At 37.9% G+C, this 59412-nt stretch overlaps 1 protein-coding gene across 1 annotated transcript; it reads right to left on the minus strand.

Annotated features, from left to right (window-relative positions):
- Positions 1 to 7638: 7638 nt before the first annotated feature.
- TIPARP (TCDD-inducible poly(ADP-ribose) polymerase) lies at positions 7639 to 36290 on the minus strand. Its single transcript, XM_008586352.1, has 6 exons — positions 35917 to 36290; positions 32168 to 33125; positions 17200 to 17368; positions 15669 to 15829; positions 10464 to 10742; positions 7639 to 9720 (listed from the first exon to the last, which is right to left on the minus strand). Exons 2-6 carry the CDS (start codon positions 33082 to 33084, stop codon positions 9273 to 9275), a joined length of 1974 nt encoding a protein of 657 aa, XP_008584574.1. The 5' UTR covers positions 33085 to 33125; positions 35917 to 36290; the 3' UTR covers positions 7639 to 9272.
- Between the last annotated feature and the right edge of the window lie 23122 nt (positions 36291 to 59412).

Here is a 59412-nt window from a genome sequence, read left to right on the forward strand (position 1 = left end):
AAAAAAAAAAAAAAAAAAAAAAAAAAAAAAAAAAAAAAATCTCAAGGCAACACAATGAGATACAGGAAAATGCAGTTAAATGACACAATGAACTGAGCAAAAACTATCCAGGATATGAAGGAAATTTACAAACAAATTAATACCTTAAAAAAGAATGTAGCAGACTGAAAGAGTCATTCGATGAAATAAAAAAAAAAAAAAAAAAAAAAAAAAAAAAAAAAAAAAAAAAAAAACACAACTGAGAGCTTAAGCAGCAGGCTAGATTAAGTAGAAGACAGAATTTCTGATCTTAAAGACAGTCTTTTCAAAATAACTCAGGCAGGTGAAAAAAAATTTTTTTTTTAAATGAAGAAAATCTAAGATAGCAGACAACCTTAAGCACACAAACAGCCAAATCACAGGTGTTCCTGAAGGGGAAGAGAAAGAAAAGGTCATGGAGAATATATTCAATGAAATAATAACAGAAAACTTCCGAGGTATAGAAAGATTCCAGAGGCTCAAAGGTCCCCAAACAGATTCAAGACAAAAGGTCCTCTCCAAGAGATGTTATAGTCAAACTAGCAAAACTCAAAGACAAAGAGAGAACCCTAAACACAGCAAGAGAAAAGCATCAAGTCACCTATAAAGGAGTTTCCATCAGACTAACAGTAGACTTTTCAACATAAACTCTATAGGCCAAATGGGACGATATATTGAAAATACTATAAAACAACAACAGAAAAGCCTGCCAGCCAAGAATACTATACCCAGCGAGGCTATCCTTCAGAATTGAAGAAGTAGTGTATTTCCCAGCAAACAAAAACTATGGGAGTTTACCACCACATGACCAGCCCTACAGTAAATCCTCAAGGGCTCAAGGGAGTCCTGCATCTTGAATTCAAAAAAGGACAATCATTACCATAAAAACACAAGAAAGAACTTTGTAGAGTTCTTTGTTCTCACTGGTAGAACAAAAATGCAAATGAGAAAGAAAAAGAAACAAAAGATATATGAACTATCCAAATGAAAATTAATAAAATGCCAGGAGTAAGACAATACCTTTTAATAACAACCCTAAATGTAAATGAATTAAATTCCCCACTCAAAAGACGCAGACTAGCTGACTGGATTGAAAAGCTAGACCCAACTATAAGCTGTCTAACAAGACACTCACCTCATCTGGAAAGACACACATAGACTAAGAGTGAACAGATGGAAAAAGATATATACCATGCAAATAGAAATCAAAAATGAGCAGCTGTTCTTAAATCAGATTAAAATAGACTTTAAACCAGTAAAAAGAGACAAAGACGGCCACTATGTAACAATAAAGGGATCTATCCAGCAAGAAGAATTACAATCATAAATATATATGCACCCAACATAGAAACACCCAGATATATAAACAAATACTATTAGACCTAAGGAAAGACATAGATCCAAATATGATAATAGTAGGGGACCTGAAAACCCCTCTCTCAACATTAGACAGATCATCTGGGCAACAAATCAACAGAGAAACACAGGATTTAAACCACACTTTAGACCAACTGGACTTGGCAGATATCTACAGAACATTTCCTCCAACAACCACAGAATATATATTCTTCTTATCAGCACATGGAACATCCTCTAGGATAGACCATACGTTAGGTCACAAATCAAGTCTCAACAAACTTAAAATAACTGAAATCATTTCACGTATCTTTTCAGACCACAACAGTTTAAAACTAGAAATCAATAACAAGCAAAACTCTGGAAACTATACAAACAAGTGGAAATAAAACAGCATGCTCCTGAACAACATATAGATCCAAGAAAAAATTAAACAGGAAATCAAAAAATTTCGTGAAACTAGTGAAAATAAAGATACATCATACCAAAACCCATGAGACACCATAAAATCAGTACTAGGAGGGAAGTTTACACCAAAAGAATAGAAAGATCTCAAATAAACAAACTAAGGCTATACCTTGAAGAACTAGAAAAACAAGAATAATCCAATCCCAAAGTTAGTCAGCAAAAAAAAAAAAAAGATCAGAGCAGAACTCAATGAAATAGAAATCCAAAAAATAATACAAAAGATCAATGAAACAATAAGTTCATTTTTCAAGAAGATAAACAAAATAGACAAACCATTAGCTAGGCTAACTAAAAAAGAAGAGAGAAGACTGAAATAAGAAAAATTAGAAATGAAAAAGGAGACATTACAACTGATACCACAGAAATACAAGGAATCATTAGAGACTATTATAAACAACTATATGCCAACAAATTTAAAAACCTGGAGGAAATAAATAAATTTCTGGACACATACAAACTACCAAGATTAAACCAAGAAGAAACAGAAAACCTGAACAGACCAATAAACAAGCAATGAGATTGAAGCAGTAATCAGCAGTCTCCCAACAAAGAAAAGCCCTGGACCAGGTGGTTTTACTACTGAATGTTAGCAAACCTTTAAAGAGGAATTAATACTGACTCTCTTCAAACTATTCCACAAAATTGAAACAGATGCCATTCTCCCAAACTCATTCTATGAGGCCATCATCACTGTGATACCAAAAGCAGACAAGGATACAACAACAACAAAAAAAACTATAGGCCAATATCTCTGATAAACTTAGATGCAAAATTCCTTGACAAAATATTAACAAATAGAATACAGCAAAACATCAAAAAAATTATACACCACAATCAAGTGGAATTCATCCCCAGTATGCAAGGATGGTTCAATACATGCAAGTCAATAAATGTGATACATCACATCAACAAAATCAAGGACAAGAACCATATGATTATATCAATAGATGCAGAAAAAGCATTTGACAAAATTCAACATCACTTCATGATAAAGACTCACAGCAAATTAGATATAGAAGCAAAATATCTCAACATAATAAAAGTCATATACTGTAAACCCACTGCCAATGTCATACTGAATGGGATAAAGCTAAAAGCTTTTCTCTTAAGAATGGTAACAAGGCTGCTCACTCTCACCATTCTTATTTAACATAGTATTAGAAGTACTAGCCAGAACAATCAGGCAAGAAAAAGAAATAAAGACACCCAGATTGGAAAAGACAAAGTCAAATTACCTGTTTGCAGATGACATGATTCTACATATAGAAAAGTCTAAAGACTCTACAAAAAAAAGTCTTAGAATTGATAAATGATATCAGTAAAGTTGCAGGATAAAAAATCAACACACAAAAATCAATAGCATTTTTACATTCCAAAAACATACTAGCAGAAAGAGAAATCAAGGAAGTTAGCCCATTTACAAAAGTCACCAAAAAATAAAATACCTAGGAATCCATTTTTAAAAAGGAGGTAAAAGATCTCTACAATGAGAATTGCAAATCATTGTTGAAAGAAATTAAAGAGGGTATAAAACGATAGAAAGACATTCCATGCTTTTCAATTGGAAGAATTAACATTGTGAAATGTCCATATTACCCAAAGCTATCTACAGATTCAATGCAATGCCCATCAAAATACCAACGGCATTCTTCACAAAAATAGAAAAAAAAAAAATCCTAACATTCATCTGAAACAACAAAAAATCCCAAGTAGCCAAAGCATTCATGAGCAAAAATCAGAAAGCTGGAGGCATAACACTACCTGACTTCAAATTATATTACAAAGCTATAGTAGCCAAAACAGCATGGAACTGGCATAAAAACAGACACCCAGACCAATGGAACAGAATAGGGAACCCAGAAATCAACACACAAACTTACGACCAACTGATCTTTGACAAAGACAACAAGAACATACATTGGGAAAAAGACTGCCTCTTCAATAAATATTGCTGAGAAAACTGGACATCCCTATGTAGAAGAATGAAAGTAGACCTGTACCTCTCACCATATACCAAAATCAACTCAAAACGGATTAAAGACTTTAATATAAGACCTGAAATTATAAAACTCCTAAAAGAAAACAGGGCCAACACTTCTGGAAGTAGGACTGGGCAAAGACTTTATGAATATGATCTCAAAAGCACAGGCAACAGAAGGAAAAATAAACAAATGAGATTATATCAAACTAAAAAGGTTCTGCACAGCAAAAGAAACAATTAGTAGAGCAAAAAGACAACCTACAGAATGGGAGAAAATATTTGCAAACTATGCATCTGACAAGGGATTACTGTCCAGAATACAAAGGAACTCACACAAGTTAACAGTAAAGAGACAAGTAACCCAGTTAAAAAATGGGCAAAGGAGCTGAATAGACATTTCTCAAAGGAAGATATTCACATGGCCAACAGACACATGAAAAAATGGTCAACGTCACCATCAGGGAAATGGAAGTCAAACTACATTGAGACATCATCTCACCCCAGTTAGACTGGCCATTACCAAAAAGACTGAGAATAACAAATGCTGGGTGAGGATGTGAAGAAAGGGGAACTCTCCTACACTGTTGGTGGGACTATAAATTGGTGCAGCCATTATGGAAAACGGTATGGAGGTTCCTCAAACAACTACAGATAGAACTGCTATAATATCCAGCAATTCCATTGCTGAGTACACCCAAAGGAATGGAAATCATGATGTCAAAGGGATACCTCCAATCCCATGTTTATTGCAGCTCTATTTACAACAGCCAAGAGCTGGAACCAACCTAAATGTCCATCAGTGGACGACTGGGTAAGGAAAATGTGGTATATTTACACAATAGAATACTACTCTACCATAAAAAAAAAATGAAATTCTGCCATTTGCAGCAACATGGATGAACTTAGAGAAAATTATGTTAAGTGAAATAAGTCAGGCACAGAAAAAGAAATACTGCATGTCCTTGTTCATAAGTGAAAGCCAAAAAAAAAAAAAAAAGATACAACAATAACAATACATTCAACTTACAAAAGAAGAAAACAGAACTGAGGTTACCAGAGGTGGGAAAGGCAGGAGGAGTAAGGGAGGAATTAGGAAAGGGCCACAAAAAATCCTTACATTATATATTGTTGAATATAATAATTATCCTGATTTGATCATCATATTGCACACAGGTATTGATATTGAATGTAGTACACCACAGATATGTACAATCAACTGTTTCAATTAAAAAAAATCTATACTCATATGGGTAGAAATTTGTATTTAGAAGAAATTCAGCTACATTTATGAGTGGTTGGAACTAATAGCTTATAAAGATACTGGGTTCAACTAGCTTAGATCATTGAGACTGATGCTAATTAGATTTGTGGTTGCTAACCCTAAATAGAACAGTTCATTGTACCCAGCTAAGAAACTATGACTTCAACCTTGACCAAGATACTATACAATATATAACCTTTATGCGGGACCTTTGTCAGAAAAGTATGGATTAATGCCCAAAGTCCATAATGGCTGCTCAAATAATTTACAAACTGATATAAAATTATAACTAGATACACCTAGTTATAAAAGGGAATCATTTAAACTTGAATGCAATAGTCTAGCCCAGTGGTTCCCAGCCTGTTAATATGAATTCTAGCATCACCTGGGAATTATCATTAGGAGCCCATTAATCCATTTAAGCACAACATATGTCTGTAGTCTATATATCCTACATATCAAATGTAGATATATATAACTATGATGAGTAACAAACCTGCTTAGAAATAATCACTGAATTCCTAGTATCTTTTCCTTGTTTCTGCATTTTATTAATCATTAGGTACTTAAATACAAGTAAGTACTATCAAGAAAGTCCATGACATTATTTTAAACTGAAATGTATTAATTGTACATATTTATGGGGTACAGTTATATTTCAATACATGTATACAATATATAGTGATCAAAGTCAGGGTAGTTTGCAAATTCATTATTGCTAAAATTTATCATTTCCTTGTGATGAGGACATTTAAGCTCCTCTCTTCTAGCCATTTGAGAACATTAAATTATTAATTATAGATGGCTTGCACTAATGTACACAATAGAACTTATTTGTCCTATCTAGCTATAATTTTGTGCCCATTAACCAACTTCTTACTATGGTCCGTGAAATTCTGACATAAAATGGATGGGCACTGCTCCTCTAACTTGAAGAATTTAACAACTGTTCACAAAACACTTCTACAACACAAACATTTCCATTTGTTAAGATTAAAGCTTCCAAAGAGCTGTCATCTGACATTTTCATACAGGAGTTAAATTTCCCAAAAAATATGTGGAGGAGCGTAAGACCAAATAATAATGCTGACATTATTCAAAAGCATCTTTCTTTCTACAATAATAGCTTATGAGTAACCAAGGTTAGCAAGCTAAAGAAGGTCAAAAGTAAGCATTGTTTGATTTCCTTTCTTCAACTTGCCTGCGATGAGTATTTATGTCAATAAACTAGATGGGTCTGTTTTTAAAACTCAACACTATCTTTTCTAAAGAACAGGTACCTGGCTTTTAATTTGTAAGCAAATGCTAACCAGTTGTCAAAATTTTGCATCCTAGGGTTTCAAAGTTGAAACATTCTTATCATTCGTAGTTTTTTTTTTTTTTTTAAGTCTATTTCAAAGATAAAAAACTAACCATGTGAAAGGTTAAATGATTTGTCCAGGATTATAGTACAGTTATAATAGAAAGCTTAACTTACTTAATAAAATCACACATTAACATCAACAACATAAGTGGTATGGATTAGATTCTAAAAAAGCGCCATGCAGAATTTTCTAAAATGCATTTTGACTGTTGAGATTCCAATTAAAGAAAACCAGAAACATTTTGTACTCACCTTACTTTCTTTAATGAAGGAGAAAAATCTCTGATTTAAATTAACAGTACATTATCGGGTGTTGAATGTATTTTTTTATTTAATCATTTTCACACCTTATATAATAAAAATTCCTCTTCTTAGGTTAGTATTTCAGACCTTAATGACTATTTTTATAACTGTATAAGCATTTACTAAAACTAACAGGTTTGTAACAAAAGGCATAGAGTTGGGTATTATAGATTTATAATTCCAAGGGATCCACTATTTATGAACATTGTACACATAAAAGAATCTTCCTGTCTATAGGACACTGAAATATTTCAGGGAGTTTGTAGACTCTTCTGGAAATCTTAACCATAGTTTAAATTAAGAGTAAGTTCCAGCTTTTTGGAATGGTATAACTAGTAGATATACTAGTAGGTAGGAAGTTATTGAATGCCTTTTAGTATGTTTTAAATCCATGGAACCATTACAAAATTTAGACTGACTCCATAGTTATTGCTTAAGTAGTTAAAACACATACAATACTCTTAAACATATTTAAAAATCATTATACTGGAGGAAAAGTAGTCACAGATGCTCACATATACCAGTCAGGTGACTTTTCATTGAAATTAAGGTACTTGAGAACTGATAAGACTTCTACAATCCTTTTTTATATTTCCGTCACATGTGTTGAAGGGAACAAACTGCTCATGTTTTTCTCTACAGATATTTGCTGATATAAAACTTGTCCCTTTCCCCTAAATAGTTACCTGCAGAATAAAATATTCACTCTTCTCTTGTGACTTACAGTTGATTGCTAGATAATGTACTTTCTGCAGATTCCTAGAGCAGCATGTTCTAGTTAGATGTGTTCATTCATTCAATCACACATTTGTTCAACCACCCAACCAGCATTTACGTATCAACTATGTGTTTAATTCAGTTATCTTAAATGTAACCAAAAAACAAAAGTTTTAAAGAATTACCATAACTTTTATTTTTGCTTAGTTTTATTAAAAAAATAAATAAGTCATAAAGCTTTCTTTTTCTTTAGGAAGAAAAAAGGAACAAGTTTCATAAAATCAAATAAGCAATGGTTAAGGTATCTGAACTTGAAAAAGACTGGAAATCACTGGTTTACAAGATATAATTGAATGCAACAACCGTGACAGCCACAGTTAGCTGTTTCATGCCAATGGCAGCAAACAACAGGATCAACTGGGGCAAAATAAATAACTGCGTGGAAGCCCTGATAAGTGCTTAAACAGACTGATTCACTGAGACATCAGTATAGATATATTTTGCTTTAGACAACACAGAAGTTCCTGAAAAGTTTTGTTTAAATGAAACAACCACAAACATACGAGGAGAGCGTGGTATCTGACGGAATTCCATGGTGAATTCCTTTATGAACCACTTCCATTTTTGTAACTCCAGGTATTTGCTTTGCTTAAGGCTAAGTTCACCTAGCTGCTACCTCTCTGAACTGCGGCAACAGCATATTCACCTAACAGTGCTCTAGCTGAGCCAGTGGCACAATTTCCAAGTCTGTGTTTCTATTAAGTAAGTAGTGTAAGTATGGTACAGAGTCAGCCAGGAAACCCAGCTGCATCTGGCAAGGCAGGCGTAGGAGTGGGATTATCACCTTTAACAATAATTCCAACTCAACAAATACTTTTGAGAATCTACTTTGTGCAAAGTACAGTAATAAATCTTATTTATTTGACTATAGATGTACTTCCTTTTAAAACCTTCAGTTAAGGGCTAGGTCTGGAACCCCAAAAGAAAGTAATACTTCTAATCCTCAAGATGAGCTTTAACCAAATTAGCTGCCCAATTCCTTCAATTAGGGTGGATGATAATGGAAGAGACTGAATTTCCCAAGTCTGAAGTTTAACAAACAAGAATCACCTTTCATATAACTAGTTGTGAAAAATTTTGCTGGTGACAAAAATTTCTCAAATGGTTCCTTTTCTTTTACTTCCTCTAAACGGAACTCTGAATTTTCAGGCAAACTCTGCAGAACAGTTAAAGTCATTGATGTTCTGTGTTTGGGTGATATACTTCAGTCCTGCTCATAGAAATAAAAATTTCTTTCCACCCACCAGAATTTCACGAACTTATACTACACCAAAGCAGTGATGCTTTGGAAAGGGAATGGGCACAGTAGTACCAGTCAATTTTATCAATGTAAGTAAATAAACTGAACCTTCGCTTTACTCACAGTCTCCACTTCATTTGGCCATACTTCTACCAGACCCAAGACACATTAATTAGTTAGGCTGTTCAGTTTTCTTTTTTTTAATTAATGCTTCTAATAACATTGCTGCCTATATGTACAAGTGTGAATGAAAAGAGTATGCAAACTGTAGTCTTTCCCACACTGAGTACACTCACAATTAGTAAATAATTAAAGAATAAGTTGTCATTTTAAAACTTGTATTTTTCTTAAGAAAAATTTACACTTTCTAGCACTTAAAAAAAATGGGTCTGAAAAGTGCCCTATTAATGTCCAATACTGTTTCCCACCCTGTCCCACCCATTCAAAACCTGCTACAAATGCTGGATTTAGTTCATATCAAATAATTTAGCAGTACCAGGATTTTTCATATGGAAACAGTGTTACTGACTTCTTCATACTGGATAACAAAATAAGGGTAACTCTGGTCATCATTAAAAATGACAAAAATCTGAGGCTCAAAGAAATTATCCACACAAGAGTCATACAGGTCACTGGTGACACTGCCAGGATTGACTGGAGGGGGCCTTCTCATGCCATGACTGCCCATTGTGTATCTGCCAGTCAGCACTTTGGCGAGAAACATGAAATGGACTCCTTTGGAGGACTTCTTAGAAAAGTTATGAGAGTAGCTTGCCTTCTTTGCAAAATAACTGCCCTGTCCAAACATTGTAGCATGCTTTCCACATACTCGAGGGTCAAAGTTGTGCTTGCAGATTCCATCTACCACATCCTGGGATGTTCCATGAAATAAATGTCTCTCGTTTATTATTCTGTCACGGCCAAACATTTTCCTGTTCATATATTCCTTTTTCCTAATGCAAAGAGTGGATAAGGAATTCAGAAGAAGAAAATATAGATTAATTTAATGGGCATGATGTAGTAGTCATAAACTTCTCTTTATGGTTTCAATGGGGAGGAAATACTGAAGCAGTTACCAAGGGCAAAATGCCATCAAAGGTCATACTGAAAGTTTGAACTTAACTTTTCCACCGAAGAAAAGCCCTTTTCCTTCTTTCTCCTGAAACCATTTACTTGCTTTCTCTTCCATTTCAAATCTAGTTCTCATATTTTACCTTCTTTAATATTCCTTCCTTGTCTAATTCCCCAAACCTGAGTATCTCTTAATTCTGAGATTCCTCAAATCTGCACGTATTCCCTTTTACACTTGATCTTAGCCAAAAGGCCGAGAAGCGATGCACGTATTCCCTTTTAACTACATTAATGTATTTGTTGATTTGAGAAGCAGCATAGCAAAGTGATTAAGAACAAGACCTCTGGTGCTAGACTGCTTGGGTTCAAATTCCAGCACCATATCTTATTAGCTACATGACCTATGGCAAATCATCAAACTTTTCTGTGACTCAGTTTCCTTTCTGTAAAATGTAAATTATTATAATCCTATTCATACGTCAGTTATGAGGATTACATGTGAGTTAATATATGGAAAAATATAGACATATTAAATTCCATGCAAGTATTTACTATTACGTTTCACATTTGAGATTAACTGCACTAAGAAAAGCTCTCTTGAACTTTTCACATCTGTGACTCTCACCTTTTATATTTTTCCCAAAGAAACTGGTTTTGGACTCTCAATATTTGCAAAATTCTATATTTAAACTCAGGCACAGTCTTATGAAAAAGGTTGTAAATGATTCGATAACTTTTGTCCTCTGCAGAAACAGGCACTTGGATGAAGTCCTGAGATGGATGCATATAAACCCAAGTTTCAGGGTAAAAGTTTGCTGAGGTGACCCCATCAGGGCAGATGACCTGTGATGATGAAGTTGCTTCAAGAGGCGGAGGAGCTTGTGTGGGAACCCCACCAAGTGTCCTAAAATGGAGAGGATGAAACATCAACATAAAACACTCAGAAATGAGTACCTCTCACATTATAGTGTCCTATAACCGTGTCTAATAGTATACTTTGTATAGCTTAAATGCTTCTTTAAAAAATAAAAAATACTATTTAAGAAAAAAAAGAATCTTAGAACAAGCACTGCCTGTACACGGATAACCTATTATTAGCTTCCTCCTGACCTCCTTCCCGTGGAGAAAACTCTGGAATGTATTGCTGCAAGGCAAACAAGCACGAGCCAACTTATAAATATCTTTACTTTTGAATCCTAGACTCCTCTTTTTCCTATACAATTAAAGAAACTTTGTTTCAAGGGAACAATGATAATTTATATGCTTTCTTCAAATTTTGCTGATACTAAGTGGAAAAGATGTCATCACTAAATGTTGCATGAGGTGGGAAACAAAGTAGGGCAGACTTGAGGCAACATATGGGAAGTAATAAAAAAGCTTACTTTAATTTCCTTATAAAAACATAAATCATGGAGTAGGCATTGAAAGTTGACAAATATTTGGTATTTGCTTAATTTTCCCATATCGCATATAATAACAAAACCATTAATATTATTCAAATGTTATAGCTTTGGGTGTGCTTAAGATAAAGCTAATTACTATAAACTTTAGATACCAGAATGCATTACCTTGAACCTTTAAATTCAGGTCTGTAACTTTGAAAGATGAACTTAGATAAGAAGCAGCTTTGATAAGTTACTTATTCTTGCCTGATTATTTAAATTTAAATCCTATTTCTTGGCCATTTTTAAAACAGACAGAAAGGGAAGAAGCAAAGAGTAAGAAAATCCAGACCCTGAGACCCAGTTTCAGAGCCAGGGTACTGTAACACTCATCAGCACATAGTGGTCACAAGGAAGCAATAATGTCTGCCAAAATGGATTAGGAAAAGGAAGTTTTCAAAAGAGCTTTGCAACACAGAGGTTACAACTGTTTGTGAATATGAATCTAATCTCCAAAGAGCATATTTTACCATCACCCTCATCATAATCAAGCCACTTAATACTAAGTACATATTATGGGCCAGGCATTTTATACACAGTATCACTGTTACAATAATACTGCAAGAGAGCTTGGTTATTCCCACTTTTCAAATAAAGAAAGAGGTTCGGTGAGATTAAATAATCTACGCTAGCACAACTAGCAAAGAGTAGTGACAGGATTTGAATCCAGGCTCATTTAAGTAGTTTCTAAACTCATACTCTTTCCATTTCCATGTATTTCACAATTTTATATATATGTATATTTATATTTTTATATATTTCTATGCCTAGAAAGTGACAGATGGGATATACCAGGATTTCAACCTAGTTTTGCCTGACTCTCCTCACCACCACTACCACCACCATATCATACTGTCTTTGTACTTTTAAGAGATGGTTTGATAAGAAGCTAAAAGCTATGGAGCATAATTGCCTTTTTCAACCCTTGCCTGCTTCAAGTGGCTGTGCCTTCAATTTAATGTGCCTCAAAGTCCCCTTATGAGACAGAGAAAAAGTTCTGGGTGGGTAGATCCAGGGCTTACTGAATCCCTCAGGTGCTTTTAAGTTCAGGGACAGATTCAAAGTGGTGCTGGTTCCTCCAACCTTCATGACAGAAGGCACAGAAGTTCTTGTTCTCTGGAACATTTTCTCAGAGCCCTGACAGATTCCTTTGGAGCCTCAGTACTGGTACATTTTTCTGGAACAATGGTACATTTTTCACTGGTACATTTTTCTGAAGAGAGTATTCACTGCTTTACTCAGATTTTCAAAGGTCTATAACTCTTAAAAAAGCCATCACTATTCTGCAGGAATGGCAAGAAAGCACAGAATATAAGCCCCTTGTTTTTAGCCATTCCATCTATCCCAGCTCTGCAAAAAAGCCAGTAAGTCCCGGCCCACCAGGTCTTCTGTTATTTTCAGGGGTTGATGTTACCAACAAAGGTTTCTGGGTTGAGAAAGAAAGATAAGATTCTCCCCTCTCTACCCAAAACTGATTTAGACAGTCTCAGTCTATACTGAAAACCTGGCACTGACAACAGAAGATACTCTGCTCCTTTTCTTCCTGATACCACTCCTGCCTAAGAACCAGTTCCATAAAATCAAAGCTTCAAATATATCCATTCCTTTTTGGGGGACATGTAGGTCTGTCGTTTACTCACACATGCTTGAAGATGAGTCTGGGTAAGTAAATCCTATCCATTCTAAGACGTTAAAATAGATTATATATATGGCTAGCATCCATTCCCACCCATTGATGCATACACTTTTTAACAAGCCAGCATCCTAACTGGACTAAAACAAAGACGCATATAGACAACTGTCTAATAGACTTCTACACTCTAGTTGTCATGGGTTTAAACTATTTATTTCAAACACAGTTACAAACATACCTTTATTTTCTGAGAATGCTGAATTCGTATTCAGCTTATGGGTATTTCAATGACATACTGCATGCTTCACAGTGCTGCACCAGCCTTCTCTAGAGAGGCAAAGTTGTAGGGTATCTAGCTTGTACTCAAGGACCTCTGAAGAACAGATTTTTCAGAATCCAAGGTCAACTTTCATCACTCTCCTTCCCACCCCTTACCATTCTGAAATATGTTTCCTAACCCAATGTCAGTGATGAAATAAAGATTAATTCATTTTATCGTTTGAGAGGAGGAGTCCAAGAAACTGTATCAGGCCTTCTCATGACCATAAGGTTATTGCACAGGACAGCTGTCCTTTCAATGGAAAAAAACGAACCCCCATACTGCTAAATATGAGATTTGTTTCCTTATGCAGCCTCAACTCAAGTATTCTAAGAATATTAAAGAATGAACTTCTTTTTATCAGCCCCACTAAAAGGCAGCAGGAAAAATCTTTTACTTTCCCCCCCCTCTTTCTAGGAAAAAATCTTTTAAATACAACTGAATTTGCAGGAAATTCATGAATTTAAGTCAGCCCCACCCCACCCCCTAGCATTCCCAATTCTTAGACATCTCTGATTCCCTGACAAATATGGCCTCTTTGACACCTACGTTTCTCTTTGACCCTCTGTATTTAATAACACTTAAAAACAATACTTTTACCCTGGCTAAGATCATTATCTCTGAAATCTGCTTTTTGGAACCAATCCTTCTCCTCTTCCTCCCCATTAGGCCAGTCCAAGTATTCCTCAGCCCAAACTCTAGGGCAGATAGGATTGCTATGTTTATGCATTCTACCCTGCTGAACTTGCTGTTTCTCTGCTCTTTTTTCACTGAAGTATCTGCCTAATCTCTTTGATTTGCTGACTTCTTACTTTATACCTGATTGTCACTGTTACAGACAAAAAGATTAAAATAGAAAATTTTAAAAAGGAAGAGGGAGTAAAGTAACTTTTTTTGTTTTCCTGTAAGCCTGTATTATAAATATAGTAAGGCCATATTTGTAGTATTAATTCTACCACTGCTTATACTATTTTTATAGCTCATACCTTTTCATAAAACAAGCGTAAGTTTAAAAAGAAAAAAAGGAGTCCATAATAACTTGTCTTAAGATTGAAACAAATCAATTTCTGCAATTCTATTAAAACTTCCACAACAACGCAGCACTCAAATGAGCATTCTTACCCTTACACAGAAGCTACATCTTGCTTGATTGGCTCAGCATGCCAAGCTGCTGGTTCCACTAATGAGTTCTACTGTCTCACCAGGACAATATGTTCCTAACTACTGGATGCTGACAGTATCTCCAGCTGTGCTAGTGAAATCACAGAATGGCATTTTTATTAGGTCCAGTAAAAAAAAAAAAACTGTATAAGGTAAAATTTCTCACACTTGGACTTAGAAGAAAGCAAACACTTAACCCAAGCCAATATACACTTGTAAAATCAGCCTTATTACAAATTTCTTTTTGGTACTGATCACTTCAGAAATTTTTATTTGTTTATATTTTGTTTTTAATGTCTCCCTGCCTCCAATCTCAGAATTAGTATCATTAAGATTCTATCATAATGACTTGAGGAAAACAGTTGGGGCTTGAAATAAAAATAGTAGAAATATAAAAACAGTATCTTCGCCTCAAAGATCAGCAGAAGAAACCAACTAATATTACTCAAAACCTCCCAACTTCACAAAATCAAGTAAAACTAGTAACATTTTCAAAATCAGGCTCTAAAAATGGTATATCTGAGTGAAGTATATATCAGGATTTCCTTACAGATACTAACTTTCAAAGATGGCTATGCTAATGGTAATGTGCCTTGCCTCTTGGTATCTAGGAAGGTGTGCTAGTAGGCTATGTGGAGAGAGCAAATGGAAAAACAGCTCATCAACAGTTCAGAAGAGTTAGTTTAGTTTTAATCTTTTATTAAGAAACTGTATTCTCAGTAAGTATGACAGGTAATTTTAGTGAGTATCACAGGAAGATGTGCCTTCCTTAGCAAATGAGAATGTAAAATCGAAAGTTGCATTTTTCCCATTCAAATTCATTCTAGGAAGAAGAATGGAGAACACCACCTTGTAGGACTCCCCACGTCCCCTGGCACTTACCTGGACTGGGAAGCAGTCCCGTAACAGGTAATAGTTCCACCTTGTAAGTAGTCCCTCATGGAATGAAAAGCTCAATCTTTTATGAAGGACGCAAATGCAAACTCTGCCCCTCATTCCAGACATAATTATGTTTAATTGTGGAAAGATGTTAACCCTATCTTACTTTTCAGCTCAAAAAATCCAATAGGATACTCACTCTTTTAGTGTTGGGTTAAGTGTAGCTTATGTGAACTCAATTTGTTGAAGAATTAAACCCAAAGAATAATTCGGAATTTCACATTCTACAAGTAATAACCAAGATAGTCTCTTAATTTACAATCTTTTTCTCTCTGGCATTCAGTAGCACATTTATATAAAATGAAAGTAAGATAAGATTTTCCACTGGACACTTACTGTAAATATGGAAGCAATATAAAACAGGAGCGGAAAAGGGGTCTCCTTTTTATCTCTCTCCTGAAGAATGAGTTGTGAAGGATATAGTGGTTGTTCCACATCATAAATCGGACCTCTTTCAGACCCCTAGAGTTTGCTTCTTCAATCAACCGAATAACAGACTACAGAGTAGAAAACAAAGACAAAAAGCAAGTTAAAAAAAAGTTAATAAACAATCTCTATGCAATATGAAAATGTAGTTATCTCACTGGCAAAAACAATTAACCTCACTGTCAACATCAGAGGAATTTCAATAAAATACAATGAATCAAATTAATTCCCTTTATAAAATGTGGGATTCCCCCCGCCCCGAAGATGCAGAGTAGGAAGATGCTCCCTGTGCAGAAGAGCACAGATTTCTACCTTATAAAACATGTGAGGCCCAGGGAACTACTCTATTCTATTTTGAGCCTTAACGATGTCCTAGAGATTTTTTTGGTTTACATTTCTTAAGGGATTTTCAGAAGAAAAATTAAAGATGATGGTGTATAAAGTTCAAATAAACCAATTCAGTACTGAACCTGAGAAATCTCTGAGGGAAATACAGGGACATTCTAAGTATTCTTGAGAATACATTTTAAACAGACTTCTAATTCTCTTTGGAAGATAGATATTAATGATTACTTAAAAGAGAGTCAGCAATTCTAGTCCAATATTGTGTTTTACAGCAACTAACCTGCTAGGTTGTCTTTTTTGCTATTACCATTTAAAAAACCTAGGTCAGGTAGATAAGTCAGTTCTTCCTTTTGGTAATGCTGGAAATAAATTTTATCAAATTTAAGAAGCCAGATCTCTGGAATATGAAAGTCCATTTCAGGGTGTTTAAACTTAACTCAGGATTGTCATTGAGACAAAGTAAACCATCATTTTTAAACCTTGCTTTGTGATTGACAAGCTATTCTCACTATCTCAGACTAAGGATGCATGTACACATGATAAAATTTTACATAACTGATTAGCCTGACAACAGCTCAGAAAACATTTTCAAGTATTTCTTCGAGGGACCTGAGAGTGACTATTTCCATTAGGCTTCTGAAATGCTAAATGTAACACATGATCCAATCTCCATGAGCCCAGGAGACAGATACAGCTAAAAGTTACACCAGTTCTCATCTAGTTAAAACTATCCAAAAGTGTTGGTTAGAGAATGGTGTTGTAATACCAAGGTCAAGGGTTCAGACCCCTGACCACAGAAACACCACTACCACCACCAAAAGTGGCACAAGGTCTAAGTATTTCACCTCTATAGTATAAAATTCTGGGGAAAACACTGTATTTCTCTGATAATAGTGATATTCTATTTCTGGATTTCGGATTAATGGAAAGAAATACATTTTCAGATACAAAATGAAGAGAGAAAAGTTTTACTTATATCAACAAGATTGATTATGGTTTGTAGTTCTGCCTAGTCACTGTGGAAAAGGAAGAACAAAAGAACAGAGAAAGACGAAAAAATTTAAATGTACTTTTTAATAAAAGAATCTGTAAATACCTCAGGATATTCTCTCCATCCAAAGTGGTCTCTACAGAAGAATTTCCACACTGTGTGATAAATAGAGTTGACACTGCTAGAAGGTGGTGTGGAAAGCCTTCGTAGCTGGTCAAATTCAGTTGTTTCATACACATTCATGGCATTTAAATCTGCCCAAAATTCTTGTCCACTAAAAAGATCGAAGAAAAAACTTAATATATTGGCAAAATAAAAATATCTAAACATTTCATTGGATATTAACAATATCTAGTATATAGAATTTTCAAAACTTGCTTTCTTGGAGTAAAAGAACATTATTGGTTGTTTCCACAGCATTCATTCCCTATGTGCCCTTTCTTAACAAGACCAAAATTTATGGTAGGATTGATTTAACTCCACAGCACCACAGACCTAAACCAATCAACATAATCCCACCCTCTCCACCACAGCAGAATGAGCCAAAACCTTGTCTCAGCCAATCAGGGAATCAATTTTAGGATGCAGCTGATATAGAAACCAGACAAAGAAAAGAAAATTTTTCTTGAAGCCTGCCCTTTTTTCAGAGGTATCAATTTACCTGAGCTGATACAGGAATATATAATATCATTGATGAAACAGGGAAAAATAAAACGACCCCAGATGAAGCCAGTACTGCTAATCCACCCAACATCAATATTATCTTTAATAATGTGGGTGGGAAAATGTTGGCAAAACATGAAGAGAAAACTAGATTATGATGAGGTTTTGCTAGAAGAATATATTTGTAATTTTGTTATCTGATCTAACTGCTGCTGAATCAGCACTTCACAGGCATCTCCATACTGTTGAGGGGTGGGGGTAGAAACCCACTATATCAATCAGACTCATTTAAGAAATTAATTTATAAAGTGTGGTCTAATTAAAACATGTTTCCTTTTTAATGGAAGTTTATTTAGTTTGAAACATTTGAATTATTATTTTAAGAAACTGGTAAAATGCTCAATTTCTCTAAGAAAATATAAAACATTAAATATCATAAAATAACATCACAGACATTAGCACAGTAACTAAGTTCCTGAATACATTCCTTCATACTTTCCACCCTTTCCATCACAGATTTCTAAATGGATGTCTACAACACACAGAATACTCCAGATCCAGTTGCATTTGGAATGATTGGTATTTGTGAAATCCAGGTGTTAGGACAGATTTTTCCAATAATTAACTTATTTCCTCACTACAAATTAGGATTTTGAAAAGAGTATTAATATTGACATATGGTTTGTTTGGGCAACATTTTCCAGACTCTGCTCTTGGAACACTTGTTTCAAGGACTGTTAACAGGTATTCTGGGCACAAAGGATTCTGTGGTCAAATGTTCAAAAAATACTTGGTTACACAAAGTTAAACAATTTACTTACTGCAGGCTTTCCTCGGTCCCTTTAACATGCTAAGGTATATACTGAAGTACCACTATGAGGGCTATCCTTCCAAGCCTATGACAATGCTTTCCCTTCCCCATGAATACCTATTAACATTTCTCAATATATCCCTGTGCAAATGTCAGAGAAACTTCTCACCCTTCAGCCTAATGTTCACAATAAGTTAATCAGATTCTACTCTGAAGAAAACTCAAATCATATACCCAATTGATGATGACAAGAAACACATAACTTGTAAAAAGTAGTATGTTCCTTTAAAAATTCCTAAAGATCTTCTCCAAAAAAAAAAAAAAAAAAAACCCCACAAATTTCTTGCTTAGAAAGAGTACTAACTAGTAGGGTGTGGTCTTAAAAACAACATAAAATTTTAATTAAGCATGAAAGAGGAATAAGGCGGTAAAATGTAGTTTAAAATCACTGTTTTGTTTAAAATGATTTATGGTAAATGGGAATATTTAAGTCAAAAGGAAAAATGTTTCTGGGAAATACTAAAAAAAGAAATTAAAAAAACTGAAAACTGAAACTTCTATGCCTAAATTAAACTTCATAAAGTTGCCTTAAACAATGTTCATTAAACTTTAGGAGAATCTGAGATTATGACTGGAAAGAGAGATAAACCTTTCTCCCTGTTAAGACTATTTCAAGTTTCTCTAAACATATTTTCCTCCTTTTAAGCTTATCTCCCAGCAACTGTTCCTAATTACGAATTAACAAATTCTCTGTATTTCCTTTAAGGAGTTCTTAGAACAGCAGTCATTACATTAACATGTATTATAATATAAATGGCTAATGCTTTTTGCTGTTTAAACAACAGATTTTATTCTGGACATCACTCTAGCAATTTCTGTCTAAGCCTGTGTCATTGAGACTTCATAGATAATGATTTGCATGAGAAAGACATCTACAACTGCAGCTTTTGCTACATTCTCTGTGCACTTCAGCCCTTTGGGCATTATGAAATTTCTATAACAAATCCTAATTTACTACAATCAACTGTTCTTTAGTTTGATGTATAAAAGTACTGTTTTAGCTCTATTCGATTTCCAAAATGCTTTTTTAGACTTGATAAAGACAAAATAACAAATCTGAAAAACAAATTATCTTTTAATTTTATTTTTTTTATTATAAAATATGACCGGTAAGGGGATCTTAACCCTTGACTTGGTGTTGTCAGCACCACGCTCACCCAGTGAGCTAACCGGCCATCTCTATATGGGCTCCGAACCCGTGGCCTTGGTATTATCAGCACCACATTCTCCCAAGTGAGCCATGGGCCGGCCCTAAATTATCTTTTTATAAGATTAATTTTACCGCCTGCTCTTCCTTAAAATCTTTCGAAAATCCAAAGCCAAGAGTTTTTTCTCTACACAATCTGCACCAGTACAAATGTGTGCAATATGGATGCCAAATGTTCAACATCCACCACTCTTCTTTATCAAACCATTGTTTCCTATTATCAGAAAGCAGTTATGAGTCATCTGTGTGTAGTAATGGTGATGGCGGACTGTATTAGGCAATACACAAAGAATTAAACAGATGTGATCCCTGTCTTCTAGGGGCTTCAACTAACAAAACATAAAACCAAAGAAGCAGTACATCTTCCTATCTAAATTCATCAGTGGCAAGTACATTAAAAGAATGAGAACACAAAGACTAGACATGCAGCATTACTGGAGAGGAGATGGCATCCAGAAAAAATCCAGGAAAGGTGAGGAAAAATAAGAAGTTTTACTTTATCAATCTAAGATAGCTTTCTGTAAGAGAAAATTTTAGGAGCAGTTTAAATAGTAGGAAATATCACTGGTGAGTAAACAGTTACATGGAAAAAGCACTCTCCAAGCACTTTGCTTCTTGGAAGAAGGTTGAGGGACAGGAACTATGCAGGTATTTGGAAAAGGAGACCTTCTAAACAGAGGTACTGAAGAAATGAGGAAATGTGAACCAGGGTGTAAGAGGCAATGTGAGAGATGTCAGACCGTGAGCTGAGGATGTAAGTCCAGGGTCTCAGAGCCGTAAGGTATAAGGGTGGGAATTTAGAGTATTGAGCAGATGGGAATAAATTGTCAAAGTATGTGTAAAAATTAAGCAAGCGAGTGCTAGGGACTGGGGGAGATATCTTTGTAAAAGCAGGGTACAATAATCCTTATGATAAGAGCCCTATCTGGCCTAAGGGCTTCTCTACTGAGGGATGGCCAGAAAGAAGAATGAAAGATAGCCACTGTGCACCAGAATTTAGATTCTGCTAAATATATCACATGCCTAAATCAACCAGTATTTTTTACCTAAGATATAACCCTATCATGAGTCAGAAAAATTAAAAAAATCTTGTAAACAGGTTGCTGATATTTGTTATAAAGGAAGAATGAACATAAACTGCTGATAAATTAACAATTCTGCTTTTGCATGCTTCACCAAACACACCACCACACATACCACTTTAAGAATCCAGATACATAATTAATCTAAAATTCTGAAAAGAACACCCCTTCTCATAATTTAGATACTTTGTAACAATGGATCTCCTCTTACTCAACAAATATCTTCACATACCAATTAAGCCAACATTTTCTGACATATTACCAATGCACAGAGCACCAACACCCACACTTAGAAAGTATGTCCCACACATCATTTCTTCTATATTACAAATACACTAATATCTTACTATATTTCAGATACTAAAAAGAAAGTAAAAAGGGCCTATGATATGAATGATATGATAAACAGAGCTGGAATGAAAACCAAAACAATAAAAAAACGTGCTGAATAAAACAGAAATTAGTAAGAACATGGTTTCTTAGTTCTTAGGTTTATGCATTTGAGAGCTCAGAAAAGAGCATAAATATTTTAGGCAATTTCTCTACTTATAAAGTGTTTGTAACCAAGAAGGAAATGTGACAATTAAAATAAATAATCTTAAATAGACAAATTGCTCAGGTACTGGGCTGTGCATTAGCGATAAAAGATGAAAAAGGCAAATGCCACAGAGCACCAGCCTAGTGGGGAAGGCAAATCCTGTGGAAGAGTGTGAAATGTGGCACAAGGGTGGTCCAGGAACAACTCAGAAGCTGATGGCCTACATCTGTGGGGAAAGGTGGTCAAGGGAGGTGTCCCAGAGTGGATAAAATGTGGGCCGAGTCCAGCCAGCCACCATGCAGACAATGGGAGCCAGGACACCACAGAGTGGCTGATGTGGAGAAGTTAACCAAGCAAAGCAAGAGGAGAATGCAGGAGAAGCACATGCAGTTCATGTGGGAGGTCAGGGTGTATCTGAGTGAAAGGGAGATGATAAGAGATAAGACTGGACTGGATAGGTTGGCTGGGGCCAGATAATCAAGAACTTTGTATGCTGTGTTAAAAGGTTAGGACTTGATTCTGTGGGCAGTAGGAATCCCTGGTGGATTTTCAACAAGGTCCGGACTTGCCTTTACTGTATGAAAGTCACTCCGACAGTAGTGGTATAGAGGACTGATTTATTTATTTTTGGCAGGGGATGGTGGGGGAGAGTGAAGAGGTACTTATTGCTAAATATTAGCATTTTTATTAATATTTATTATTCTATGCTTAGCCATCTATAGCTAGTAGAACTGCACAAGACAAATGATGACATACAACTAAGAAGACAACAGTAGGGATAATTTAAGAAGTACTTAAGAGTTAAGATCTAATTGCATGAACAATTATTACATGTGGGGCATAAGGGAGTGAAAAGTGTCTAGGATGTATCCATGTTTCTGACCTAAGTGACTGGATAATGGTACCATTGAATGAGACAGGAATTGTAAGAGGTGAAACATGTTTAAGTGGAAAGATAATGTAAATAAAATATAGAACTTAGACTTTAGCAAAGGTTAAGTAAGTATAAAAGTTTTCTAAACTGTACTCTGTATAGTTTTAGCCACGTTAGACTTTGGAAACTAAGAGTAAACTGGTTTCTACAAGGATAAACCTGTGACCTCAAACTAATTAACACCCAACCTAATTAACTAGATTAAACAATCACAATTGGTAGGCCCATTTATTTTATTACTATGATGTAAAGTGAAAATGTCTCCCCAAACTGAGGGTCATAATAATAGAAGGATAAAGATTAAATGCAGTTTGGAGAGTATTTAGGCTCTTCTGCTGCTGGCTTGAGACAGGCCTGACAGATGGGGCACGTTTGCTACTAAAGAAATTTCACAGGCGCACAAAATATAGCTGGCTTTTGATACCTGACTTTGATGTATCCAGGACCTCATTTGGTAATGCTGGAATATCTGGCAGCTTATACATCCCTGAAATATGTTACAAGGTGATGAGAATCAAAGCCATGGCATACATAATACCAACATATTTTGTGAAAGCAATGTAGTTATTAAACTTTAGAGAATTAGGTACTATGTAAAGTTCTGCTTTAGAAGCAGTGTCATATATTCTGTTACTAATTAAGATTTTTGCTGACACTGCTTCAAATAAATAGCACAAAGCTGTTGGTGGAGGCAGTAAAACTTGTTTGTAAATGCTTACATCCAAAGCAACATCTTTCAATATTCACCAAAGGTTAAAATTCTATACTTAATTTCCACACTATAACGTTGGGTCTTGGTAACAACTAGATCTTCCCCTTTGTAGCCAAAGTAGCTGCGGACACAGATGTAACCACTAATCAAAATTAGTTTACATTATTATGCATATGGTCCTCAGGAGTTATAGGCAGACTAAAAACCAAATGTTGACTCTGAATCAAATTTGCCTACCTCTAAGGAGACCCTAACCTAATCCAAGCAAGACCGCTAAGGCTAAGATCACTCTTTAAAACTATTAACATAAAACTTTATGGATCTAATAGTTCTAAAGACCTCAAATATTTCTGGGTGGGTAAAAGTGTTCCCCGCTTAAAGATATAATGCATTTCTCGGAACCAACTCTTAAGTGATCATTAGGCAAAATTCTGACAGTGTGTGCTGTTCCCTTGGTCTCTCCTGGGATGTCTTAGAAACAGGTGAATTTCTGAGAAGTTAGCAAGTTAGTGAGTGGGACTCTATCTTGAATCACATTTTTCTGAGTGCCAAACCCCATGTCTGATTTACAAATTGTTAGACATCTAATCTGTAGTCTTAAAGTCATTCTAGAAGTGAACACAGTGAAATGGAAAAGAAAGGATAAGAGTAGAAGAGGAAAGGGAGGCAGGTAAGTTTCCCAAATGAAAAGATATCCTGTTTTTAAGCTTTTGTAATTGTATATTCTCCAAAAGCATGTGGGGAGCTAAATAAACACATAACATAGCTTATTCTCAAAAAGCTTTGATACTAAAACATGGCCAGAGTACATCTAAATGTTTGCTAAACCCCCAATAAATAATGTCATACACTGAAGTCTCCCCCCACCATGCAACCACTAAAAGCAAATTACAATACTCAAGGAAAAGAACCTACTAAAATATTGTTATGCTAGCTTTTATTATTATTATTACATAACTATAGATCAAAAAGAACACAAACACACACACACACAAACTTTCCAGTAAGATTTGGATAAGTCTAAAATCTTTCATAAATAAAAATTACACCTATGAGATCAGAAGACCTTATCGCTATCTATTTACAGAGGCATGGGATTAAATTTCACACCCTGACGATACCAGAAATGTCATACAGCCTTAACTTTGATCCGAGTCCAGTTACATGTCCTGAGATTTGCAGAAAGTAACTGTAAGTGACACATACTTCTCAATCATGGCCTGATGAGGAAGAGAAACTTAATTTCTATGAGAACAGCTAGGATAGAAACCACTGACTAACTTTTAAAAGTTATATATCATGCCACCTTATATTACCTTAAATTATTAGTTATCCATTTTAATGAAAGTAAGTAAATATCCTGTTAGGTGAAATGTTTTAAAAAACAGGTTTCTATCTTACCTCAAAGAAGACAAAAAAAAGGTCTTCCATGTATTCAAGGCACAAATACTGGTTAATTAAATTTTTGGATACAGATTTTGACAGTATTTAAAGAGGGTTGAAATAAATCTGTTTATAAAACTTTTCTACATAAACATAAAATTAATACTAAATGTAAATAATATTGATTTAAAATAAGTTGTTTTCAAAAAACCTCAAACAGAAACTCATTTAAATATAATATTAATTATAAACAAAACTTAACTTCTAATAACCTCTAATAACATATAATCTATTAGCTTAATTTATTTCTGGTTTAACTTTTAAACTATAAATGACTCCTTTAAAAACGTTTTTATTCAGAATTTTCTCTTATTAAGCCTTGTCATTTTCTCCATTAAATCCAGATAAACTAACTGATCAATGAAAAGAATAGACATATACTCATTGACAGCTTATGTATTGGGTGCTAAAAATCGAGAGATGAGGAAGCTAACAGCTTTCAGGAGACTAATGATTTGAATATATACAAACTGTATACAGAATTCATAACTGATAGTTCTTTAAACAAAATTATGAAAAAAAACTTCCTACTAAAAAGATATTAGGAGATAATTTTTTTTACTGTCTAGCTTTTGTAAACTGTGATCACAAAATCTTTCAACATGGCCTTATATCAGTAACTTTTTCTGGGGGGTAGGGAATCTATAAAGCCAAGTTTGTATAGTTTCTCAGAGATTCTATGTTATCGATTAGTTGAGACATTCTAAATTATTTTTTTAGTGACTAATTAATTGTAGAACACTTTACACAATGCTTCTGATGTCAGGCAGCATTTGGATAATCCAAATGTCAAAGAGTATGCATGCAAAGTTCCGTTTCACATACTCTTCTGGGATTCAAGGATGTCTTTCTTTTATTAGGATGAGTAATTAAACCCTGGAAGGCAAACCCAGTATTTCTCCTGTGCTTATTTTTATTCTCTCAATGCCTGGAAATGAAAGAGCTAAGCCAGGTGACAGTCAGAAACCAAAAGACCAACCGCAGCAGGAAATTATTTAGAGTATTTTGTGCTGTTTGCCCTCCCTACACCCTGATCAGCTGCAGGAACTGTGAATATCACAGGGTGTAGGCAAGATTCTGAAAGCACATGCACTACTGCAAGAAAAGTTCACCCCTGACCCTCCACCCCTGCCATTCTTCACTGTCTATTCAGTGCTGGTAAAAATTTGAAGCAAAGAAGCTCACCCAAACTCTATGGCTATATATCAAATAAGAAAGAACAGTTTAAGAATCCCTTAATCCAAAAAGAAAAAAAGTGAATGTAATAAAGAGAAATTCCTGTAAATGTAGCCTAAACATTATGAGAAATGCTATGTTTCAACATAATACTATTCACAAATCCTTCCTTATGCTCAGAAGCAACAGCATCAAAACAGAAGACTTCCATTTGCATAAAGCTTACAAATTTACTGTACTTTTTCTCTGACAACTTAGTCATGGTAGGTTCTAATACACTTCTAACACAACTTTCTGTGGTATGCATACTCGAAAGTCACTGGTTTCTGTAGAATGTAAAAGGGAACAGTCACTCTAACATTCTCATTCTTGTAATAGCTTATCCTTTCATTGTGATGACCATGCAAAAGTTCTTTACTGGTCAAGTGGGTGTTACCAGTAAGTAAACAGCATAGAGCAGAGAAGGATCAAGGAGACATACTCATTTTGTTATATGGAAACAGCAAATAGGAATGCTTAGTTAACGTTCTTCCATGCTTGTCTTAGCAACATTAACAAGCTAAGTTAGCAAGGAAAACTGGAAGTTTCCCACACAATTACAAGTTTATTAATATCATCAACTTCTAAACTTTGAATTCCTGATCACAGAATTGGTTATATTTAGCTCATCTGCAATACTGTCCTTTGCAAATCAAATATAAACATTCACAAAATACCAAGTTGAATAAGTAAAATTTATTTTACATAAAATCCTTAACCTGAAAAATTCAAAATGAATTTCAAAAGATACCACTTATAATTTCAAATTCCCTTATTAACAAAGAATTATCTATACTAACGATTTGAGGTTTCCAGTTATTGTGTCCAAGGATTGATACGGATTAGGTTTAACACTTGCAGGAAGAATTTCAAATAGGGGTGAGTCTGTGTGCACTATAATTCCTGGTTCCTGGAAAGTACTGCCATAAACAGTCTATAACAATAATAATAAAAAATATTTGGCTTCGTTAAAGAAATTCCTTCATATCTAAAATGTGGCTTGTTTGCTCCTAGAAATGGTGAGCTTTAGAAATATTTTTATTCCTCTGCACAGTTTGTGTTTATGGTGTTGCACAGTACAGTTCAACTCAAGATCTTAGGCTATTACCTAACAATTTCAAACCCAGAATGAAACAGAAAATGGCTCAACCTTCAGCGCTCTCTGGTGTCTTTCAAAGATATAAAACCACTTGCACTCACTTTACGACTTAATTACTATAAAAGAGAAATTCTACTACTTTTACTGAGTTTCTTTCCAAACTTACCAGTGTTCAATTTGAACCAGCCTTACAGAAAATTGTGCCAGAATAGTCATCTTGTAAAACATATTTTACAAAATATTTTTTCTTTGCAAAAGCAATAACACAAGTACTTAGTTTTCCTTCCACAAAAAGGCAATTGTAACTCATAAACAGGAGATGGGTAATTATTAAAGGTTGTTGACCTAGGTTAAGAGGACCTGAGTTCCTAATTTAAATGCAATACAGAATTATCACCATCAGCCAAAGGATGCAGAATTTGGTGGTCTCAAATTAGGAAATAAGAAAAGAAGCCATAGGAAAATAGTCATAATCTCAAATGGCTGAATTTTAGTCGCATTCCTTGAGTAGCCAAGGTTTGTATGGGCTACATACTGCTTCGCCATTTAGAAACAGCTCCCAAACCCAGAATAAAACTGAGGATCACTAATGATGATTACAAATACACAGAAGAATTTATGAAACTTACCTTTACTTTATGATAGAATGCAAATCTAGAATCTAGAAATTCTAGTGTAACAGTAGGAAGTAGATTTATAGGGACACAGAATCAGTGCATACCCACTGTGTACAGAATGAAGTTTTAAATGCTGAATGGAGTTTCTACTATTCCTTTTTTTCTTATTTACAATAAAAAGTAAAACCTTTGGATTCAACTCAGTGATAAAATGTTTAATATATCATGCAATTATTTTTAGGGATTGCTAGATAACCTTAAGCTATTTCCTCCAACTGTCTGATTTAAAAGTTATCAACTTTGTCTTTCGCAAGGTTCATTTTCGTTACCTAAATACATCAGGAAAAGACTGACCCCAACCTGAAGCAAGGTGACAGCTGCTTCAAAAAGTCTAATCTGCTTATTGATGAAAAACCAGAAAGGGAATAAATAAATGATTGCTAATGATTTCCATGATAGCTCTACACAGACCCAGTAACTCCTCTGGATTATAGTACAGATAGAAGCCAATTAGTTTTATTTCATATGTAAATAGCGGCATAAAGAGGTACAAAAAATAATTCATTGGACTGCTTTATCCTAAAGCACAAGGCGCACATTCTGAAAGTCACTTCAAACACAGTTCTTGCTTATGGAGCTCGCTCTCTCTCAGGCAGGAATTTTTCAAATAAATTAAAACTCATCCAGCTGTGTATATTCAAGAAATACCAAAAAGTCACAAGGCATAGTAAGTTTCAGCTGTTCTCCTCTCTCCGGTGTTATCAATAACACATAATGAGTTAGTTCATACATCATCACAGCTGTGCAGGCCAGAGCCAACTTGGCTAATTTAACTATTCTAGTAGAGTTCAGTCAGGAGCTTGCTCTATTAGATAATTCACTCTGCAAGTCATATATAAGCTTTTTATTATCATTTCTCCTTGTCTTCTTATGCAAAGTTTCTGTGAAGTCACCTAATGGTTCTGCCTCTTGGACAGATTTAAAAAGAAAAAGACTTCTAAGAGCAAGTAGCAATCAAAATTGCTCAGCAACTAAGATTATGACAACACACTCAAGGCTTAAGCCTTAAGCAAGTAAAACTCCCTCTTTATCAATAAGCATTAATTCCAAAAGAAGAGAAAAGAACACTGTCCTCTGGGAAAAATCAACCACGGATTCGGGGCTGCACCTTTCTTCTTCACCTCCACCCTCTTTCAATAAATTCAGAATTAGAAATAATCACTGATCATATTTTTACCTACTTGTAACCTCCAAAATAAGGTTTGTATTACATCTCTTCTTGGTGGTGGCAATAACTAGAAGACTATTACAGCATACTTTAAAATAAATATAATGTGAAACCAATGGTGATCGGTAGCTAAAGAGATTTGCACAGCCTCCACAATTTCAATTATCCACAACAGTATTCTACCCACTTAGCAAGGCTCTGCTAAAACTGCTTAGTTCTGCCATCCAGTATCATCTTCTACTGAGGATGAGTGCCTAAACTGTTAGAGAGTGTTTTCTTAATCAAAAGCATAACATTCAATGTTGTTTTCTCAACTGCATATTTGGAATTTGGAAATTTTCCAAGGCCCATCCTGTGTGCAAAAGAAGCCTCAGCATCTAAATCTGGGAAGTTCATCCATAGAACTGGCTTCCAGTTGATGTTGGTAATAAACATCTGTAGTTGTACAAAAGCAGAGTGAGAAAACAAAGTGGGATTATATTATAATTTCATTACACTGAACCAAACAAGCATTTATTATTGAAATCTCTTTAAAATATTTTTAGGATCTAAGAATCTTGACTAAAGAGTTGAAAGAGACCTGTGAACTTATCTAGCTCAACTTCCTTTCCAATTTCATTCCTAAGAACAAAATAAACACTACATATCTAATTTAGATTTAGATATTAAATGCAATACATTTGCAAAGCAAAATAATTTTACCTGCAGTTTGAAACTATGAACTTTTGTCCCTGCTAGAGACAAAGAACCATGAACTTTCCCCAAGTTCCACACAATGAAAATATTATGGATATAATATATAAAAACGATTTACCAAGTCATATAAACTACTGAAAATAAGTGGGATAAATAACTGCCATTCATTGTTCCTGAATCCAAAGATTGCTGGGACCGACTTGGACATGTACACAGCTGAACACGCACTTCCTGGTTATGTGTAATCTGCACAGATAGACCAGCTTTACAGGCCTGACCACAGAGATTAATAGCTTTAGCCAAATAATGTGGTAACCATGTGAACCTGGGCTGCTCCAGCTTGTTTGTGAATCTCTCAGCAAGGCTCAACATGCCGTTATCTGCATCTTGTTGCCAGGAAACACAACATCGCTTTGGAATACAAGGAAAACCAGGTTTCAATGACCACAGGTCAACTTCCCAAAAGTCTAATTTTTGACACTTAGCTATCTACAATCTTACATTTCTTCCTGGAGTCCACAGAGAACTTCACTTTACTACTAATTATTACTACTAATTAACAGTTAATACTTTTGCTACTTTATCAGGGCAGCACCACTTATTGGCACTAACAATATAATAGCAGTAATAATAATAAAAATAATAATAACAATTCACTAATACTTTTCCTCTCCTAAGTGTCAGATAAACACTAGTTTACTTCCTTAAAGCTGATTTGGAAATCAAGCATCCACCTCAACTACTTTATTACTGATCCAACAATACATGTTTATGGGCCTATATCTATGTCTCTGTTCTTCAGCAAAATAATCTTACCAAAAAATAAAATGTCCAACATGCTGCTGACCCAAGAGTTCCTGGATTTTCTGGGATCAAAATGATTGTCTTGTCTTGCCCATGGTAACAGAATGTAATGTGTTGGACAATAATTCTGCTAGTTTTTTCCTGACCAATTCAAACAGATAGAAACTTAATGTACCAAGATGCTGAAGTACACAGCAGACTGGAAATTTGCTTCGTAAGAGTGAAGTGGGAGGTCACTGTTCTGCAGTTTTGCAACCTGGAGATGGAAGGATTAGAGTGGCTTTGAGAGCATATAAAATTAATTACCCTTGACATCGCAATTAGAATTGCTAGGTCATGGGCAACAGAGATTTTGGACAATTCCTTATTAAAAAGATTTTTAGGATAAAATGCAAATGTTTTTCTCTCTTCCAATGCTGGCTTAAAAAAAAAAGTCAAAAGTACTCAGCTTTATTGTAAGACTCTTGCTACCCAACCAAGGTAGAATCTTGAAAACATAATATTATCAATATAATATACTTATAGTCAGGAAAACTACATTCTTGGTATTTTACATTTATCCCAATGTGTCTACCATATAATCTCTGAACTTGATCCTTGTACCATTTCTCATCTTGTTCCACATTTCTCTTTTGAAACACAAGATGCAAAGCTCTAGTCTCATGATAGTTAAGTTGCTAAAAGAACATCATTCACACAGTACTAAATGGGAGCAAGAGAAGTTTATAAACTTGGAAACAGTTTACCACCACCATTCACTGATTCTCCAGACACTTGGGTAGTGTAAACTAACTTATCTGTGAACAAAGATGACTCTCAAGGAAGTTTTTCTCCTGGACTTCTGGAATGGAATACTCAGTGCATTCCCCACCCCCCCATGGGTCATGCCTCTCAGTATTATTATACCAGGTCATTTATTACCTGTGAAGCTGCCAGGTTCACAGAATGGTCTCCCAAGTCATGTAGCATGCATAGAAGGGCTCTTCTCCCCTATCTAAAAGTTAATCCCTACACTTTGCTATACACAAATAGCTATTAACATCACACATTTTAACTCCTTCTATACTACAGGAGAAACAACTTAGAAATACAAAGACTAATGCTTATTTATACAGCCATTTTTGCACTAGCAACTTCATATGCAGTACCTATCATTTTCTTTATTTTAAAGTTCAATTAAAGAAGAATCCATATAGGGAAATATCAGTTTGCTGTCAATGAGTATTGCTTAGACAGCCATACTAAGAAAATCAAAACTCGAGGATAATCATTTCATATGTAATGATAAACATATCCATTAACATAAATCCTCCCTTCACACAGTTGCAAGACTCTTCCAGGTTTAAAAAAATACCCTGAATTGTGGAACAATTTATGTTACCTATAAGATAAATTTAACGGCAAAAAGCTTCAAGGAAACTAATAAGAGAGATTTAATGTGTTTGGGCATGATTCAGAAGTATGTGATGAACTTCTGAATCATTCACAGAAAAAGGGTTTATACCATTTAAAACAGAGAGGGCCACAAAAATCTCCAAACAATACTATTTTCCTTTAAAAAAAATAGCAGCTACTCAATATTCAGAACTTTAAAATTAGATAAATTAGGTATTCATTATTTATAATAAGATTCACCATGCACTTTCAAAAGCAAAGCAAGTTCTCCTGTATGATTAAAATATTTGATTCCCAACATTCAGCGTATGTGCAACTTCTCAGTTACATGCATACTGAACAGAGTGACAACTGAATTGTTCAAATCATAAAATCTTCATTGTCTGTTAGGTAAATAGCCCACATTCAACTACCATGAAAATCAGGATAGCATTGAAGCCAAAAGAGATACAGTGGGAAAAAGAATAAAACCTGTTACTACTGAAAGAAACCACCCAATTAAGCTTTTAGCCTCTTTCCCTACTCTATAGCATTTAATGACAGTTTTACAAGTTGTTATAAATACATACCCATACTTCATTCTCATTCTATCATTTTCTGGGTTACAGTAAAATCTTTCCAAGTGCTCCTGGGAATCATTGGATACACTTTGCCATTTTTGAGTAGTTGTCCTCTTGACCTGCCAATGATATGACAAGACTGTATGGTGCTTCAAACAATCCCTTCCATAAATACAAGTGCCTTGCAGAAAGTCCATGCAAATTTCAATTCCATTCTCTTGGTGAGTATGGTACTGTAGTTGGTTAACCAGCTCAAACACAAGGTCAAGGGAGGCCTCTTCACTTTTGTCCTGGAACAGCTCAGTACTCAACTTATCACTGGTGTCCAAAATGTACTGGATTGTAAAATTGTTGTTTTGGAAAACCCCTGGAACATAATCCATGACTTTGTCTATGCAGTCAGGACTAGTAGGAACATCACTTGAAACCGGGTGCAAAAGGTCAGTCTGGAAGTGCCTTGATGTGGAATCTGCCACTGTCCCGCTGATGGTTTCTGGTGGAAAACTGTGATCCTGGATTGGAACCACTTGTTCTGGAGCATCGGTGGAAGGATGGGCCTCTGGTATTTGGCCCCTGACATTTGTACCATCAGAAATCAGGACAGACATATTGTTTTCTGTTGGTGGGCACGATGGATTGATTTCCAGAGTTTTTTTCACCATAGGTTCATGTAAGTTGTTCTCATCTGCACTCTGGTTTCTAGATCTAAAAACCCCATCAAGTGAGCCAGATTCTAGCAAAGTGTTTAATATTGGCCTCAAAGACCTCAGGGTTCCAGTTCCCAATCTCTTCTGATCCTGCTTCTTCTTAAAACAAGTCTTCAATGGAGTAATCTTTTCAGACAGTCTCATTTGGCAGGAAAAGTCATCAGGAGAAGGAGGCTGCACTACACAGTCTGGCTCAGGTTCAGTGGTTTCTATTTCCATGATGTAGATTAGCTCCAATTGTTCCTCAGAGTCTAAAAATCCTACCAGGAAAGGAAGGAAGATGATCATTTACAAAATGACAACTGGATCCCATTTATTCATTAAAATGCTTTGTTTTAGTCTGTGACTGAGTCCCTGAAATCACTCCTCTTGTACTATGTTTAGTCTTTACAGGTCAATTTTAAATTTTATTGAGCAATCAATGCTCCAAAGTAGTCAAGGCTATTCAAAAGCCTATACAGCAGATAAAAGGAGGAGAAAGAATGTGTCTTTCAATAGACCTTTGGCATTTACTTGTAAACTTAATATACAACAGTTTGTAATTCTGCTGGGGTATGAATTTTTACTGTAAGGCTAGAGTGGGGTGGAAGATGGGAGGTAGAAATAACTGTGACTAGATGATGACAGCAGGGAAACCACATCTCCACTCAGCTTGTGGTTCTCTTCACAGCTGTTTATGTATCACCTATTTCATGAGTTGACAAAAACTTAGTTCCTTTGTGGGGGGAAGAAAAGGTTCATCAAATGAAGAATAAACTTCAAAGTTAAATAGTGAGTGAATGTGGGTTATAAGGATATATACAGGAAACAGGGGCTCTCAAATGAAATGCTATATGGGAAAAAGCCAAGGGTCTTTTAAGCATTTCTATATTCAGAAAGTTCCAGTACATTCTTCAGGAATGTTAAGGGTCTACTTTTGCAATCCTCAAAAATCATTACCACTACTGAACAAATATCAGGGTGTGTTTAGCAACAGAGGCCAAATCAGCAACCACCACAGCACACTGTTAGAAACCAAACACAGCTTCACAACACAGAAAGGGCCCTTGTCTTTAGAAATGTTACATATATGCATTTTTTTTTAAAGGCAAACGAAGGCATATTACAGAAAAAATAACACAATACTATAAAACACACACCAAATTTCAGGTCTCTAATGAATTACTGAAAGATTTAAAAAGTACTTTCTTCCAAGAATCAAACCCCTTGAAAAAAAATGAAACTTTAAAATATTTACTGAGATTGTGCCAGGTGAGAAAGGGAAGATGATGAGCAATCAATCCTCTTCTCTCTCGTCCAACAGACTGAAAGAGCTCTTTGATGCAAGGGCCCACAACCTAATCAAGTACGCATCCTAGGTGCCCAGTACAGTGCCTAACACAATGCTCACAGTGGGTGTTCCATAAATATTTTGTTGTCTGAATTACTGAAGAAAAGGCACACATTAAATGCTTAGTCCTTTGTTGTTTATGGGTCAACAAAAAAAGATAAAATTGGGTCCCTAGGAAAAAAAGAGGATTAAAGATCCAATTGGAGAGTCATAAATCTGTGTAAAAAGTGAATAATGATCAAACAGAAAAGTAAAATACAAAGCATAGTATATAACAGTGTTAGTGTCCATGATAAGTACAAAAGGAAAAGGTAGAAAAAGAGTTCAGCGTGAGCTGGCATTGTTAGGGAAAGCTTCACCAAGAAGGAAGGATCTGACATGAGACATAAATCAACTGGAAAGCAGCCAAGCCAGGCGTTATTATTCATCACTCGGTGCTCTTGCCTCAAGGCACAATTGGCACAGATTGTGGTATTCCCTCTCCACCACACCAAACCGGCTTGTGCCTTCCCCCACGCACACACACTAACCACTCCTATCACACCCAGTCAAGGCAAATCAGACACTAAGCCAACGTTATTTATACGTGTGTGTGTACACACACACACACACGCACACACTTTTCCTATTATTACCCTTAGTCAAACTCGGAAACAAAACTGGGGAGTAGTAACTGGAGTGGGGAAGCCACTAGAACCTACTTCCCCAATTAGTGTGCAGGAGAGAAAACTAAAGATCGGAAGGGCACTTCCTCCGGTCCGCCGCTGCAGGCAACCCACCGCGCCACCCTCACCTCGTGACGCCCGGGTTCTCCGGCACTCTCCTCCGATCGCACCCTCCGTGGAAACCGCCGGCTCCACACTGCCCGCCCGCCGCCGCGCGACATCCTGCGCCGAGCCGGGGTCCGAGCGACGCCTCCTGCCGGCCGCGGCGGCGGCTTGCGCGGCTCCGGACCCCGAGCTGAGGCGCCGCCCGGCTCGGCGTTCCGGGTGTTCCCGAGCATCCCCGCCTCCGCCTTCCCCTCGGCAGGCGCCGGGGCGCCCCCTCAAACCCACCGTTCCAGCCTCCTCCCCACCGAAGTCCCGGCCCGGCTTTCCTGCATCCCAGGAGCCACTCAACGGCGCCTTCCACATTTCATTTCTTCTTCGCCTCCTCAACCCACGTTCCTGAGGACGGTCCTGCGATTCTCGGGGACTCGCAAAACTAAGCCGCGAAGCCCGGGGGACCGCGGCGGGCGCTTCTTGCGGCGGCGGGGAGGAGGGCGAAGACTGGGGCGCCCTCAAAGTTAATGTGAAAACAGCCTGCAAACTTCTGGGCTGCAGCCCGGCACGCAGGGGCGGCCGGAAGACTCCCGCAGCCGCCCTGCCCTCCCCGCGGGGTGGCCCGGGGCTCCTCCGCGCTCCGAACGCCCGCCCGGGGTCTGCCCGCGGGGGAGGCCGCCCCGACGCTCCCCGGCCCGCCCTGACCAAGAGAGAAGGGGCAGACGCCGGCGACCCCGACTAAACCCTTCAGCGTCTTAGTCTGATCTATACACCTGCAGGGGTTCTAAGTGACTAAGAAGTGTAAACCAGTTCCATCCTGATGTTGACAGGATCTCAGTGAATTTGGAACCAAACAGGCAGTCCAAAACCAATCACACTGACGCGCGGGGCCTCGAGGCCAGCGCCCGCCATCCCGGCTAGGGTCTCTCGGCCCCTCAGTGCCCACCCGGACCTCTTTACCTGAACGGGCAGCCTGAGAGAGCGGACGACAGGAGCCGCGTCGCGGGCAACGTCCGCGCCGGGGGTCCGTGTGGAAGGCGGGCGCCGGCGTCTAGAAGTCGCAGAACGGAGATGAGGCGAGCCGCGTACAAGCCATTCCGCCGCCGCGGGCGTAGAAAGCCTCGACCGCGCTCCCAGCCCAGCTCACTCGCCTGTCACCTCCAGCTCTGCTTAAGTGGCTTCCGGTCGCCTCCTCCCGGCGGCCCCGTCTGGGAGGCGGAGCCTGTGCGGCGGGGGGTGGGGTGGGGTGAGGAGGCCCGGCGCTCAGTGGGTGCCGGAAAAGAGGCCGGCCCCGCGCGCGCGCGCGTGCGCACTCGCTGGCGGGTAGGCGCGCGTGGTGTGTGTGCGAAAGGCCTGAGCTCCCGCCAGGGGGCGTGTTCTTTTGCGGGCCGTCCGGGTCGCGAGGGTCCGCGTCTACGCGCGTCGAGTGGCGCGCAGCTGAGAGGAAGACTGGCGTGCGCCGCGTGGGGCGGGCTCCACCTGCCTGCGAACAGATGGAGGGTCACTTTGTTCCGAGGACACCCAGGCACCCGAAGGAGGATGTGAAACGGAGCGACCCGTTTCCGTGCGGTTGGCTTTGTTTATTTGCCTCCTCAGGAGACGCCTCCGGTCCCTGACGCCGCGAAACCCAAAGAAGCAAACGGCTGCCGCCGCCGCTGCCGCCAGACGGGGTCGCCTGCCCCGCGCCGGACGGGCCGGCGGCCTGTGTCTCGGGCCAAGTATGCAGCCTTGCAGAAGTGAAACCTGGCTGTTGGCTTTTGTCGATAGAAGTGTACGTGTGTTTTGAAGCTCACAAACACCGTAATGGCTTGTTTATTCACTCAACAAATATCTGTCCGAGCGCCTATTGCGTGTCAGGTATGCACTAGGCTTAGGGCTACGTCCCTGATCAGCCCAGACCTCATGTCTGTCTCACGGAACTTGCAGAGCACCGTGTACTCATCTCTGAAATATACACCATATGTAAGGTTGCCATATTTTCTGAATTGTAAAATGCTTTGGATTTTAACTCCATATATTGAATACATTTTCAGTGGTGAGGGAAGAAACACTACATTAAGTTCATATAATCCCTATATATGGAAAAAAAAGGGGGGGGGGGGTTCCTGGTAATTCCAGAGGTAGAAATAGGAGCTAAGAGGTGGTAGTAATAGATATTATGGTTCTTCACCTTTATTAAACTGTTCTAAACCGGGCTGGGTGAGCACACCAGCAAAGAATAGATAAAGGGTCGTATTATCTCCAGCAGGCTTATCATTTCAAACTGTATCAAGGCAGGGCCATTAAGGTGGGAATGATATGGGGGGAATTCAGAGGACAATAGGTAAAAGATGGGAATCTTTAGATTTAGAAACTATACTGAGCAGATATTTTGGTGTGTATTTATTCATACATACAATTACCTAGAAGCAAATATGTGAGTTTAAATCTAGCATCTTACTGTTTGCTATTTGTCTCATGTGTTTCATTTTATGCGTTCTTTTGGATTATTTTTTAATGCCATTCTCTTCTGACAATTAGGTTGTTATATATTCTTTCACTATTCTTTTAGTAGTGTTTGTAATGACTTAAAACAATAACTCATTTGCTCATGATTCCATTTCTCTGGCTCAGGAATTCGTCCAGGGCATAGTACAGGTGGCCCATCTCTGCTCCATAATGTCTGGGGCCTCAATTAGAGTGACTCAGATGGCTGGGGCCTGGCTAGGATGGCTCAGCTAGGGCCATATGTCTTGGGTCATGAGGATGGAGATGAAGTTTCATGACAAAAATGAAGATGAACATGTTGTGGAAAACATAAAGATGGAAGCCACAAGCTAAAGATGCTGGAGCAGGAAGATGGAAGGCTGTTAGCTGTGTTCCTTAGTTTTTCTCTACGTTGTTTTTCCACATAGCTTATTTAGGATTCTTCAAGCATAGTAATCCTAGGGTTGCAGAGGGGACATTCCAAGAAAACAATCCTCAATGTGCAACTGTTTACCTGCATCATGCTTACTAATGTGTCACTGGGCAATGCAAGTCACATGGCCAAGTTCAGCATCAGTGTGGAAGACTACACAAGGCTGTGAATATTGGGAGGTGTGGCTCATTGGTGGGGTGGAGGGGGGTCACTTAGATTAGGGGCAGATTACCTTAATCCAATCAGGGTTAATAATTAAAAGTTACTTGAGAGTATAGCTCTTTGGGTTCCAATTTAAAATCTCTCCACAAACTCTGAACTCAAATTTTTTACCCCCCACCCTCCACCCACTTCTCTTGAGTCCGTTGAAAACTCTGTTTTTCAACCTCTCTACTACTGCTTTTGGAATGTCAATTGCCTCAAAGGGGAAAATGGTACCAAATTCTGGACATAACACTCTTGGATTTAGGCTCCTCACACTGCTGAAGTTTTATTGCTCCAGAAAAGGTATCCTCCACAATGTCCACCTCAGATGTGACCCTGTGGAAGATAATGAAATAGGAAAATCCTCCTATAGAACCAGAAATTGAAAGATTAAATGACCAAGAGCATGGAGTCCTTGCTATAATTATCCAACAGGATATGATATTGCTATGTGTATTTCCTATTTTCCCCTTTTCTGAACGAGAGTTTTGCCAACATCCTATTTCTTGTCCACTAATACTTATTAGGCATACTGAGGCAGATAACTTTTCTTTAAATATTGGCTGAGCGTGGGGATCCACACTTTTGATGGGGAGTACCCCCACAACATCAGGTCTCCTGGATCCTGGACTCTGAGCTCATTGCAACAACTAAATGGGACTTTGAGATCCACTTAAGGAGGGGATGAGTACATTTTGTGTATGAGAAGGGGGGTTGATTGGGGCAGACACTGCTTGTTGACCCTTTCATCTTTATTAGAAAGATCCTGATACTTTTTTGTGGGGAAAGGAGTGGTAATTTGCCTAACTGAAAAATCAATTTCCCTATGTCCTGTATAGTTATGGGTGGCCATGGGATATAATTCTAGACATATGTTCAAGACTGCTAGAAAAGCATTTCCTTTGCTAATACAAAACCACCCCTTCCATTTTTACCTTTTTTTCATTCTTCTGAAATACTGACATGAGGATGGAGATAGTCTTATGACAAAAATGAAGGTGAACATGATGTGGAAAATATGAAGATGGATGTCACAAGCTAAGGACACTGGGGCAGAAAGATAGAAGAAATTTGGATCATTCATGACAACTTGAAGCTGCTACAGCAATCCTAGACTGGCTACCTCTGGACTTAGTAAATCTAAAACATAAACCCCAATTTGATTAAACTGTTTTCTGTTATGTGTAGCTGAACATGTTCTTGGCTCATAAGTTATCTCCTAACTAGTCTTTCTGCTTGCAGGCTCTAGCAGTTAGATAGTAACATGACTTAGTATGTTAGAAATACAAGAGCTGTCACACAGCAATACATCAACTCCTATAGCATTTCTTTCTAATTCCATAGATACACCAAATTATTATAAGATTAAGAAACAGTTTATTGAAGAAAAAATTACAATCCTCATAGTTAAACTTTCTAAAGTCTCATTTTAACATTTTGATATAGTTGTCTTATTCAAAGTTCTTTCTATCGTTATAACATTACTGTATATTAATATTTTACCTAACATTATATCATAAACAGCTTTCCATGTTAATACAGTCTTTTAAACAAATAGCTGTTTAATATTCCAAGTAACTATGACATGTTTTACTTATCTGGTTCCTTGTCAGTTCACTTTTTTTAAATATAACTTATTCACTGAGTATCTACATTCAAGTCACTGGCTTAACTATTGTAAGTACATGTAGATTAATCAAATGTGGTTCTTCCATGAATGCTCTTCAAAACTACAAAGACATGTACATGCAGCATATATGGCTTATGAAAATGTATACTTTTTATATGTGGCCCTAAACCGTTTAAGTCTTTTAAAATATGCTTATAGGATGAAAAGATTTTAATTTCCAAGTATTCCTTTTATTGCTAATTTCTGTTGTTCTTATCTGCTGGATTTGCTTTATCATGACTGATTGATTCAGTAGAGTGCTTCCAATGAACAATATCAATATAAAAACCAAGACTTCTTACTAAAAGTTTTAAGTTACCCAAGGCCTCCAGATTTCTTTGTTGTTAACAGTAAATGCTATCACATGTAAATATCAATATTCTGTTGCTTTCTGTTTTGACAATTATTAGTTAATTCCCAAAGATCCTTCTAGTAGAAAGCTAATCATTTTTGGTTACCACATCAAGAAGGAAACAGTGACTAATGTGACTCAGCACAATGAAAGACCTGAGGTTTGAAAACAGAGGCTTTGTCTTTGCAGTGCTATCCTGAGATTACAACCAACTTGTATTGGTTGACTTGTAATGGCAGACTGACAACTCATTTATGAGGGCTAAGTCCAAGCTATAATGTTTTATGTGACTGTTTATATAAGGGTAACTAATTCCTTAACTCATAAGAAGTTCATATATGCATGTATATAATATATCTAAAGTGAAAGAAAAGTCAGACTGTTATTATCTAGATAACTGAATTGCTGTTGTTTTTAAACATAAAATCTGTTATTGAAAATTATGTCTTGATGTTGTTACTAATGAGTCAACTCCTGGAACTTACCTGAAGGAAGATTTCCTATTTCCCTGAGAGGGAGCTCTGCACTCTTGGGATTCTAAAGCAAAACAAGATTTTGGCTGGAATTTATATACCTCAAGTGGGTTTTAAATATTGTGGTGGTGGGAGAAGATTGGAAAATGCTACTAGGGAATATTTCAGAGCAACTAAAGGTAGGGAATTTAATTAGCATGAATTAAAGGTGAATTAATTCAATGCTCAGAGGTAGGTTGTTTTAGAGCCTGTCATAAACATGCTCTGATAAATGTAAACTTAAAATTCATAATTTCATAGAGTGATGACATATTCACTTTGCAGACCATTTTCAAGTTTTAAAATATTTCAGTTATAATTTTTCTCTTGAACCTCACTGTTTTTCTCTCCTGTTTTCTCTGCCTCTGATTAGGCAGCAGAATGCCTCTGTCTGGGAAAGGTAATGGTACAAGGCCTAGTAAAAAATGAAACAGATATAATATGAATGGGATGAGTTCTAAAATGCTTAAACAAGATCACAAACTATTCTGGTTATCTAAGATTTGCATTTTTAAATTGCCTAATCATTTGCTGGACTGTTCTTCTTTCAGGATCCTTGACATGGACTCTCTTTAATCCCCTTCAGTTTTGGACCTATCGAGTCATTCTCACAGCACATACTGAAAATTCTGTCTGATCTAATGGTTTTGGGTCTTTTCTCAGAGAAGTCCCCAGATGTTTTCCTGACCATTCATCCAATTGATTCAACACACATTTATCAAATGTGTCTATGCCAGGCACCAGTTATGCAGTGGTGACTAAGACTGTCTCTACTCTCTGTCAGTTTCTTATAGTGAAGTCTGTGAACTGACCACCTAGAACTACCAGGAAAAGCCTGCTGTAGAGTCCCCAGCCCCACCCTAGACCTTCTGAATTAAAATCTCAAAGGACAGGGCAGAGGATTCTGAACTTTGAAGAAGTTCCCTAGGTACCGCTGCTTCAAGAGCTCATAGTTTTAAAAACACTTGTGGGTAGGGGTGGGGAGGAGGCGGCTTAGGGTGTAGCCAAATAGGAAAATAAATAAATACACTACAGCGTGGTAAGTGCCATAATGGAGTTATACATGCAAAGTGCTAAGAATATAAAAAGGAGAACTATATTGTCAGAGGAGATGATTACCAACCATGGATTTCTTGAAGTATCTACAAGTATTACTCTTCAGAATGTTAAGAAACTCTGTTGTTGTACATCTAAAATGTAATAGAAAAACAAAAACAAAAAACAAAAGAAAAGTCTACTTTTTTTAAAAGGTGAATTCCCAGGCCATGGATTTCTTGAAGTATCTACAAGTATTACTCTTCAGAATGTTAAGAAACTCTGTTGTTGTACATCTAAAATGTGATAGAAAAACAAAAACAAAAAACAAAAGAAAAGTCTACTTTTTTTAAAAGGTGAATTCCCAGGTAAAATTAAAGATCTTGATAATCATGTGCGGAGATGATCTGAGTTAACAGCACTTCTACATATGTGACTGTATCCTAAAGGTATAATTAGGGTTATGTGCACAGGTTTGCTTACAAAGCTGTTCCCTATAGGGCCAGCCCGTGGCTCACTTGGGAGAGTGTGGTGCTGACACCACCAAGTCAAGGGTTAAGATCCCCTTACCGGTCATCTTTAAAAAAAAAAGAAACTGTTCCCTACAACAAATAAGTTGTGTCTGAGTGCTCATTGTCATACGATCCCAGACCCAGTTATCTGTGGGACAACTTTCCTTTGAACGGTTCTTATACTGTCATGAGACATTCTGGGCCATAAATCATTCCCGTTTTTGTTGTTCAGGCCCTGCAAAGCCAATATTCTGTTTTTGTAGTAAAGACTTTTTCCTAGCAAAGTAATAAAATTTAGGAATTTAATTCATTGGTAGGCCTGGCCAGCGACACTGTGCAGGTATGTTTTCATGTTGATGTCCAAACTCAATACGGGAATTTGGCAGACTGGACATCCAAGCCATTCTCTGTGGAGAGTTTGTTTTGTTGCCCACCTGCCTTTCATCTCTGACTCCTCCACTAGGCAGATAATTCCTAGACTGCAGGTTTTCAACCTGGCCTGTAAATGAGGATCACTTGAGCCACTTTAAATATATATATCTGTTTCCAGTCTCTATACAAGATCAGTCAAATCAGAATTTCTCAGGTGAGGCCTGTGAACTGAATAGGGACTGTGTCTTATTTGTCTTCTCTTCCCTGGTTCCCAGTACAGCACTTGACATATATCAGGTAATTGACGACCCCATTCATTCATTCAACACATATTTATTGAGCATTGGTGTTCTAGGCACTTCTAAGTGGTAGGGATACAGCAGAGAATAAAATAAATGGCCAACTCTTATCAAATTCTAATGGGGGGAAACAGGTGGTATCAGGTAGTGATGAAAGCTGTAAAAATAAAACATGGTAAGGGTAGGACAACTACATGCTTTATCAAATAAGAACATTTTGAGAATAATTATTCAAAATTATGTCAGGATAATACAAATGAAATCAGAACTATCCTGGATAAACCAAGATGTATGGTCTCCCTACATAAGGTGTTAGAGAGTGCTGCGGGAAAGGGAATGATGTGCTTTTTCAAAAACTGATGTGCTGTTCAGAGAAGATCTCCCTAAAAAGGAAACACTTAAGTAGAAGCTTGAGGAAAATAAAAGAGCAGGCCACAAAGCTATTAGGGAAAGAGCATTCCAGGTAGATGGGACAGCATGTGCAAAGTCTTAGAGGCATGGGCAAGGTTGGCATGTTAGAGGGAAATCACAGAAGCCAGTCTGATTGGAGTGGAATGAGCAAAAGAGTGCTGCTGATGAGGTCAAAAGGGTACACAGAGGCCAGATCTCAGAAGATCTTTTAGGCCCATGGTAAAGACTTTGGATTTTTCCTTTAGACAGAAATCTATGTAATTTACATTTTGAAAGGATTACTCTGGCTGCTGTGTGGAGAAGAGCCTCGTAGGATGAAGAGAGTGAAAACAGGAAGATTAGTTATAATCCAGGCAAGAGATTATGGTGGCTTGGCAATGGTAGAGGTGGTTAGATAATAACCACCACCATACTTATGGTGGCATGGCAATGGTAGATTCTGGACACATGCTGAGAGTGGATCTGAGATTTGCTGTTGAATTGAATGTAGGGTTATGACAGAAACTGAAGAGCCAGGCATGACTCCTCAGTTTTTAGTTTGAGCAACTAAAAGAATGGAGTTGTCATTTACTGAGATGGTGAAGATTGTGGGAGGAACAGACTTTTGGGAGAAGGAAAAAATGAGTGTAGTTTTGAACATTTCAAGATTAAGACATTAGATATCTAAGTGGAAAGGTTCGTAGGCAACTGCATAATGAGGTCTAAAGTTTAGGGGAGCCATTGGAGCTTCTTGCTACTATATCTAAGAATGTCCCCATTTCTAAACCTATGTAGCAAACACATTCGTTTCTCCATTTGACATTTAGGTTAAATAGGAAGGCTTAAATGCAAGTCTTTTAAGAGTAGTGGACTGAATTCTGCATTTGCAGAGGGAGATATATTTTCACAAAGTCTGGAAGTGAGGTGTTGCCCAGTGATGTGTCCACTCATTTCATAGTTCTCCAGCAGAGGCAAACTATAATCCCTATAAACATGAGCTAATTTAAAGTTCACATTACCCAGCTGTGACCTGATGACCTCATTCAGGGAAGCTGACTAAGAAATGACTTTGAGGCTGAAGAAGTGAAACAGTTGACATTTGTATGTTCTGTAGATCTAAAGAAAGGAAGATAGCCATGTCAAGCATATTAAAATATGAAAATAAAAATTGGTACAATCTCATTCAAGTTTCTAGTAATATAAGCCTAAATCTGGTTTTAAAACAAAAACTTATAGTATTAATTAGAGTTCCCATTATTTATTGGCTTTTTGCCTATGGACTTTAAAGAAGCATCTGTGTTTTATTTTCAAATGCAAAACAAATGGAAATTTAGTGTATCAGGAAAATCTATATTAAGCAAAAGAAAATATTTGCAACCTCATGTACTGTATGCATTATTTGACTTCATCACCTGCCTGAGACTCTTTGGTTTTTATTTTGCACTTTCTGAAGAGTTGGCTAAATTAGAAATCAAAGATCAGAATGGCTTTTTCTCAATGATCAGTGTGTTTATATTGAAACTATGGTAACCTCTCGGTTTAAGTTTTGCAGTGTCACCAAAAAACAGTGTTTCTTTTGTTAAGAATAACTCTCTATTGAAATGAAGTCAGTGTGACCATAAGACAGATGGAAACAAACTATTTTAATCAAATTTCAATGTTAAAAGCCAAGAAATTTTAACTACATCAACAGAATCCTAGGTACAGACCTGTTGGTGGAAATAAATGGGCTAGTTGCTTACATAAGTGACCCAGAAAATAACTTTTTGATTGAATGCCTGTTACAGCTAGTTTCTGGGCATGCAATGGTGAGCAAAATAGACATGATCCCTGCCTTCATGTAGCATATTACTCAAATAATCACTGAAATCAACGTATAATTACAAACTTTAATAACTACTTTGAAGAAATGCAGGGTGCCATGACTGAGACCTGACCTACACTGGAAGAGCCAGGGAAGGTTTTTCTGGTGAAAAATCATTTGGCTGAGCTCTGAGGATTAAGTAAGCATCAATTAGGTCAAAGAGAGATGGGTGGCAGCAGTTAATAGTGGTCAGGGGACAGAAATGGCAAGTGCAAAGCAAAAATTGTGAAGGTGTGGCATGCAAAAGAGAGTCAGTGTGTATAGAAAATAGAAAGTGAGAGGGAGAGTGGCTGGAGATGATTTGGGGAGCCAGAACTTAAGGCCTCATTAAGGGCTAGCCAGTTAGCTCAGTTGGTTACAGCATGGTGTTACTAACACCAAGGTCAAGGGTTTGGATCCATGTACCAGCCAACCATCAAAAAAAAAAAAAAGAAAAAAAGAAAGGAAAATGGAAGTCATAGTAGTGTTTTAATCAGGAAAATCACATGACCATATTTTGATTTTTTTTTTTTTAAAGATGACTGGTAAGGGGATCTTAACCCTTGACTTGGTATTGTCAGCACCAAGCTCACCCAGTGAACTAACCAGCCATCCCTATATGAGATCTGAACCCATGGCCTTGGTATTATCAGCAACCCACTTTCCCAAGTGAGCCACAGGCCGGCCCCATATTTTGATTTTTAAAAGTCAATCTGTAGTAAGGAGAACTTTCACTTCCAGTAATGGATTAGGTAATTCAGTCTAACACCCTTACTAAACCACAAAGTTGAGTAAGATATTTTTAAAATCACAAGTTAACATGACAATGAATAATTAAGGGAAGAAGACCTGGGAGAATGAAAATCAGAGAGATGAGTAGAGCATTTAGAGCCACTTTTCCCAAAGAGGTGGCTGAGAAGCTGAATAGAATTTTTGACAGATTAACAGCAATCAGGTGTAAAACTGAAATTCAAGGAAAGACAAGGGGAGTGACACCAGGCTTTGGGTTGAGACCCAAAGGTCTACATTGGGAGTAAGGGTAAGCCAGAAATAGACCAACCATCCCAGGGGATTGAACCCTCCCCTTTCACATCCTGTCAGGTCCTACAACTGGATTAAATTAAGGTGATCTAGGATTGCTGTTGGCCTTAACCTCTTGCCAAAAGCAAATGTAAATACCCTTTGGAGAAAGATAACATTCTTCTAGACCTCAAACTATTTTTACAATCATTCAAAAGCAATATCTGGCACTGTAGGAAAAATATAGGAAAATGGTCAGGGCCCCTCAGATGTTCAGAATCTTGCTGAGCACTTGCTGTAAATATCCACATGTGCCCAGGTGTTCCTATTACCTAGCTCATGGACCTGCATATGAAGGGTTTGTGACCCAGTCTGTACAATGGGCTTGAGGGGTCTGTGAGCCCTAGCCCTAGTTTGACAGGCACTCAGTGAAAAATAATCAGGTAAGCACTGATAGGACAAGCCAAAGGACATAGAAGCCAAATTGAAGGTCCTCCTACTGGCCAAAAGAGGGCAATCTGAATGATAAAAGAGTAATGATGGTAATTCATTTTAAAATAGCTAACATAAAGGAAATCCAGGGCTGGCCCATGGCTCACTTGGTAGAATGTGGTGCTGATAACACCAAGGCCATGGGTTCAGATCCCTATATATAGGGATGGCCCGTTAGCTCACTTGGGAGAGCGTGGTCCTGACAACACCAAGTCAAGGGTTAAGATCCCCTTACCAGTCATCTTTTTTAAAAATAAAAAAGGAAATCCATGGGCCAGCCCTTGGCTCACTCGGGAGAGTGTTGTGTTGATAACACGAAGACTGTGGGTTCGGATCCCATATAGGGATGGCCGGTTAGCTCATTGGGTGAGCGTGGTACTGACAACACCAAGTCAAGGGTTAAGATCCCCTTACCGGTCATCTTTTGAAAAAAAAAAAAAAAAAGGAAATCCATGAGTCTATCATGAGTCTGTAAAAGTACTTGAAAGGTGGGGAAGGGTACAAAAGAGGAAGGAAAGTTCTTCTTTACAGAAGAACGCCAACTAATAAATGTAGACAGAGTGATAGAATTAGAAAATCACCATTTTGTAACTACCAAAATAATAATTGATGAGAAAAGGATTATCAATGAATGCTAATACCACTAGAAGTAAGGTTAGAAAGTAGTCACATAGTCTCCAAGTATCTCCTTATACATTACTTATTAATAACAAAAAGAAAGAGGTAATTTGACAATGGAGAAATCTGACACACACCACCTTAACTAAATGATCAAACTTAAAATTATTTAAAATTACTACTAATAGGAATAACAGACATTATGTGCCTTCTGCTACTGATGAACTAAGGAGGACAAACCATCATCTATATAGAATTGTTGCCAAAAATAATTGATCTAAACTTAAGCATGAAAAAACAATTGGACAAATCCAAATAGTGGAACATTTTACAGAACTCTTTTAAAAATATCAGTCATGAGAGGAAAAGAAACTAAAAGGCAGTGGAACTATTCTAGATTAAAGAAAACTAAAAGCTATGTCTGATCTTTATTTATATACTGAGTATTTTTAAATGCTATGAATAATATTATGTAGACCACTGGGGAAATTTGCATGTGTACCAAATATTAGATATAGTATGAGTGTTAAATTTCACGCATAATAAGACAGGTATTGTAAATATGTAGAAGAATGTTCTTGTTTTTAAAAAGTAGAGATACATGTTGAAATATTTAGGGTATGAAGCATTACTTCATATGTAGAGTACTCTCAAATGGTTCAAGAATACTACATATTTATAGATATATATGTATATGCAGGCAGTCCTCACTTTGCAGGACTATAAAAATGGTATGATAACACAGGACCATAAAAATAACCATGCAAGGTGAAAATGTGCAAAGTAATCCTAATCAGTGGGAAAAATTACGCTTGTTCTATGACCTTTAAAAATTTCTGTCAAAACATTAAGAACTCTCTTATAGTCAGTTATAAATGTAGAAATATGAAAAAAAATAGTAAAACAAAATTTTACTTAGTACACTGTAATTTAAAACATTACAAACATTGAAGATTAAAGTGTTTTATTTCTTTGTAAAGAAATTACCAAGAGTAGTTTGAACAGTGCTGCTACTTCCGATAACCTACCATATGGATCAAGCATCTTTTCTATGCCTTTGCAAATTGTCATACTTCTTTCTAGGCTTGGATTAGCTTACATTATTTTATCCTTTGCACTTTTAATGTGAAATGTCTCCAAAGAGATTTTCTATTTCTATCAATCTGTCTACATTTATGTAAAGTTTTTTGCCAATGTACTTCCTCTGGGACATCTTCATGTTTTTTGTCACCGCCACTTTCCCTGTCAATGTTGATAAGTTCATCTTCACTAAGTTCCACTGGCTGCATATCTAGAGTCTCTCCAATGGTGGTGGTGTCAACATTCTCACAGTCACTTCTATAACTCCATTTATGGTTGATTTCACTTTCATTTCCAGCATTATCACTTTTCATTTCTTTTCATCTTTCTTGGCTGATTTCCTTTTTTGAGTAACCATTTTTATAAAATATCATGTGAGTTTATCACTGGGAGACAAGATGACAACACAACTGCATGCTTTTGCTGTCTGTTCATGAACTGAACAACAGATGTACAGTGACCGACCAATCACTGACAGATTTTGAAAGAAGAGCCGTGATTGGTCACTGTCACTGATCATGATGCACATCTGTTAACTATATAGTGACTTGCAGACTGAAGTTCTAGCAGCGAAGTCTGTACTTTATGCAATTACAGTTAGTATAGCATGGTATCTGAAGTTTGAATCATTTTGTTGGGTAACTGCCTGTGTGTGTGTTGTGTGTGAATCTAGATAAAGGGTATATAGGTTCCCATTGTACTATTCTTATAGCTTTTCTCTAAATCTCAAATATATCATAATAAAAGTTGGGAGGGTGGGAGGAAGCAGGTCATGAGGAGATAAGACAATGCAATGGAAAATCTAGACAAACAACAGAAAATAAAAATAGACCAAGAGGGAATCTAGAAACTTGGCTGTGGAATCAGACTGCCTGGGTTTGAATCTCACTTTACTCATCAGCCATGTGATCTTGGGCAAGTTATATAATCTCTATGAGCCTGTTTCCTCTTTAAAAAAATAGGGATGAAAACATTATCTACTTCATTGGGTAATATAGATGATTAAATAAGTTGCATATATGAATCTCTTAGAACAACAGTGGCACATAGTAATTACTTTATAAGTATAATTTGTTACAGGTTTGTTAAGATAGGGGCGACTATAATATCTTTAGATACTGATGATAAGAATCCAGAAAAAAGAGGTTGAAGATAGACAAAAAGATAATGTTATATGGTTCTTAAGAAGGTGGGAGGACATGGGATCTAAAGAAGCAGCAGAGGAGTTGATCTTGCATTAAGAAGGAGCATCTCTATTTTAACAGAGGGAAAGAGACTAGAATAGGCACAGGTGTAGGTAGGGTGGTAAATTTGCTAGGCAGAAGGAGTTACAGTACAATGACTTCTGTATTTTCCAAGAAACAAAAGTTGAGGTATTTTCTGAGACTAAGCAGCACAGTAGGGGATTAGAGGTTAAAAAGAGTGTGCAACAATTGAAACAGTCCTTGCCTAGAGTAAGAAATAGAATGGGATTGTTAGCAGTGGTGAGGGCCCAGAGTTAGTGACTTTAAAATTATAGCCACATCAGCTTTTGCATTTCTTAGTTGTGGTGTTCAGCTGCCTTCGTGCAGGCATGGAGAATGTGGGCTGTTGAGTTCAACCAGGACTGAAATTTTTCCTTATTGATATGAGAAAAACCAAGAGGCAAGGGGATTTATGATATTGGCAAGTGGATTACAGAAAGTATGGACTATGAAATCCATCCTGGGAGAGAATTAAAAGCAGAAGAGGGCTAGTGATGACCGAATAAGTAAAGGGGACCATGAACGGAGGAAGGGTTCCCTTCAGGTCATTGTAGTATCATAGTGAGAATTGTTTAATAAGCAAGCTAACCATTTCCTAAATTATGAAGCAATGTGCTGTGTGAACAAATGTTCAATTGGGAAGGCTCTTCCTGTTTTAGTTCTGGCTGAGGCATTCAAGCCTGAGGGGAAAACAGTAAGTACCAAAGTGAGGAGCTAGGGGCCGGCCCGTGGCTCACTCGGGAGAGTGCGGTGCTGATAACACCAAGGTAATGGGTTTGGATCTTATGTAGGGATGGCTGGTTCGCTCACTGGCTGAGCGTGGTGCTGACAACACCAAACCAAGGGTCAAGATCACCAGTCATCTTTTTTTAAACAAACAAAGTGAGGAGCTATACCCCTATGCGAGACTCACAAAAGAAGGATCAAACTCGCTTTGTGATCCTTAATCTATCACCCACCTGGAGTGTGTACAAACACTGGAGTTGAGAATTGAGAGACACGTTTTGTCTGGATAATTGTTGAAGTGCCTTGACTTTTTCTTCCCTTCTCTCCCAGGGGACGGGATCATGCTTCCCTCTCCTTAAATCAAATGAGAAGGATACTTTGCAGAAACCACCTGAAGAACTTTGAATGTGCTTCTGGAATTTGAAGAGCATTCAGAACTGGTATGGTGGCTCTGAGCAAATCACCTGGGGTGGGGGGAGGGGGGAGGAGAATGGGGCACATCCACTAGCAGTGGGGCAAGGGTGAGTGTTTCTCCTGAGCCAGATGTGAGCCTTTAGAGGAGCCAACCTGGAGCTATCTCAGATTCCAAACCTGGCTAGAGGGAGTATGTGACCACAGTGGAAGAAATGGCCACCAGATGGCCAGGGGCTGAGGAAGGAATTGCAGGAGGCCAGTAGGAAGAGGGGCATTGCCTTCAACATGGGAGTACAGTTGGGTTTCCAAGGGGAATGTCTCCCCAAAATTCACAAAAACACCCAGTGAAGCAAAGAGAAATGGGATTCTGCTGTACCAGAGGCTGGCATGGGGGACTGTGTCTATGCCAATAGAGTGAGACTTTGATGATCTCGCCCCCTTCTTCTGATCTAATCCTGGAGGATACAGAGGTAGTCAAACTAGGCGGTGGGATGGAGAGGACAGAGAGAAAGGAAGAAAAAGTGACATAGCTGTCTGTATTCCCCTTCCCCCACTGTTTTTCCAGCCTGAGGCTGTAATAAGATGGGGGAGGGGAAGTTCAGATTTTACTATGAGCGTGGTTCAAATTTTATTGAACATTTTAATTAATGAACTGAGACTATTCTTGTGACTGGGAGTTACCAGGAGAATTTTTATGACCTGAAAGCAGCCAGAAAAGTTAGTGGTCTGCCCTAGGGACAAGGAAAAACAACAACAAAAAATCAACTAGCTTACAAAGGAGGTTGAAAGGGCAATTGGGAGAAAAAAAGAACTTGTGTTATAATTTTGCCCTATAAAATGCAGCTCATTCACTATAGTACTGGTTATACCGGATTAGTGAAATAATGATGACAAGGTCCAGAGTGTGGCTGTGGGAGTAGCTGGCTCTGATGGACTAAACTAGGTCGTTTAGGGTGAAGAGGCGAAGGCATAGGAGGCCTTGGTGATAGTTGAGTCATCTTTGTAGATACTGAAGTCTTCCATGACACTGGCAAAATTTGGCGTGGAAAGACTGCAAGCCATGTGCCCAAGGCCAGTGGTTCTCAAACTCTGGAGTATATTAGAATCACCTAGAGAGCTACTAGTAGAGGCCCAGACTTGTTGAAGTAGGATAGGGCCTGGGCTTCTGTGTATTTTTACCAAGTTCCCAGGTGATCTGAAATACACAAGAAAATTTGAGAACCACTGCCCAATATTTAGTGGAGAGAAGTAACTGATCGAGATCAGTACGTAACAATATCTACCAGAAGAAAGGAAGAGAGGGTAGTTCAGCCAAATAGCAGGGGCACCAAGGAAGCAATTCTTTGTTACAAGAGGGTGGGGAAGTAGTGGTCTGGAAACAATAATGGAGAACTAGCCTCCCACCCCATTATCTGTAACTATTGCTTTTCCTTTCTTTTTGTGAAAATTAGTGTTATGGGTAGAACTGTGTCTCCCCCAAAAAGACATGTTGACATCCTAACCTCTTGTACCTCAGAATGTGACCTTATTTGGAAATATGGTCACAAAAATATGAAAATAGATGTAATGAGTTAAGATGAGGGCATACTGGAATGGCATAGGTCCCTAACCAATATAATCAGTGGCCGAATAAAAAGACAGCCACATACAGACACAGGGACACACAGGGAGAGTGCCATGTGATGACAAAGGCAGAGATTAGAACCATGCAGCTGTAAGCCAAGGAATGCCAAAGGCTGCTGGCAACCACAAAAAGCTAGGAGGAGGCCAAGAAAGATTTTCCTGCAGGTTGAGAAGAACCACGGTCCTGTTTACACTTTGACTTTGGACTTTTAGCCTCCAGAACTGTATGATAGTAAATTTGTGTTGTTTTAAGCCACCAGTTTGTGGTTCTTTGTTACAGCAGTCCTAGGAAATGAATACAATGAGGTTGAGATATGCCTTTCTTGGTGAACTATAAATTTCCTACATTCTGCCCATGTTGTGTCCTCGTCTCCTTTGCATCATACTTACAGTTTCCTGAGGACAGAGAAACCATGTGAAAGTCCATGGATGCCATTAGCACAACAAGAAAGGAAGAGTTCACCACTTCCTGACATGCTGAAGCTGAAAACATAATATACTTGATGTGCTATCAATGCAGCAGTCCGCTCCCACATTGGCTTCTGCACTTATTGACAAATGAGTCAGTTCATAGAGAGACTGGTAGCTTGTTTGAGTAGGTATATGTTAAAGTTATTTTGAAAAAAGGAAAAGAAGCCTGTAAAATATACCTGTGTGCTACACTTACAAGAAAGCACTTCCCATGAGGAATCTTAAAACAGTCTTCGTAAAAGTGCTGAGAAAACTCAGCACACATAATGAATTCCACTTCCAAAAGTCCTGCCACCTCCTCTGACTTTCATAACTTCTTTCTTCCTTCCAATATTGAAGGAAAGCCATGGGCCACAGAATTGCCCAAGAGACCACATTAACTGACCCCAGGGAAGGTTAATTTCCTGATGTATTTTTAAAGGACTACAGAAATCAAGCAGAAGTGAGGTGCTGCTCAGAGCAGGAACAGAGAAACACAGCACATCTCACTCAGCTTTCTCCAATCTCCAGTGGTCTCTGAGAGGGTGCATAGCTACCTCTGAAATGCCTGATCAAGACATACCTTGTGGGGCTGGCCTGTGGCTCACTTGGGAGAGTGCGGTGCTGATAACACCAAGGCCATGGATTTGAATCCCATATAGGGATGGCTGGTTAGCTCACTGGGTGAGCATGGTGCTGACAACACCAAGTCAAGGTTAAGATCCCCTCACTGGTCATCTTTAAAAAAAAAAAAAAATAAAAATAAATAAATAAATAAATACCGCCTATATATGCTGATAAACCACATCTCTAGTAGGCTCCAGATTTGTAAATGTAATTACTAACTTGACATCTCTCTCTCTCTTAATGTCTCTCAGGCATCTCAAGCATAACATACTCTTGGGCCGGCCTGTGGCTCACTTGAGAGAGCATGGTGCTGACACCACCAAGTCAAGGGTTGAGATCCCCTTACCGGTCATCTTTTTTTTTTTTTTTTTTTTTTTAGCATAACATACTCTCAACCAAACTCTTGATTCCCTTCAAAGCCTCTCAGCCAACCTGTCCTTCCCAAGTCTTTCCTGCTCAGTGAATGGCATTCCATTTCATTCAAGCCAGAAACATCTCAATTTCCCTCATCTCTCACATGTAAACCATCTGTAAGTCCTGTGGTTTCTACTTTCACAATAAATCTCAAATCTACCTACTTCTCTTTATTCCCCTTCCACAACTGTGGTCTAAGCCAACACCTATACTCCAGCAATGGCCTCCAGACTGATTTCTCTGATATACATCTTGCCACCTCCATCCCAACCCCTGCCCCTGTATCTTCACTGAGAACAGGCTAAGAGCAAACTTTTAAGAATTTCTTACTGTGGTCCAGGAAGCCATGCACAATTTGGCATTTTGCTAGTCTCTCAAGCTCATCTCATTCCATTCTCTTCTTCACTACCCAAGAAGCTAAAACCTGATGTCCATTCAGTTCCTGGGACAAGCCCAGCTCTTTCCCACCTCAGGGCTTTGCATAAACTGTTCCTCTTTCCTTGAACAATCTCCACCTTCTCCTTTCATGTGTAAGTATACTCCCTTTGCCTAATTGCACTTGACTTTTGGTATAGTGATTGACACATAGTAAACTCTCAGCAAGTATTTGTTGAGTGAGTGCAACAAATGAATCTGACTGGAAAATTCTACCAACCACCCATCAGTTAGTGAGAAAGACAAGGGGAAACCACTCACTATGTGCCAGAAAATGCCTGTTAGAAAAACAGAATGAAGTTGATAGGGTTATCTAAGACTGGTACTTCTTTTCCTTAAGGATTTGCCAATTTTATTGGGCAGATGGAAAGTAACCAAAATATTGAAAGAACAATATTTAGACAATTTAAATCCTTTCAGAAGAAGGTAGGGTATAAATCAGGAATAAATAATAAGTACTTAGGCAGCAGCAGTACAGAAAAGGATTAATTGCCAAATGATTAGCATAAACTTATGGTTCCCAACATTTTCATCACCAAGGATATTTGTTTCATTATGCTTTTCCCACAAGGACCTCACATTTTTGAAAATAGTTGTCTACTAAGCAAACTACACTTACTATGCAATAATTAATTTATTTTCCATTTTAATCATATAATCACAAAGTAGACACATATAGCCCCTAAACAGGGCATTTAATCAACATGTTATGAAAAATGTAAGCCAAAAGTAAGGCCAGTTGGCTTTGTTTTAATATCAATAGAATTTTCATTGTTTTTTAAAAAATATTTAAAATATCAATGCCAACTTCCACCTGGTATTTTATTCAAAGCTTTAACCTATGTATTTTGTAAAGAAAATAATGCACATAGTTTATTTATCTTTTTTCTTCATGAAAGTCTTCCTGTGGCTTTTTGTGGATTAGTAACTGCAAGTGAATCAAATTCCTTGGGGGAGAGAGAAACTATTTTATCATAATGGTATTTTGAAAATAAGGTAATCAAGGCTTTGATAGGTTACCAGAGACAAAATACATAGCAGAAAGCTCTATGTCCTGGCAGAAGCTGCCATGGAATTCTAGTGGTTGCCCTGCAGCAGTATAGAGAGAAAGGAAGGGGAAAGAGATGAATAAAACTGTCCTTTAAAATGGACCTATTGGGTATCTTTTTATCCTACCATTATGGTAGGAAGTAACAGTACAAACTAGTTAAAACTAATTTAATCACTATAACTCTCTGTTCTTCCTCTGTACTTGTTATGTAATTTTAATTATTTTATGTAAGAAAATAATCTAAGTGATTCATTTTCAGAAATGACTTATCTGAGGGTGTTTTATTGAGATGGTAATTAGTTACTAGCCCCTTTTGTTTTCTTCATTTTCCCATAGGGTTGCTGAACAGATAAGGCTCTTCTTGAGGTGGTAATTAGTTGCTGGTTCCTTTTGTTTTCTTCATTCCCTGGTGTTACTCCCTTCACAGGGCTTTAGCGAGCCATTTTTGGGAGCTTGTTCTGAGCCCCCAGACAAAGGAATTCCTTGTAGACGTGTAATAAATTTTAGGCATCATTCAGGACAATTGTGCACCCCATAGTACTCAGCCAGTGAGGAATGGGGGGGAGGGACTAGCACACTGGAGAATAAATTGCTCGATGTAACCATTTCAGGTGTGCCTTCCTTTCAGACACACCTGAACCTTGCAAGGCCATAATTAAAGTCTTGCTTTGTTGTCCCTTGTGTCTCTGGGTCCATCCTTTGGCATTGGATGGGTGAGGACATTTCTAACAATTGGGGGCTCATCTAGGATCTCTGCGACCACAGGACTAGGACCCCAATGGAGGTGGAGATCTGACCCACCCAATTTCAGGTGGCCTGCTCTGTTTGGGTGCCTCAGCTTCTCACAGGACTGCAGATATACCTGAGACTGTTATTCTGAGGACAGCAGAAGCAATGCTGGGGAAAAGAAAGCAAGCACGGTGGCAACCGGGCAACCTCGTGCACAAGCCAAGGTAGGAATTGGATTATGAGTACTACCTTGGTGGTTGGGCATTTTTGGAGGTGGTCAAGTGGGTGACTGAGACATATCCTAGATATGAAACAAGTGTGGAATCTCGATCCATGGCATCTTCTCCCTTGAGGAAAATGGCTGGAGATGGACAAAGTGGTTCCTGACATGTGCAAAAAACCTCCAGTAAAAGGGGGTTGAGTACATGAGAAAACTCAGACTGGTGGATCACTGACCTAAAACAAAAATGGGAAATAAGAATTCTAGGCCTATGGAAACAAGGAAGGGAGGAATTAAGGAGATTCTTCCCAACATTCCCTCATATAGGCCCTTGGGGGGAATGTTAAAGGACCAGGAGAAGAATTCCCAGACAAGGAGAAAGGAGAAACAGAAAATGATTAAGTACTGTTGTTTTATTTGGACCAAGGAACTAATTAGTAAACCTTCAGTCTTCTGGCCACAATTTGGCTCAGAGGAAGACTGGGTCTGTCAGGCCCTTGTCCTCTATGTTAATGATAAATCCTCATCCTCCCAGGAGGAAAAGGATTGTGCTCTATGCTGGTTACCAGGAGCAACTCCCATGTTTCCTCTTAAAATTGAGGGAGAAAACCCCAAGAAAGAATCCTGGGACCCACTGTCCTGCCTTCCTCTTCCTTATGCCCCACAGAATGGGAAACAATAGGGCCCTAGGCAGACTGAATGTTCAGATCCCAATGCAGAGTCCAAACACTTGGCCTCTGTGAATCCATATCCTAGCCTAAGGAAGGAATTAGAACAATGTAAGAAAGACCATAAAAATTTTCCTCTCCCTTTGAGGGCCTCTAAGGAAACCTCCAAAATGTTTCCCATTAGGGAAGTCCCCATGGGGCAAGGAGAGATCGGATTCATGAATGTCACCCTCATGAGTACCGAAGTTAGAAATTTTAAAAAAGGAAATCAAATCATTATTAGAAGACCCGTTTCATCTGGCAGATCAGATCTACCAATTTTTAGGGCCCAGCTATTACATTTGGGTTGAAATGATGTCTATAATGAGCATCCTCTTTACAGGGGAAGAAAGAGGAATGATTTGGAGAATGGCTATGTCTATCTGGGACAGACAACACCTTCCTGGACAGGGGGGCCTGTCTGTGGAACAAAAGTTCCCAAATTTGGATCCCAAATGGGATAATAACGATCCCAGAGATAGGGCCCAAATGCAGAGAGTAAATCGTCAAAGGAATTAAAGAATCTACCCTGAGGTCACAAAATGTTTCCAAGGCCTTTGATCTTTAACAAGAAAGAGAGAAAACTCTCTGCCTTTTTTCAGAGGCTCAGAGACCAAATGAGGAAATACTCTGGGTAGACCTGGAAGACCCAATAGGACAGCGTCTCTTGAAAGTTAATTTTGTAACTAAAAGCTGGCCTGATATTACTAAAAAGTTATAGAAATTAGATGGTTGGAATAAAAAACCAACTGAGGAATCAGGGAGGCCCAAAAGGTGTTTGTGAGGAGGGAAGATGAGAAACCAAAAGCAAAGACCACGGTATCCACAGTAGAAAAAGTAGTTAGAAAGAATCTGGAATCAAACCCTCCTCGCCAGGGATGAAAGAACCCTAGATTCCAGTCAAGAGACCAAAGGGGCCCTCATGGAGAAAAACCTCAAGCTAGCAACAGGTGCTATAAATGTGGGAAACCTGGTCATTTTAAAAGAGATTGCCCCATATGGGAAAAGGAAGAACAGGTGATACCTCTCAAGACTTCTGATGAGGATTATGGAGGTCAGGACCTTCCCTTTCGTAAGGTCCCATTAGGAACCCTAGATAAACTTAAGGGTGGGACCTAAGGAAGAAGAGGCAACTTTTTGACACAGGAAAAACCAAAGATCAATTTGTTAAAAACTGTATACTGGCCATATCCTCTACTTCGTCTTCCCTCAGGTTAAAAGGGCTTCTTGCTCAGACCCCACCTCTTGAATTTACTGTACCTGGTGTTAATCAAGACCTGGAAGGAAGGCAAGCTTCAGCCGAGCTGGGAAGATTCCTACCAGGGCTCCTCACTACCAAGACTGCTATACGAACTGCTAAAAAGGGGGTGGACTCATTCTACAGAAACAAAATGGGGATTGGAGGTTGGGACTACCTCTGGAAATTGATATGGACAGGATGGACTGTTATACCAGGGATTAGAGGACAGACAGGATACATGGATACAAATGCCTGGGTAGAATGGGTTAAATTTTCTGTGCATGCATTGAACAAAAGCAATTGCTACACATGCGCTGCAGGACGGCCACAGGAGCAGGTAATTCTGTTTCCTCTAGGTTGGGATACAGACCTGATGGGAATGTACTGTATGATGGCTCTATACCAAGACAAGGACGCATGGGGAAATGAAACTTGCAGGAGCCCGTTGTTGCTTTTCCCAGCACTACAAAGATCACATCCAAGGGCGATCCTTTCCTCCTCCGTAGGGATGATGAATCACTCCTCTTGCCTCTCCAGGTAGAGGGAAGAATTCAATAAACCTGTAGATCTATCGACTCATACCCACATCCTAAATGTCTCTAGTGAGCCAGGTTACAACTATTCCAACCTGCGCATCCCCCAGGGAAGATGTTTGGTGGTATTGTGGGAAAAGGAACCTACCTAATCTGTTGCCGTCCAACTGGACTGGAACTTGTGCATTAGTCCAATTGGCAATTCCATCTGCTTTGGCATTTCATACCTCATTGAAAATAATAGTGTCCACCATCAAAAGCGAAGGACATTAGAAGGGTCATTTGACTCTAATGTATACATAGATTCAATAGGAGTCCCGAGGGGAGTTCCAAGTGAATTCAAGGCCAAAAATCAAATAGCTGCAGGATTTGAGTCAGCACTCTTCCAGTGGTCCACTATTAACAAGAATGTAGACTGGGTTAATAATATTTATTACAATCAACAGAGGTTCATTAACTATACTAGAGATACCCTCCACGGGGTAGCTAGTCAATTGGATGCCACTAATTGAATGGCCTGGGAAAACCAAATCACACTGGACTTGATTCTGACAGAGAAAGGGGGAGTTTATGTCATAGTAGGGGGGAAATGCTGCACCTTTATTCTGAATAATACTGCCCTGGATGGGACCATTACTAAGGCATTACAAGGGCTTACTGCATTGGCAAATGAATTGGCTAAAAATGCAGGCATTAATGATCCATTTACTGATTGGTTAGAAGGATGGTTTGGGAGTGGAAGGGGG

Source organism: Galeopterus variegatus, unplaced genomic scaffold (assembly GCF_000696425.1).
Source record: "Galeopterus variegatus unplaced genomic scaffold, G_variegatus-3.0.2 Scaffold3951, whole genome shotgun sequence".
NCBI classification, from domain to species: Eukaryota; Metazoa; Chordata; class Mammalia; order Dermoptera; family Cynocephalidae; genus Galeopterus; species Galeopterus variegatus.

Bases quoted from the DNA above. Each gene is read 5' to 3' on its own strand.
- TIPARP (XM_008586352.1), bottom strand. From the start codon at position 33,084: ATGGAAATAGAAACCACTGAACCTGAGCCAGACTGTGTAGTGCAGCCT. The intron at 17,369-32,167 runs GTATGTATTTAT...CGATCTTTTTAG, and splicing joins AGAATGAGAATGAAGTATGG to TGGACAAGAATTTTGGGCAG. The intron at 9,721-10,463 runs GTGAGAGTCACA...TCTTTGCATTAG, and splicing joins CTTTGGGAAAAATATAAAAG to GAAAAAGGAATATATGAACA.